The sequence below is a fragment of the Palaemon carinicauda genome, chromosome 1 (assembly GCF_036898095.1).
Source record: "Palaemon carinicauda isolate YSFRI2023 chromosome 1, ASM3689809v2, whole genome shotgun sequence".
NCBI lineage: Eukaryota > Metazoa > Arthropoda > Malacostraca > Decapoda > Palaemonidae > Palaemon > Palaemon carinicauda.
In genome coordinates, this window is record NC_090725.1 from 279,003,789 (window position 1) to 279,075,877 (window position 72,089).

Genomic DNA, 72,089 nt, shown 5'->3' on the forward strand with positions numbered 1-72,089 from the left:
GAAGAGTTCGTATTCATTTGTGAGGTTGGATGATTATTTGGAAGGTTCACGTGCAATGATTATGTGGATGCCCTGCTTCCCAGAGGGAGAGCCATGGCCATTCCCAATCCACACCCAATCGTTCTAGTGCACGATAATAGCCGTCCCCGCCCCCCATATCAACACAGTAATTAGAGCTTAGTTAGAGCATCACCCAGAAATCCAAGTAATAAACTGGTCACTTAAGGCGTGCGACCTCAACCCCATAGAGAACCTATGGCAAAAATTGTTCGTTATTGGGATGTGGGAGAGCAACGAACGTGCTAAGCCATCTAAACAAGAGTGTTTGAATTGTGGGTGTCAAAACTTCACTCTACCATATGCCAGAATCTTGTGAGGAGTATGCATGCATGTCTAAATGAAGTTGTAGACACCAATAGTGGATAAACATCACACTAAGGAGCGTTTAGTTTACATTGTATATATGAAAGATTCTTGGGTTGTAATTAAAATAATAAAACTTTTTCTTTATTTTTCAGCAAATATTTATATTCAATAAGCTAATCAACTGCATTTGGTTTTTACACTTTCTCCTGGGGTCATATCATAATGTAAATAAACACAACTATGAAATTATATCTCTTATCAACCACTTTTAATACTAACTAATATGATTGCTTATTAACCTTGAAATAACAGCTGGAACCAGAGCTTATTCAGCGGGGTTAAGCATCAAGTGACTTGTCTTTATAGAATCTACAAAAAGCAGTAGCACTTATTTGTGGTAGCACAATATTTCACATCTTAATGTAAAGTGCATCTTTAGAAAAAAAACACACTTAACGAGACCAAGAAAAGCCATAAATACACCTAAACGAACCTTGAGTAATGTAAGCTAGGGGAGGATATAAAGTAATATGAAGATGATTTGTAGTTGTTCTCTGAGGATTGACTGTTCACACAAACACAAGTGTTTCATGAAATACTTGTTCATATATGGTGAATGGTTTCAACCCAATTGCAGATATGCTATCTAAGGAAAAAGAGTTGTTATTGGACTCGTGAATTGGTTATTCAGTCTGGACAAAATTTCCAAACTGCCAAAGTTCAGTATTTTAGGCAATAACCTTTCTGTTAGAATGTTATGTGGAATAACAAAAAGAGGGTATATACAACGTAATAATAATTTGGAATCATTATTGAAAATAGTATGATACTGATGAATTGATAGTGAATTACTTTCAAACAAAATGCCTTCTTCCCCGCCTTTAGAATCACACTTTCGATACACACATTATATATATATATATATATATATATATATATATATATATATATATATATATATATATATATATAAGTACCTACATACATACATATATAAATACATATATATATATATATATATATATATATATATATATATATATATATATATATATAGCCTACAGCTTTATATATGAATCACTTCCAGCTTAACATAAGCACAGCATTTATAAAATTATTGCCTAGTAGCCTACTAGTGGCTGAACATCAAGGCTAGGTAAATGAGAGGACTTAATTTTGGTTCTATTAAATATTTGTCAACTTCATCAACAATGAACTGATAGGTCTATAGGTTTTTGACCAATTCACAACATTAAGCATATGCAGTCCACTTTATCCACCATTTTTCACCACACCATCTATATAATGGGGAGGATAATGCCCCTCAGGTTATATCAGACTTTTGAATATTCAAATTAAACAGCATTATTATTACCATTATAATTGTGAACCAATATGAATAAAACACTGAGAAAAAACTTAACTATTAAAGAGAAGTAACATGAAATAAAATAATAACAGACAGCCCATGAAACAAGGATAAGTTTAACTCGTTTAACAAGAAAAGCTTGAGCAGTAAGTTTCATCTTCTAAAGTTCTACTGATTCAACTATTTGATTGTGAAGATCACAGCCGGAATGAAATTTCAGATTATCTGAGTTTTAACAAAAAGGATAAAACAGAATCCTGAATTCAGAGCTTTTCTTTAGAAAGCCTTGGCCTACTTAGCACATACGCATTAGAAAGCCTTGGCCTAATTAGCCCAGATGCCTTAGAAAGCCTTGGCCTGCTTAGCCCAGACGCCTTAGAAAGCCTTGGCCTGCTTAGCCCAGACGCCTTAGAAAGCCTTGGCCTGCTTAGCCCAGACGCCTTAGAAAGCCTTGGCCTGCTTAGCCCAGACGCCTTAGAAAGCCTTGGCCTGCTTAGCCCAGACGCCTTAGAAAGCCTTGGCCTGCTTAGCCCAGACGCCATAGAAAGCCTTGGCCTGCTTAGCCCAGACGCCTTAGAAAGCCTTGGCCTGCTTAGCCCAGACGCCATAGAAAGCCTTGGCCTGCTTAGCCCAGACGCCTTAGAAAGCCTTGGCCTGCTTAGCCCAGACGCCATAGAAAGCCTTGGCCTGCTTAGCCCAGACGCCTTAGAAAGCCTTGGCCTGCTTAGCCCAGACGCCATAGAAAGCCTTGGCCTGCTTAGCCCAGACGCCTTAGAAAGCCTTGGCCTGCTTCGCCCAGACGCCTTAGAAAACCTTGGCCTGCTTAGCCCAGACGCCTTAGAAAGCCTTGGCCTGCTTAGCCCAGACGCATTAGAAAGCCTTGGCCTACTTAGCCCAGACACCCTAGAAAACCTTAACCTGCTTAGCCCAGATGCCATAGAAAACCTAGGCCTACTTAGCCCAGACGCCTTAGAAAGCCTTGGCGTAGGCTAAGCCCAGACACCCTAGAAAACCTTGACCTGTTTAGCCCAGATGCCTTAGAAAACCTTGGCCTACTTAACCCAGACGCCTTAGAAAGCCTTGGCCTGCTTAGCCCAGACGCCATAGAAAACCTAGGCCTACTTAGCCCAGATGCCTTAGAAAGCCTTGGCCTGCTTAGCCCAGACGCCATAGAAAGCCTTGGCCTACTTAGCCCAGACGCCTTAGAAAGCCTTGGCCTGCTTAGCCCAGACGCCTTAGAAAGCCTTGGCCTACTTAGCCCAGACGCCTTAGAAAGCCTTGGCCTGCTTAGCCCAGACGCCTTAGAAAGCCTTGGCCTGCTTAGCCCAGACGCATTTGAAAGCCTTGGCCTACTTAGCCCAGACACCCTAGAAAACCTTGACCTGCTTAGCCCAGACGCCATAGAAAACCTAGGCCTACTTAGCCCAGACACCCTAGAAAACCTTGACCTGCTTAGCCCAGACGCCATAGAAAACCTAGGCCTACTTAGCCCAGACACACTAGAAAACCTTGACCTGCTTAGCCCAGACGCCATAGAAAACCTAGGCCTACTTAGCCCAGATGCCCTAGAAAACCTTGGCCTGCTTAGCCCAGACGCCATAGAAAACCTAGGCCTACTTAGCCCAGACGCCTTAGAAAACCTTGGCCTACTTAGCCCAGACGCCTTAGAAAACCTTGGCCTACTTAACCCAGATGCCTTAGAAAACCTTGGCCTACTTAGCCCAGATGCCTTACAAAACCTTGACCTGCTTAGCCCAGACGCCTTAGAAAACCTTGGCTTACTTAGCCCAGACGCCTAGGAAAACCTTGGCCTACTCAGCCAAGACGCCTTAGAAAACCTTGGCCTACTTAGCCCAGACGCCTTAGAAAACCTTGGCCTGCTTAGACCAGACGCCTTAGAAAACCTAGGCCTACTTAGCCCAGACGCCTTAGAAAACTTTGACCTACTTAGCCCAGACGCCTTAGATAACCTTGGCCTACTTAGCCCAGACACCTTAGAAAACCTTGGCCTACTTAGCCCAAACACCTTAGAAAAACTTGGCCTACTTATCCCCAGACGCCTTAGAAAATCTTTTGCCTACTTAGCCCAGACACCTTAGAATACCTTGGCCTACTTAGCTCAGATGCCTTACAAAACCTTGGCCTACTTAGCCCAGACACCTTAGAAAAACTTGGCCTACTTAGCCCAGACACCATAGAAAATCGTTTGCCTACTTAGCCCAGACACCTTAGAATACCTTGGCCTACTTAGCTCAGACGCCTTACAAAACCTTGGCCTACTTAGCCCAGACACCTTAGAAAAACTTGGCCTACTTAGCCCAGATGCCTTAGAAAATCTTTTGCCTACTTAGCCCAGACACCTTAGAATACCTTGGCCTACTTAGCTCAGACGCCTTACAAAACCTTGGCCTACTTAGTCCAGACACCATATCTGAATCCCAAAACATACACCTGATAATATTAGACTTCAAGAAAATTCTGATACTTTTGTAAACAACAATCTTAGAATTAATAGCTACTCAGCACCACTAAGTGGTGGATGGTATAGTTTAGGAAGATCTTGTCCAACAATTTAACATGAGAGGTGGTTGGTAAAGACCAGAAAATAGAGCAATAATCAAAATTATGTCAGGATAAAACAAATAAGAAATTCTAAAAAAGAAAAAATAGACAAGCCTCCAAAAATGGAAGAATTCCTCAATATCTAAGTATCTCAAAAGTAAATCTGAAGTGACAAAAGGGAACATTTAAACTTCAAAATGAACTAAAAATAATTATAACTTTACCAGAATTGGGAAAATATTCTCCACTTAGGGAGGGCAAGACAGCCTCAACTTGGTGCCGGTCCCAAGCCCGGGTAAATGGGGAGGGTTGGCGGCAGGAAAGGCATCCGGCCATGAAAAATTAGCCAAAACAACTATGGTCAGTGACTATAAACAAGAAGAAGAAGAAGATTCGCTCAAACTTATAGGAAAAAGAGGGGAGGCTCTGTTGTCCTTGAAAACAGCTTCAGTTTCAGATTATTCATTTCAGCTATTTTGTCTCCCGAAAAATAACAATATACTCTGCCCCCCCCCCACCCCCCCATAAAAAAATAGTCTGGTTAAATATCATGCTCCGAAGACAGAGCAATGAAAATTAATTGTAAACACTTGAAAGCAGCGTCCTTTAAAGGTTTAAGGCCGTCATGAATGACAGAGGCAAGGGACAGTGACATTGCCCTATCCAGCAGAACAATGCCATAGAGACTGGCCATATATACCATATGATCAGCGAAAAGCCCCCTCTCCTTCGAAGCTGGCACCAGGGAGGACCAGGCAATGGCTGCTGATGACTCAGCAGACAGACATATAGCCTCCCCCAAAAGCCCCATCCGTTGCTCACAAGGATGGTGAGATTGCAGAGACCAAAGAAACTCATGAGTATGAATGGGGCTCGAATCCCAGTCTGGCGTTCACCAGTCAGGGACGTTACCACATCGGCCACCATAATCCTAGTTTACTTTGAAATTCTGAAGAAAATCCATATAAGTTTGCTAGAATATATAGGTATATTGAGTGGCGTAGCCATGGGGTGGTCTGAGGGGGGGGGGGGGGGTGTGTGCCCCCATTGAAAGCTTCTCAAATGGATTTTTCCCTTATCCTTTCTACAAATTTCAAAATGAGTTTAATTATTTCCTAAGTCCATACGTAGAATGTCTGCATAAGAATTATTAAATTTGACCCAAAATATCAACTGGTAGATTTTCTTTTTTTCATTTGGTTACCATGTTGAGCTGGTTAGGGGTTTACACTTTATCACACTGCTAAAAACTAAAAAAAAACATTCTATAAGGGGTGTATTTGTTGCCACGGTCTTTAGAGTTTCAGCGTTGCTTAGGTAGAAAGAGCTTTTATTATTATTATTATTATTATTATTATTATTATTATTATTATTATTAAATACTATTTAATATTAATTATTAATTAATGTCATTGATTACTAAATAATATTATTAATATTATTAATTATCATTGATTACTAAATATTATTATTATTAATTAATACTATTAATATGAATTAATATTATTAACATTATCAATTAATATTACTAATACTATTAAGTAATATTATTAATATTATTAATTAATATTATTATTACTAATTAATATTATTAATATCATTAATCAATATTATTAATTAAAATTATTAATATTATTAATTTATATTATTATCATTCTTATTCTTGTTGTTGTTGTTGTTATTACCACTACTTGCTAAGCTATTAACCTAGTTGGAAAAGCAGGATTATATAAGCCCAAGGGTTTCAACAGGGAAAGTAGCCCGGCGGGGAAAGGAAATGAGGAAATGAATAAACTGTAAGAAAAATAATGAACAATTAAAATATTCTACGCGAAAAAAAGACCCAGTTCATTCTTACAGATATGCAAAGAGGAAACAGAAAATCTTCCTTTCTAATGCACTTTTCCTCGTATTTTCCAAGGAAAAACACTAGGAAAATAGCCATCACGAGTCGGTTTTTTTTTTTACTTCACTAGGCTATCCAGTGGCATGATTCGTTTTCCTGTCTCCGTCTAATTGTTAAGTAAAGGAGAAAGTACTTAAGTTTTCTTAAGGTCAAGCTCTGGTCCAAATTAGGCAAAGAAGAGAAGGGGAATTATATTGACTGACAATTTCCTATCTACTTTAAGGAAAAAATCACTTAGCGGCCTTATAGATACATATTACGATATTTCTGAACATATATAGGCAAGATAATTTTATTCGCTTATTCGTTATTATTATAATCATTATTACTTTCTAAGCTACAACCCTACTTGGAAAAGCAAGATGCTATAAGCCTAAGGGCTCCAAGATAGAAAGTAGCCCAGTAAGGAAAAGAAACGAGGAAATAATGAACTACAAGAGAAGTAATTAACAATTAAAATTAAATATTTCAAGAATAGCAACAACATTAGAATAAATCTTTCATATATAAACTAAAAACTTTACAAAAACAAAAGGAAGAGAAATAAGGGAGAACACTGTGCCCGAGTGTACCCTCAAGCAAGAGAACTCTATCCCGTCAGTGGAAGACCATAGTTCAGAAGCTATGGCACTACCCAAGATTCGATTTTGGACTGTCCTTCTTCTAGAAGAGCTGCTTAACAGGGCTAACGGTCTCTTCTACTCTCACCGAAAGGAAAGTAGCCACTGAACAATTACAGTGCAGAGTTACCCCCTTAAGCGAAGAAGAATTGTTTTGCTATCTCATTGTTGCCAGGTGTATGAGGACAGAGGCGAGTATGTGAAAATAGGCCAGGCTATTCAGTGTATGTGTAGGCAAAGGGAAAATGATTCATAACCAGGGAGAAGGATCCAATGTACTATTGGCTGGGCAGTGAAAGGAGTCGGGACCCAATAACTCTCTAGCCGTAGTATCTCAACGGGTGGCTGGTGCCCTGACCAACCTACTACCAAACGGAAATATTCATTGTTCAAAAGAATTCTTTACGTAAACAGAGCCTATTTATTATATAAAACACCGAGGTTACAAGATTCTATAAATTCTTTATATACACATACAAGAGAAACGGAAAAACCTACTGCAAAATCAGTCAAGACTACAAACCAGATTTCTGCAGTTTGCTTTCAACGACAATTGCCCTACCTGGCAACTTTAATGGCTTTTCCTTTGCCAGAGGTATAAGAATTCTACAAGAGTATGAGTAATTGCTTTTAGTAAGCGAGTTACAATATATATGGGTGCCATATATGGAAGAAGTGAATAGTCTACAGTAATTTTCATACCACCACAAAATTGATATGATGACAATATGGAAAATAAAGGGAATTGCGTCATTATATTTCTTCTTCGGTCTGCCTTAATTATTCTTCTATCTATTTGAATTGCATTACATTAAACGTTTGTTTTATTAATTTTTTTAATATACTTCCAGTTTCTCCATATTTTTACCTAATCGTGCTACTATTTTTTACTTAGGAATACGTAAAAACATTTAAGATAACACGACAACTCGTTCGCCAAATGTAATGTATCATGTATGAGGAGGAGTTGGTCACTGGGTGGCACTGGGCAACACATCTCAGTTTTAAGCTAAGTTCGAGACTGGGATGCTGTATTACCTAAGTGTTCCACAAGAGTTTACTTCACTTTCTAATGACATAAACGTTAAAATTGTGTGAACAAAGATCAAAATCTCACCGAGATGGATTGCAATTCTACAGCCAAATTGCAGTTTTTATGTCAATTTTTCATCAGAAGGTGCATCTCATAATCTCAGTAGCCTGAAGATACACAGGTGACATCTAGTGACGTAAAAGGGTAGCGGTAAGTGTAGTGGGATGATATTATTGTTTGTTTACAGTTATTTAATAAGAGTAGGTCATAGGATAGAAGCATATATATATATATATATATATATATATATATATATATATATATATATATATATATATATACAGTATATATACATAGATATATTTCAAATAAGCCATATATATTAATACATTAAAGTCTGGATTCTCTTAACGACCTCGGGATCAGAGCCCAAGGCGGAACCGCCCAAAGACTATGATATCGGACCGGCGGGGATTTGAACCCTCGCCAGGATATCTGTATGCCAGTGACCGTACCATACCACTTCTTCGTGGCAGAGTGGTATGGTCACTGGCATACAGATATCCTGGTGAGGGTTCAAATCCCCGCAGTGGTACGGTCACTGGCATACGGATATCCTGGCGAGGGTTCAAATCCCCGCCGGTCCGATATCATAGTCTTTGGGCGGTTCCGCATTGGGCTCTGATCCCGAGGTCGTTAAGAGAATCCAGACTTTCATGTATTAATATATATGGCTTATTTGAAATATGAAAGAAACACGTTTAAATGTGCAAAAAAAATTTATCACATATATATATATATATATATATATATATATATATATATATATATATATATATATATATATATATATAATTTATGTATATGCATGTCTTTTGTTTGCCCAGTTTCATCACCACACTGGCCACTGTGATTGGTGATGGTGGGAGACTTCGGTCTGATTACTCACAACAAACCAACCTAGTATGGGTGGTCCTGGTTAATGCAATTTCGCTGATCATGGCGATACACAAACCATTTCAACACGTTAAGGTATCTCCACAAATATCAATTTACATATAAACACACAGCCAAGTAGCCTATATGCATATATTTATAAATAAATTTTATATGCATATATATATATATATATATATATATATATATATATATATATATATGCATACACATATTTCAATATGTAAATATACACATATTATTATTATTATTATTATTACTCGGTATGCTACAACCTTAGTTGGAAAAGCAGGATGCTAGAAGTCCAGGTGCTCCAACGGGGAAAAATAGCCCAGTTAGTAAAGTAAATAAGGAAACATAGAATAGAGTGCCGGAGTGCACCCTCAAGCAAGAGAACGCTAACCCAAGGCAGTGCAAGACCATAGGCTATGGCACTACCCAAGCGTAGAACAATGGTTAGAGTTTGGAGTGTCCTCCTCCTAGAAGCGCTGCTTGCCATTGCTAAAGTCTCTCTTCTACCCTAACCACGAGTTAAGTAGCCACTGAACAATTACAGTGCAGTAGTTAACCCCTTGGATGAAGAAGAATTGTTTGGCAATCTCACCATGTCAGGTGTCTGAGGAATGAGGGGATCGTGTTAAGAATAGGCAAGTGTAAAGAATAACCAAAAGAAAATGGGCCGTAACCAGAGAGAGGGGTCCAAATTAGTACGATCTGGCCAAACAAAGGATCTAAGAACCCTCTAGCGGTAGTATTTCAACAGGTGACTGGTGCCTTGACTCGAAAGTTGCCCCACCTAATACCGAGAGAGAGAGAGAGAGAGAGAGAGAGAGAGAGATTCATACATACACATACATGTGTGGCGAAATATCACCGGTTTACTAAATCTGCCCGATGTACTGGGCGGATCACAAGACCTTGAAGAGGCTAGCCTCTCAAAACCCTTCAGGAATTAAGTAGAATACGGCTATATTTTAACAAGTTTATTATAAAAATAATCATCTAATACGAGGGAAATAAAAAAATAAACCTTTACTCGACATTCAAAAGAGACACTTGACTTGATGACCACATGCGTTACTTGAAAAAAAAACTAAGTCCGCACCGGACTCGAAATGAAGCAAAATTAATTAATCTTTTAGTAAGTTACCTCGATAAACGGCATACCAAGGCCTTTTTACGTAATTTACAAGACAACACTGATCCCCAATCACAAGGATCGTTTAAATATTCATAGATACAAATTTTACAGAACACTAGCAAAACCTATATGGAAACCGACCGACCGACCAGCTGCCTCGCGCCACAGAAATCGTGTGTATTTGGCATCACGAGGATCTAACAAAACACGATGGAATGCTTTACTTATGTCGGCTAACATGGCATATCGGTTCAACCTAAACCTTATGATTAAACTATATGCTACTTCTACCAAATTGGGCCCAGGTAAGAGACATTCATTCAATGACTTACAACCCTTTGACTTTGCCGAGGCATTGAACACGATTCTAAGGGGGGTGGTACGGCTGTCTTTCCTGACTCCAAAGTGTGGCATGTAATAATCTTCCACTATGGGATCTTTCACCTCAGATACAAAACCTGCTTCGATATATCTGTCTATCACTCCCTGATATTGTTCAAAATATTTCCTATCCTTTCTGAATTTGGTCTGCAACGACTCTAACTGCGCCACAGCGTTACGATAATTTGTTTCTGGCCTAGCATCCAACCCGAATGGTAGGCTAACCTGATATCCCTCAGGTTTTCTCACAATGCTTTGCGATACCTTTCGCATGGCCTCGGCCTCGCGAACAGTGTATTGCTCAGATGGGGCGATGCCAACACGGTCTAAACGCCACCACTCGTCTACATCACACAGATATGGCTCGTTCGTGATTCTGCACACTCTCAACGTTCTTACTTGTTCGACCTTTTCCCCTTGGAATAGCCACTGTAGCACCTTCCCGTATGGGGACATACCATTATGAGTCAAGAAAAGATTTATCCCATCTATTTTCTCAACACCTATAATAAAATAGCTAAAATAATCAGCCCCTACTAATATGTGTACGTTTTTCATGGTATCTGATTGGTTTGCTGGATCGGCTAACGTGACTCCCTTGCTCAACAGATGCTGTCTGACCTTTACATAACCAGCGTTATGTATCGGGACGTCCACATGTTCGTGTGCCACTAATTTCATCTTCACTGATCTTTTTCCCATCTCAACCCTACAACTCACTACGTTGTACTGTCCACTTATTTCCGCGGAGCCGAATGGAGCTATATTCAATGACACTTGCCCTACCACCGGTAGGCCTAATTGACTAGCGACTTTCACTGATATGAAGCTTCTTTGGCTCCCGGAGTCAAGGAATAGGCGGACTCGCTTGCTACCTTGTTTTGGATATATGTCTGCCATCGCGGTGGGCAAGAGGGTACATGGGAGGTCTACATCAGATTTCTGTGCAATCTTTGCACTTTTGCATGGTTTAGATTCTACTTTAACTTTCGTTCTGTGTAGGCGTCGCATTTACTACGGGGCGGGACGTTGTTAATTGACTATTACTACTATGGGGGTTAGATTGCGGTCGTCTTCCCTCATTGTGATCATCGCAAATTGCGGTGTGGTGTTTGGCATTACAAATCTTACAAGAACTTTGGATGGGACATTTATCACTACGATGACCTGACTTTGTAAAATTAAAGCAAAGGCCCCTTTTAAGCAAAATGCGACGTCTGGCAGCTACGTCAGTTACTTGGCGACAGCCGTGAGGCGGGTGCCGTTCGTTACAAAATGGGCAAGAATTATTGTGGACAGGTGTGGATTTCGGTCTTACACTGTTGTCTTTTCTTTTATCATGCTCGAGTTTGTCGCCTCTTTATAACGCATCGTCTTCGAGCATTCTTATAATGAAATCTATTGCGTCATAGAACTCATCCAACGTATAATCGCATTTTCTCAAATGTTCGACCACTTTCCGATAGAGCTTTCCCTCTGACAATTTTTGATTTATGAGACTCATGACCATGCCCTGGCCTAAATCGTCTTTACTCAACCTTTTAATTTGTTCAATGATAATAGTTAACTCGAAACGGAACCTTTTGAGCTCTACTGGGTCTAGTGATGGCACAAATATGTTAGTTAACTTTCGGTGCAGAATCACGAGCGTCTGATGTACGTTACCATATTGTTTGTCTAATAGATCTAACGCTAATCTATAGTTCGCGGCGGTTACACTTAAAGATTTTACGACTCTAAGCGGCTCTTTGTCCAACGTCCCCAGCAAAAATGTAAATTTAGACACTTCGTCTAAATCAGCTCTTCTATCCACGTGGATTGTGAATAGCTCACGGTACGATGCGTACTCTTGCACTTCCCCTTCAAACGTGGGGAGAGGCAGCGGCTTCAACCTGGGGAGGGCAACATTCCCCGTTGAAGTGCCTTTCACTTTGTCTATCCTATTATACAGTAGCGTGGAAGCATGTGTAGCTTCACCTAACGTGTGCCTGATTCGGGCTTCAATACTAGATTCTAGTTTCACGCGCTGGCTTTTGTATAGCTCTTTTAGCTGTCGGACCTCTGCCTGCAACTCCGTTACCAAATTCTGGTAAACGGACTCAGAGTAGGTCTCTAATAGCGCCCTTTGTGTTTCGCTCAGTAAGTCTTTCATTAGGCCCATCGACGTCTTGATGTGCACGATCGTGGCCACCGCCATTCTAACTATTTACGTTAATTACGGGAGGTTAACAAAACAAGAAGAAAGGTTACGTTTACGTTATGAAGAGGGGGACTCAAGAAAAATTAACACGTGGTTGATCGCACACCGAGACGTTGAGGACCTTTAATTGTTACGTCTCTCCCTCTCTCTCCTAATCAGCCTCATCAAACGGTTGAGGAAAGCATTGCGGATTGATTGGTCAAAGTGGACCCTATCTCTTAACCTGCCCTCGCGGTAGACTCTGGAGTTCATCGGCAGGTGTCTCACACCGTACTGATGCCTCTTTGAACAATATTTCGAGACTCTTGCATTGAAGTTCTTTACCTTACCAACGTACTCTGTTGGATTAACTGCGAATCGGTTGTCGGGTAGATACTCCCTAACCTCTGCGTCACAAATAGCTATGATCCCCGCTATGCTCCTCAATCGCTCGATGAGGACCCTCAAATTATCCCACATAGTTTTGGGGTGTTCATTCGCCAGGTCGTTCCCTCCTAGATATAAAACAACCAAATCGTACCTCTTGTCCCAAAACTCTAACTGTTCATTCAAAAAATGGTGGACTAGGCTCCCTGGCCTGCGGTAAATTTCTACCTCGTTACCTGAACATTGTGGCAGATTTGGTGGGAGCTGACTATGCCCTATTAATGCTACTCTAAAGCTCATATTCTAATTTAGTCCTGTCCGGCTCTGGGAAGCGCTTGCGATCCGGTTCGAAGGACCAAATGTGGCAAAATATCACCGGTTTACTAAATCTGCCCGATGTACTGGGCGTATCACAAGGCCTTGAAGAGGCTAGCCTCTCAAAACCCTTCAGGAATTAAGTAGAATACAGCTATATTTTAACAAGTTTATTATAAAAATAATCATCTAATACGAGGGAAATAAAAAAATAAACCTTTACTCGACATTCAAAAGAGACACTTGACTTGATGACCACATGCGTTACTTGAAAAAAAACTAAGTCCGCATTGGACTCAAAATGAATTAATCTTTTAGTAAGTTACCTCGATAAACGGCATACCGAGGCCTTTTTACGTAATTTACAAGACAACACTGATCCCCAATCACAAGGATCGTTTAAATATTCATAGATACAAATTTTACAGAACACTAGCAAAACCTATATGGAAACCGACCTGGGTACAATAGGGGGAGAGAGAGAACAATTAAGGACTTACTTCAACTGAGGACATCGGATCAAAGAGGCAGAGCTGGTCTCTGCACCCCCCGACGTCACCTTGTTCCCGCATTTTTTACTGAACCTAAATTTCTAGATGGGATTTTTTCATCATGTTACAATAAAATGACATTAAATTTCTTAATCATAAATTACAAATGGTCGATTTCTTTAGCCTCAGCCCCTCCCCTACCAGGCGGTTGCTCTTTTGGTTCTAAAACATTCTCGTCTTGAACCACATTCATTCGCCTGCGAGTTCTCTCAACCCTCCCTCCAATTTGACGCAACGTAGGTGGAGTTAAATGGCGGGAATTTCGATTGATCAGTTCGAAATTCCCGACACATGCATACATATAAACATATATATAAATCAATAGTCTAAATACCATCCTTTGATGTGAACAACGAAGAGGATCCGGGAGCCCTATGAGCTTATGAGTGTTTTCGTCAGCCTAACTAAATATGGACTACGCCCACTGGCGTCGGCCAGTGGGCGTAGTCCGAATTAAGGTTCAGAGCAAAGACGAGGAAAGAAAAGGCGCCTACATGACTATGGAAAACATGGCAAGCCAATAAGCCAGGTGGTAAGTTGGCAAGGGCACCAGCCACCTGTTGAGATATTACTGCTAGAGAGTTATGTGGTCTTTTGACTGGGCAGACCGTACTTTATTGTTTCCTTCTCTATGGTTACGGTTCACTTTCCCCTTTTGGCTAAACATTCACCGAATGGTCTGTCCTATTCTTTACATATTCTCCTCTGTCCTCATACACCTGACAACATTGAGATTACCAAACAATTCATCTTCACTCAAGGGGTTAACTACTGCACTGTAATTCTTCAGTGGCTACTTTCCTCTTGGTAAGGGTAGAAGAAACTCTTTAGCTATGGTAAGCAGCTCTTCTATGAGAAGGACACTCCAAACTCTAACCATTGTTCTACTCTTGGGTAGTGCCATAGCCTCTGTACTATGGTCTTGCACTGCCTCGTGTTAGCGTTCTCTTGCTTGAGGGTGCACTCGGGCACATCATTCTAATTTCTCTTCTTGTTTTGTTAAAGTTTTTATAGTTTATATAGAAGGTACAGAATTTATCTTAATTTTGTTACTGTTTTTGGAATAACTTATTTTTCCTTGTTTCCTTTCCTCACTTACTGGGTTATTTTACCCATTGGCGCCCATAGGCTTATGGTATTCTGCTTTCCAACTAGAGTTGTAGCTTAAAAAGTAATAATAATAATAATAATAATAATAATAATAATAATAATAATAATAATAATAATAATAATAATAATAATTCAATACGTAAAATGTGAGAGGACTTTAAAGTTTGAGTTCGACTGGTCTTATATAAACTGGAATCCTGTGTTTTTATGCCGAAATATATTATTTTTATGTTTTATATAAGTACCGTTTTCATCTTAACTTATCAGTATCCTATCTACATTTCACAAGAACTGTTTGAACTATTTGGCTTATATTTTAAGATTTTGCAAACAGTCAAATAGCATTAATTAAAATTCTCTCCGGATTTTCCTAAAGGCCGCTCAGTGCTATTATAGTATGCTATCTACCGTCGAATTTCTACTATAGTATGGTATCTACCACAAAGTATGTTATCTACCGTCAATGTTAATCCTCCTGTTTGATAAGGATTATCAAACAGATTACTTACCACCAGTATGTTATCCTCATTGGACTTTAATGATAGTTTAATAATATTTATTGGCAGGACAACATGGGTGCATAATTATAAGCAGTTAGTAGGGAAATTTTTTTTACAAATTATTCAAAGCTCATCATACAACAATGTTACAAGTTAATCAAATGAAAAATCAAATATTACAAAACTGAAAGAAAATAATATATGAAAAATATTCAATCAAAAATTTATTCTACTACTGCTTGTAAACATATCTTACATCATTCAAGAAAGCAGGAAATACATCTTCGCCTTTTCTCAGAACTTTCCAATTGAAACCACCACACTACACACTTCCAGACACATTAAACCAATCAGTGACAGTATTAGGTGATTTCCCAGTTAATTGTAAAGTAGTGTTAATTGGAGTCTCATAAACAAAATAATAAACCAATTCCAAAATTTCAGAGAGGGGTGGTAGATAGCAAAATCGGCGGTAGATAGCATACTATAATAGCACCGGCCGCTCAACTATAAGGCACCTTGAAACCGGTTTATGAAGTTATGCAGTCACATGCCTGCGCGCACACAGGCGCACGCACATGATCGGGCCCAAGTTCACCCTCCTTTCAACTTGGTGCGAGAAGTGAAGAGAGTTTCACAATCTACGAATTCTTCGTCAGTTATTCTGGTCTTTGACATTTTGTATGGCGACTGATTTGTGGGCAATTACCAGAGTTAAAAAAGTTGGAAGGTGGTGTGTGTGTGTGTGTGTGTGTGTGTGTGTGTGTGTGTGTGTGTGTAGGCCTTACACGATCAGTGATATTTTCTTTTTAATAAACCATTATTCGCCGAGCGTACTCGATGAAATTATTATTATTATCATTATTATCATTATTATTATTATTATTATTATTATTATTATTAGCCAAGCTACCACCCTAGTTGGAAAAGCAAGATGCTACAAGCCTATGGGCTCCAACAGGGAAAAATAGCCCAGTGAGGAAAGGAAATAAGGAAATAAACAAATGAGAACAAATTAACAATAAATCAATCTAAAAACTGTAACAACATCAAAACAGATATGGCATATATAAGCTATAAAAAGACTGATGTCAACTTTGGATAGGTATCTATGAATACTTAATATCTAATTATCATAGAAGTCATATTTGTACTATATCGAGTGTTCCAACCTCAGAATGAAGGACACGCTATTGATTTAGTAACTAAAATCATTTACGGTAATCATGCAAGTAGAAAAAAATCATCCACATAGTATAAGACTGTAGTTATCGATGCTATGTAGTAGCGGATCTTGATTTTAGAAAATGCATTGTTTTTATTCTTATCATTCTTAATATGCAGTTCTTTCCAGTTAGTTCCTACAGAATAGAATATCAATATGTAGAGACTGAAATCAAACAGTCAAGAGAGAAAAAAAATAGCAGTATGTGCAGATTATTATATCAGTTTACTGAGATCGGTGTTACTCTATGGACACGAGTCATGGTGTGACAATGAAACAATCTCCAGTAGATTTAGTAGATTTGAAAACAAAGCCATCAGAAGGATATTGAGAGTTATATGGCAGGACAGGATTAGAAATGAAACTATAAGAGAGATTACTCGAGTGCCATATGAGGATGAGATCATGATGAGGGGTAGATGGAGAGGGTTTGGGCATGCTCCTCGCACTCTCCAAGAGAGATTAGTTCACCAAACGTTAAGCTGGGCTTCACAAGCCACTAAAAGAGTTGGAGGACCATGCCTACATGGCTGATTACTATGAAGCACGAAGTAGATGATAGATGGAGCCTTATTGAATTAAAAGCTCAAAATAGAGACGACTGGCGAAATCTAATAGAGGCCCTTTGCGTCAATAGGAGATGATGCGCAGATGAAAATAAATAGATTCCTGCGTCAAGGTTACTCCGCGGTGAATAAATAAAGAATACTAATTAATGGACGGAACTTGTGGATGAACTCACAATTGTTGAATCTTCATTGACACTATCATCGTATGAAAAACAGTAAATATTGCAATAGTTTTTCCCTAGACCCAACTGCTCTAAGCATAGTTGTGCTGACATTTGTATCCATATGTCAAAATATCTCGAGACATTATGTAAAAGAATTGTAATTTGCACAAGTTTTTGAGGACACTACAGTAAATATAAACACAAACATTTGCTGACCAGGTAAGATTATTTGCTAAATTTAAGAATGTATCGCATCTCATCGGGATCATAATAGTTTGTTGAATGTATGTCACTGGTAAAAAACATTATTATTATTATTATTATTATTATTATTATTATTATTATTATTATTATTACTTGCTAGGCTACAACCTAGTACGAAAAGCAGGATGCTGTAAGCCCAGGGGCTCCAACAGGGAAAATAGCCCAGTGAGGAAAGGAAACAAGGAAAAAAATATTTTAAGAATAGTAACATCATTAAAAATATTTCCCAAATAAACTAAAAAAATTAATAAAACCAGAGGAAGAGAAATTACATAAAATAGTGTGCCAGTGTACCTTCAAGCAAGCTACAGTCTAAAAAGGATGTCAATGAGACTAAGGACAATGTGAAAATCTAACTAGTTTTGCCTCCTTTTCGACATGAGAAATCATAAATGCATACACGTGTCACTGCAGAGTGAAAGAAGTAAAGAATTCGTTCATCCTGAAAGTTTTTTTTTTTTTTTTTTTTTTTTTTTTTTTTTTTTTTTTGAGCGTAGCAAACTATTCGGAAGGTTCCATAATAGTAGCTTGATGTCAGGAGATATCATAAAAAGATTTAAAGATGTAAAAACTATTTTGTAACAATTTATGTATTAGATTCATGATTTTTAAAGGTCGGAGTTAAATGTCTTAAAATATTGGACAGCGTATAGTTACAAGGATTAAGAAAATCTGAGGTCTCCTTATCATTGAAATACTGCACAACTTTATTTTGTGATGCCAAGATTATTTTTGGGTTGATATATTCTTTGAAAAAAAAAAACCTTTTATGAATTTTCTCAAACTCCATTACTATGATCCTCTAACAGCTTCTCTTGTTCACTTACAGACTTTCAAATACTTCTATCAACTTGGCACTCCAAACCGTCAATATGCTGCAATCCCTAACAACATTTGGCAATGAGGATGTTAATCTTGCACGTTTGACTTGCATATACAAGAAAGTTGTAACAAAAGTTTTCCACTTTGTTTTCGAAAAGGGATCTGACGCAAGAGAGCATAACGAGCCTCTTTTAGACTTCTACGAACGCAGAGGAATAAACAAGAGTACCTTGAAGAAATATTTGTATGACGCTCAGCGGAGAAAAATAGATTCTGATCCAGGAGGGGCTACATTTGACATAACACTTCTGTACAGTTGTCTTAAGAATGGAAGTCATGGCCTTGCAGGGCACACACATGAAAACTGGGGGAAAAATGATGGGAACAGTATCGAATCCCTCCTCTCAATTATCAAGAACAAACGAAATCAAATTGCTCACGAGCACATTGTATACACTAATCAAAAATTAATTGAGGAAACAAATGAACTCAAAGCTCAATTAATTAGAATTGTGGAATATAGTGGACAGATTTATAATCTCCCAGATTCGGTTACTGATCAAATGATTACCAATGTCGAAAGTATGATTTTGAGATTTCTTTATGATGATTTTGAGCCCAAAACGTACGAAGAGTATAAAAATCAGCTCTTCTTTGATGCACAGTCTGAGTATGTTAACAAGAGAGGAGTGGAAGATGTACTAGAGCAATATGATAAGAGTTTTGAAAATCACATAACAATAGTGAATCATAAAGTAAATGTGAGCCTTCCTCTTGATGAAATCTACACAGAAACTGAAATGAAAATAGAAAATGAAGATGGTACCGAGAGATCTATGTCCTATGATGTGATTTTAACAGATGACAAAAAAAATCTAGTTGACTCCGTTGTTGTGATCAGTGGTCCAGCTGGTGCTGGTAAAACGACGCTAACTAAGAAAATTATATGTGACTGGAGTATACAGCAGAGTACCATGAACCATCTTGTTGCACATGATCACTTGCTAAAGGTTGAGTGTAGAAACATGATTACCAAATCATTTGAAAGTATGCTGCAGTATTTGATGCCCAAGCTTTCAAAAGATTTTAAGTCCGGGGATTTGCAAAAGGTCATACTTCATCAGAAAGTTCTTGTGATCCTGGATGGTCTCGATGAAATGAACGAGTCTTCAGTTAATCTCTTTGATGAACTACTGCAACTCAAGAAGTCCTTTGGAATGACACTTGTCATAACAGCTAGACCAGAAAAGTTGAAGTACATTAAACAAAAATTGGAGTATCACTACATCACAATGAAACATATCAAGCTACTTGGATTAGCTTCACACAAACAATATGAATTCATGAAAAAATACTTCAATAAAATTTATGAAACACCTCTTGGTACAGGGAATATCAAAATTATCTTGAAGAATCTTAAAAGTTCAGAGTTTTTTCAAGATTATTTTGTGAAGCTACCACATAATCTAGCTGTAGTTAGTGGGCTTTGGACATGTGGAAATGCAGATGTTAGAAATGGCATTGTTCTTAAAGTATTGGCCGAGATATTTCAAATGTACAGAATCAGGCTCAAAGAACGTTTAAGATCTAGTGAAATCCCATGGCAAGATGTTGGTGAGCTTGACAAAAAAATCAATATATTTTTGTACAATCTGGGTAAAGAATCCCTTATTGCCATGAAAAATGACCATTGTGTACTTTCAAAAGAAGCATTCGACAGACTTGAGAAGGTTTGTGAAATTCACAAGATGCCCACACAAGAAATGTTAGGAGCCTTTCTTTTGTACATACCAGAGTCATTTGGAACATACAGTTTTCCTCACAAACATTTGCAAGAATATCTAGCAGCCTTTTATATATGGATGGCAATAAAGAAAGGTCAAAATTATGAAAATGACGAAACTTTGAAAAAGTTTGTAGACAACCTCAATTTAAGAAATATCCACGAAGATGTTGCTGACGATATCTATTGTTATGCACGTTCGAGACTTCTGAAATCGAAGTTTAACGAAGGATTACTGCATAACATTGCTGCTGGAATCATAGGCCAAATCGACCCCAAATACAAAGCATCGTCCATCATCCAGAACATCTTGAAGAAACTTCACGGCTCATCGACATACGAAGTAACAAAGTATCAGAATGTCTTCGTCTGCCTAATAGATATGTTTTTCCAATATAAGGAGGAAGTAGAGGAGAACTGCAAGTTAGAAGCACTAAATCTACTTCAAAGAACTGGCATAGATAACAAGAATGCCTGGATGACCATGCTCAATACAGTCCGATGTGAGGCATTTGTTGCCTCCTACATCAGTAGTCAACCCGGTATTCTTGTAGGTGATATCCAAATAACAGATGATTCTCTGTCTGCTTACATCTCTCTCATGAAAGCCCTGAAGAAGCCCTCTAAGGAAGCACACCAAGCGAGAATAGCTGTAGATGTCAAGGGAGATTTTTCTGGTTCTTGTAAACAGTTGTTTCAGTTACTAAGTATCCATAGGTTTAGAGTGGGTAGCATCTTCATTAATGATGACAATGTAGAAGAATACACTGTAATAATGAAGGATCTGAAAATTGAGCCTATTGAAGGATGCAAAGTGAATATTGACATTGAGGTCAATGTAGATCTTCTCGAAATAACAGATTTGTTGCAGGATATCAAGGATAAGGGATTCCAAGTGAGTTTATTAAAACTAAGGAAGAAACATATTACAATCTGTGACAGCAACTTGACAGAATATAATGAAGCTTTTAAAGTTTTGCCAGTACTTAAAAAGGGTGCATTTAAGGGGAAAGTGTACATAAATCTTAACAGTGAATTCTCAGACCCTACTTTACTATGGAAGGAGCTCAGCAAACATGAACTGGCTTTGAATATATCACTTCAAGATCGCTTCCGGAATCAGAAGTCTCGTCCTGAGGAAACAATGGATGACCTAGGCAGGGTCTTTCAAAGGTAAGTTATTTCTACTGGAGGGAATATTTGATATGTGAAAACTTACCTATATTCTTCCTGAAAGAAGACCACTAGAAATTATTAATATGATAACTCCCTTAATAGAAGTTGCTACCTTAATTGAAGCTACAGTTTTATGAAGTTTTAACAGGTAGTTTCATGTTAGGAATTTCATTAGGAAGTAATCAAAATTACAAGGTAGAACATGCTAAGTATTTCAGCATTAAGAGTGAAGTCAAAAGAATAGTCAGGAATGACTGGGGAGAGAATTTAGACAAGAAAACAGGTGAGGCTGACAAAGCTATGAATTCAGAGAGCAGCTATATGCAATAATTGCTCATAGAAATAATAATGAAATCTTTCTTGGGAGGGCAAAGAAGAAGCATATACCCATCAAAAATAAGGAAGGATCTGTTATAACAACAGAAGATGAAGATCTACCCGAGGACATTTGCGTCAATAGGCGTAGGAGATGATGATGACAATGATGATGATATATATATATATATATATATATAAAATACATATATATATATATATATATATATATATATATATATATACACTATATATTATATAAAGTAAATGTATATGTTTGGATTTTCACCATTTATTTTCTTTCAACAGTTGCCAAGTGACGTCATACATGGGGCCCATGCCACCTATATGCTCCGTTCCAGAAACAATGAAGAGATTAAGCGTAAGTGTTGGTAACTTGAATTCCTTCAATCAACTCAGGAAGCTAAGTCTTGATAAAGCCAGCAAGATGAAAGACTTCTGTAAGTCTCGGTGTTAAACATTTCACTTGAATGTCACATATTGCATAGAGCCATTAAACAATATCAGTCTGATTTTATTTCATGTTGTCTTTGGCTTATTGTTCTTCAACAGATATCAATGTTGATGTGTCATCTATAGACAGGATATCAGGCGTACTTGTTTCAGATGGATATCATGAATGGATATCACTCATCCTTCCAGATGTCAACAAAGAAAGGAGGCGGTGGGCTTGTGATGTGGCAAGTAGCCTCACGCCCATGTTTGGAAAAATGTTAGTTAATCATAAACCTCAAAGTCACAAACCTATGTTAATCACAAACCTCAAAGTCTGTTAAACTTTAACCTAATACAAGTCACCAACCTAATATAATCACAAACCTCAAAATCTACTAAACATTAACCTAAAATGAGTGACAAACCCAAGTTAATCACAAACATCAAAGTCTGCTAAACATTAACCTAAAATAAGCCACAAACCTAAGTTAATCACAAACCTCAAAGTCAGCTAATCTTTAACCTAAAACAAGTCACAAACCAAGTTAATCACAAACCTTAAAATCTGCTAATCTTTAACCTAAAATAAGTCACAAACCAAGTTAATCACAAACCTTAAAATCTGCTAATCTTTAACCTAAAATAAGTCACAAACCTAGGGTAATTACAAACCTCAAAATCTGCTAATCTTTAACCTGAAAAAGTCACAAACCTAAGTTAATCAAAAACCTAAAAATCTCCCAATCTTTAACCTAAAATAAGTCACAAACCTAAGTTAATCACAAACCTTAAAATCTGCTAATCTTTAACCTAAAATAAGTCACAAACCTAGGGTAATTACAAACCTCAAAATCTGCTAATCTTTAACCTAAAAAAGTCGCAAACCTAAGTTAATCAAAAACCTAAAAATCTCCCAATCTTTAACCTAAAATAAGTCACAAACCTAAGTTAATCACAAACCTCAAAATCTGCTAATCTTTAACCTAAAAAAGTCGCAAACCTAAGTTAATCAAAAACCTAAAAATCTCCCAATCTTTAACCTAAAATAAGTCACAAACCTAAGTTAATCACAAACCTCAAAATCTGCTAATCTTTAACCTAAAAAAGTCGCAAACCTAAGTTAATCAAAAACCTAAAAATCTCCCAATCTTTAACCTAAAATAAGTCACAAACCTAAGTTAATCACAAACCTCAAAATCTGCTAATCTTTAACCTAAAAAAGTCGCAAACCTAAGTTAATCAAAAACCTAAAAATCTCCCAATCTTTAACCTAAAATAAGTCACAAACCTAAGTTAATCACAAACCTCAAAATCTGCTAATCTTTAACCTAAAAAAGTCGCAAACCTAAGTTAATCAAAAACCTAAAAATCTCCCAATCTTTAACCTAAAATAAGTCACAAACCTAAGTTAATCACAAACCTCAAAATCTGCTAATCTTTAACCTAAAAAAGTCGCAAACCTAAGTTAATCAAAAACCTAAAAATCTCCCAATCTTTAACCTAAAATAAGTCACAAACCTAAGTTAATCACAAACCTCAAAATCTGCTAATCTTTAACCTAAAAAAGTCGCAAACCTAAGTTAATCAAAAACCTAAAAATCTCCCAATCTTTAACCTAAAATAAGTCACAAACCTAAGTTAATCACAAACCTCAAAATCTGCTAATCTTTAACCTAAAAAAGTCGCAAACCTAAGTTAATAAAAAACCTAAAAATCAGCTAATCTTTAATCTAAAATAAGTCACAACCCCAAGTTAATCACAAACCTCAAAGTCTGCTAAACTTTAACCTGATACAAGTCACAAACCCAAGTTAATCACAAACCTCAAAGTCTGCTAAACATTAACCTAAAATAAGTGACAAACCAGTTAATCACAAACCTCAAAGTCTGCTAAACATTAACCTAAAATAAGTAACAAACCTAAGTTGATGACAATCCTCAAAATCTGCTAATCTTCAACCTAGAATAAGCCACAAACCTAATTTAATCACAAACCGCAAAGTCTGCTAATCTTTAACCTAAAACAAATCACAAACCTAAGTTAATCACAAACCTCAAAATCTGCTAATCTTTAATCTGAAATAAGTCACAAACCTAACTTTTCGTAAGATTCACTAACCATCTATTACAATGCTCTTTAATCACAACATAACACAGGCCTTCCAGCTGACACTCCCATTCTATTTATCTTGTAAATTTCCATTGATGAAGTTGCATTTCACAGTCCAAATCATTTGAATTCCACAGTCCAATTAAAATATAACCTTTTTAGATCAATTTGCAGACTAACAATTATGCTACAGCTGACCATGCCCGAAGGAAGTATTCAGTTTTCAACATTGTTAATAAGGCATACAAGTTCTAATAAACCCTGAATTTAAGCCTAACCCTGTGCTACTAATGTGGTCGAAGGTTTCGGTTTCAAATGCATTATTTACGATGTAAAATATTCATATCTTGTTGGTTAGTATCTGATGCATTACTCCTGTAGTTCACTTGTTTAGATGTGATTCTAGATTTTATTTTATGGGTCATACTTTCATTTCAGTAGATAAGTATAACATTAGACCTTCTATTGTTTACCAGTTATAATTTTCTTCTCTTTTATAGATTTGATAAAATTCCCGTTTCCTAATTACTTTCTTTAGTCATATATATACACACACACATACACACACACACACACACACACACACACACACACATATATATATATATATATATATATATATATATATATATATATATATATATATATATATATAACTGTACCAAGTACACCATATATCATTCATACTTATTCCCACATAAGAAAATGATAATGCTAAGACATATATTTTCTACCTTTTCAAATTAAGTTAAGTTTTGTCATGGGCAAGTGACAGAGCCGACTGAAAGTTGAATATAGTTTCAATCCTACAGGCTTGACGTTCTACCTTTTCAAGCTAAGTTAAGTTTTGTCATGGGCAAGTGACAGAGCCGACTGAAAGTTGAATATAGTTTCAATCCTACAGGCTTGACGTTCTACCTTTTCAAGCTAAGTTAAGTTTTGTCATGGGCAAGTGACAGAGCCGACTGAAAGGTGAATATAGTTTCAATCCTACAGGCTTGACGTTCTACCTTTTCAAGCTAAGTTAAGTTTTGTCATGGGCAAGTGACAGAGCCGACTGAAAGTTGAATATAGTTTCAATCCTACAGGCTTGACGTTCTACCTTTTCAAGCTAAGTTAAGTTTTGTCATGGGCAAGTGACAGAGCCGACTGAAAGTTGAATATAGTTTCAATCCTACAGGCTTGACGTTCTACCTTTTCAAGCTAAGTTAAGTTTTGTCATGGGCAAGTGATAGAGCCGACTGAAAGTTGAATATAGTTTCAATCCTACAGGCTTGACGTTCAAACTGCTTTTATGCTAATCGCAATATTTGATTCAGCATTGTCCTGACGTATAGATAAAAAAAAGGTAAAGTTGTCTAATCCTGGAAGGAAAATTACAATGATATTAAAACAGATTCACTTTAATCTGACATCCCTCTTTGGGCAAAGAACTTCCTAACATCAAGATTTACAGGATGAATGACTAGGCAAACTAATCTGGGGTGGTTACACTTCTACGAGTACTTTAGTATAGGTATGTAAAATCAGATCTGTTTAATTCTGTAATGGAAGACAAGAACAGAATCAAGAGATGCGTATGTTCTAGGGTTAAATTGGTCTAGAAAGCCTATGGTAGATATTTTGGGAGCCCTTAATGAGGCCTATGTTATGATGACTTCAAGATCTATGGCAATATGCATAAAGGGATTGACTTCATAAGGCAATGGGGTTAGCTTAAATGCAAAGTCAGTTTCAGTTGTTTTCTTCTGAGATTTCAAGATGGGGTTTTCTCTTGTCGTTATTGCGACGTCCATCATTATAAAATGCCATAATCTCAGCTATGATATAAACTAACATATATATACCAGTACAGATTATGTTCTCACTTGTAATGTTTATGATCATTTAGAAAATCTTGCCAGAAAAGGTTCATGCAGCTAGGACCTTTGCCTAATGGTAATTGGGGAATCATTAATTTCCTGTGTTAGGAAACCACTAGGCTTGATATCACCGAATCCACATGACTCTTCAGCTTGTGAAACATGAGTAGGCCAGTGGGCTTTTAGGTTTAAAGACCTCTCATGAATAGCAGAGGCAAAGACAGTGACATTGCCATAGCAATGCCCTAGAGACTGACAACATATACTATACGTATGGTCAACTCCCTCTCCACCCAAGCTACGACCAGGGAGGGACACGCAATGGCTACTGATAACTCAACACGTAGACCTATAGGTTCTACCCAAACACCCCATCATTAGCTCAAAAGGATGATGAGGGTGAGGTTGCAGCGACCAAAGGAACGCACAAGTTTTAACGGGACTTGAATCCTAGTCAAGGGCGTTACCAACACGCCACCACAACTTTATTTTATCTACATAAAGTTGACAACCCAACATCAGGTAAAGATCCTAGATTCACCTTAGAAATATTCAGTCTCCTTAAAGCAAATTCTCATAATCTAACTTCTCTAGAATCGAGCCTTTGCCTTCCTGTATCAGAGCGATATACGAACCTAATGCAGAAGTGATCATTTATTCCCTTGGCAAGTCCACTGTTCAGTTCACTAAACAAGCTCAGTACAAAGAACATCATTGAAGTTTTAGTGTAAAATGTGTTTGTTTATGTCACTGGTTTGATAGTGTTGAGGAAGGGAACAGGGACTTTTGTTTGTCGATAAGATACTGTGATTAAGGAATACTTAGTTATTTGAGAATAAAAAAGACCTGGGCAACTTTAAAAAGACATGACAATTACCTTGACATTTTGCTAATGCAAAGGGAAGTTGGACCGATAGCAAACGCCGGCTACATTAGCATGTAATTGAGGGTTTAAGGGGAAATTATCATAACTACTCCATCGCTAGTGATTATTTACGAAGGAAGACAAAACACCAAAACGATTGAGCTACATTGAATAATACAGTACATTAAGAAAGTGCCTTAAATCTTAATATAAACATCACAGCTCCACAGAAACATAATGAATTACATGGAACTTAAGACAGAACAATTAGAAACCTTTAAAAGCCACAGCACCTCATCAGAAGACTAATCATATTGCAATATTGCCTTAGTTCAGAAGAAAGTCCTTGTAATGTGCCCGCAGAAAGAGAGGAGCAAGGAACTAAAAAGGGTGGGAAAAGTTAGGTACTTCTTTTTTGGTAAAATACAAATGAACTGATTTTAGCCAAATGGAGAATATTTAAATCAGAGGATTGCAATGGCACTAGAATATATCATTACTGCTTTAATTGAGTCCAATATATCTCCTACTTTTTGCTGCACTTTTTTCGTGAAGGAGCTAGTAAATTATAAGTGATAAGTGCCCAAAAATAACGCTAGTTTAAAGGTCTAAAGGTCGCTCGTGCAAGGCAGAAGCAAGGGGCAGTAACATTTCCCAGGTTAGCAGGATAATGGCCTATAAAAAATGACCATATATACTATTATCAGCACCTAAGCTTCCTCACCACCCAAGCTAGGACCATGGAGGGCTAGTCAATGGCTGCTGATAACTCAGCAAGTAGATTTATAAGCTCCTCAAACCCTTATCCTTAGCTCTCAAGGATGGTGAGGTTGCACCTACTGCTAAAAACTATCAAGCTTGAGCAGGTCTTGAACCCCAGTCCAGCAGATCACTAGATTTCTTAGGGTCTTGTCAATTGACAATCATATTTTGCATCTTCACATTTATAAGATAAACCAATTAATTACTTTAAATGATATGCTGGTACTATTTACGAGATTCTATAAATGCCATTACTAATATTGGATGGATGCCTAAGTATTCAACGTTTAATGACAGGTTAGTCGGACAAAAGACAATTGTTCTTTTAGAATAAGAGAAGGTTACCCAAGAACATCACATAAAAGACATTTTTCTTATCATACAGTATTATTCGCCCGGAATTCTTTACAGCGACTATAGTTCATTTGAAAGTATCACATGGGCTTTTTTCATTTCAACTGGCTTTTGGTCTATTAACTTACATTTGCTTAGAGACCCAAAATAAGTAACCTCTAGCATTACCTGGTATGATATTTCCTCAAGATAAGTTATTGGGATGCAGTTTCTGCAGAAGGGAAACTAGTGAGATAACCAAGATCTACCTTGCAAAATTGAAAATGCAATAACTTTATGACTACTAAAAAAGATAGTACATTCTTTCCAACAGGGAATTCAAGAGTTTGTATTTCCCAAGATGCAAAGATGATCCAAAACAACTGATCCAACAGCTGATTGATTCACGAGTCCTGGTTCGCTTTGCAGTCGTCTTGCCCACATGCTTGAGGCCTACATCATCCAGGGAAAGACATAAATTAGACAGACTCGTGAAGGGTTACATTGGAGCAGATTACGGCATTTTTTGGTAAGTTCTCCATTGTGCTTTTATTATTTAACCATTAACCTTGACATTATAGAGCGCTGGTCGCCGATTGCTCCCTGTGAGCGGAGGCAGTACTGAGTCTGGGATCAAGCTGCTCTCTCATTGGCTGAGGTGCTTGCTGGAAGAAGATCCATCACAGTCAGGCTGCTGATACGCTCATATACATCGGAGATAGACAAGGTCTGAGAAATTCTCATCTGGGCTCCCAGTGCTGGGCGCTGATTGGACGAGATGCTCCCAGAGTGGGGCTCAATGTCAGGCAAGCTGTTCTGCGACTCAGCTCCCAGGTCCAGCGAGTCCCGAGTTGCTTCCTGAATAGCTGAGGGGGCTTCTCAGGAGAGTCTCAGTCACAAGCAGGCTGTCAGGTCACTGATCGTCCTCATGCTTGCCAATGTTGGCGAGGGGTTGGTTGGTGTTCCTATCTATGGCAGGAGGGGAGGAGAAATATCTCATGTGTAGTATTAGAGGTTCAGCTTTCCCTGATGTATGAGCAGGGCCTGCAGGGTCCTTATTCTTCTACTTTCTGGGGCCTTGCCTATAATCATGGTATTACCAGTGCTGTCTTCTCTTTTGATGCTTTTTGTTGTGCTCCAGGAGTTGGTGCCTCTTAATAGCACCCTGCTGAACATGGCAGGACAAACGTTTAGAAAGTTTCATCATCATTATTCTAACATAACGGCCAGGGCATCCACGGACTGGACATTGGTAGGAATAGACGGCATTAGACTTCTTCAGAAAGTACTACACGGGAGGGACCGGGTTGTTCTTCATAACAAGGGATCTGGTCCTTGTTGTTTGATAGTAAATTATCCTGTTGATTTCAGTTTCTACCTGTGTGGCCGTGATGTTGAATCTTATAATATCCTTCGTAGCCTTCTTGTCTTCCTGGTACTGCTTGTGCTTAAAGCCCTGGTAGTACAGGTTGTCTTTGAATGTACTGCTCTCACTGCCGGGCTCAGTCTCGTACCAATTACCCATGGTAAGAACGTGGGTTTCATGTAGAGGGTAGTGTTCAAACAATGTAATAAAAAAGAAGCCACTACAAAGCATTTGTATCAACCTCCTCTCTGATATTAAATATGCCATTAATGACATTCTTGTTGTTCTATTACTTTTGCTTTCTTTTCGATTTTACAATTAACTAATATATAATCTATACTTAAATGGCGTCCAAAAATCGAAGACAGCATCTCCCTGGACAAACTGGGTTCCAGTTAGTTTCAGGATGACACAGAAAACTGCATGTATGTTTCTTCATTTATTATTTGTGTGCACATTTACTGACGAATGGGCTAAGATCTAATGTTTACCTGTATTGCTATTGTCCATTGATTCGAATCCTTGACGGGGCAAAAATATTCATCATTAACAGTATTTTCCTATGAGTCTAAGAGCCCGTGGCAGAGCAAATTTGATATAATAGGATATTTTGGGGGGATTTGAATTACTATATGTGTATACACCCCTTTATATATATATATATATATATATATATATATATATATATATATATATATATATATATATATATATATTACGTGTGTATTTACATAAAAAATTATATATGTGCTCAAATATATGTTTATATACGGTATATGTGTATGAATATGTATATATATATATATATATATATATATATATATATATATATATATATTGTGTGTATATTAGTGTACATGTAAAATAAATTCATGGAAATGGATATACATATCTGCTTTTATGGGAGGGATCATCGTCCTTAATGTGAAAACAATGAAATGGAAATATATATATATATATATATATATATATATATATATATATATATATATATTTATATATATATATATATATATATATATATATATATATATATTATATATATATATATATATATATATATATATATATATATATATATATATATTTATAGGTGTATATGTGTGCTTTGTGGGTGTGTTCTGTTTCACCCATTTCCTTTATCAATTTATGCATAGACCTAATCACCTCTTCTGAATTAGATAAGTCTTGATCAATTATTCATTACTGAACACCTTTATGTCACCCATAACGTAAGGAATGTTTTTTGTTTCTCAGGGGCAAAAATCCTCACGAAAAAGAAGAGATAATTGCCGATATCAACGCTTGGTGGGGCGAAACCCCACCGCCATAGAACAAGTAGGCACATCACTGCATACGTGAGGCAAGTGTCAACGGGGCTCAAACATATAAGCCTGTAGAGCCAAGAGCTAATGACTCGTTTGATATGACTGTAAATATCGTAGTTTAAGCTAATATGAGTATTTATTCATCTACTTTTTTTCTCAGTTGATTCAATAAGGAAAATTGTAATATGAATAGATTATATACACATCTATATATGCATATATAAATTCATATATATGTATGTATACTTCTATATCTATTTATCTATCTATATATACATATATATATATATATATATATATATATATATATATATATATATATATATATATATATATATGTGTGTGTGTGTGTGTGTGTGTGTGTGTATACCTACAAATACATATCTTTACATAATTATATATACATATCTATATACATAACTATATCCCCATTTATATACATATCTATATCAATATACATATTTATATCTAAATCTACATATATATATATATATATATATATATATATATATATATATATATATATATATATATATATATATATAGGAACAGGAAAAGCCAGTCTAACTTCCTGCAGGTCTGAAGCCTGGATAATGGTGAGAGTTACTGCCTGGTCTTGCCAACCGAGTATGAGAACTTATGGGTATAATCTAAATAATGAAATCTTATGTCAACAATGGAATATGTAATAGGAAACGCAACGTTAAAACTGCATCTAAAGAAATTAGCTAGGAGCAGGGATTAGAAAAAGAAAGGAAAGATGGTAAATGAACATTTAAAAGTTGGTAGCCTTAAGGCTACCAACTTTTAAATGTGAAGTAAGTTGGTTAATGTCAGCAGATAAAGAAATTATGATTCTGCGTGTACAAGAGATTGAATACAAGAAGGCTCAGGGAAGGATAAACAAATTCATAAAATAGTGGTAGATATAGGCAAAATGGGGTAGGAATTATCAAGACGGAATAACATAAGGTGTGTTACTGAGGGCTCCAATCGCTAATTTTCCCTCTCACTATGACGTCACAGGAGCACAACGACTGGGCGATGCGCTTGTCACCAGTGATGCTAATTGTTTTTTTTTTTCCTCTCAAAACGTGGTCAAATGGTGGTATCTAGCATCTCTCTAATCAAATCGTGTTAAGTAACTGAAAATACCACCTCAGCCAAGTAGTGCATATTAATTTTTTTCATAACTATTTGGTAAGTTTATTTGTGCAAATATATTCTAATTAACGAACTTGATTGATATGTTTCATAGTTTATATATGACTGACTTATTTTTACGTTGTTACCAAGCTTAAAATGTTTCATATATTTTGTTCGTCTCTTATATACAGTTTATTTGTTATCCCTTATTTCCTTTCCTTACTGGGCTGCTTCTTCTATTGGAGCCTTTGGGCTTGTGGTATTCTGCTTTCCCAACCAGGGCTTTGACTTGGCTAGTAAATAGGTTAATTATAATAAAAATAAAAATAATAGGATTTATTGAAAAACTTTGAATATTCTGCTTTCCCAACGAGGCCTTTGACTTGGCTAGTAAATAGGTTAATTATAATAAAAATAATAACAACTGATTTATTGAAAAACCGAATGTTAACAACAGGAGTAGGAGCAGTAAATTATATGCACTACCCAATCAACGGCCACCAGTGACGTCACAGTGCGGGAACCGAGCGACCAACGATCTCACGTTATGTTATGCCTTCTTGAAAATTATTACCCATCCAGATGTGAGTGAGAATGCCACAGAGGTCCAGCATACCAGGAACAGGCTCGTGGTCCTAAGTTGGTGACAGATAAAGAGTGTAGCATATGTCTCTCAACAAGGGTTTAGCTGAGATGAGGAGGAGTAATTCAAAGGGACGTTAGAAGGATATATAGAAAGAATTCTGAGACGTGAACTATAAAGTGTTATCCGAGGACATGAATGTCCTTGTAGGGGAGAGCTCTGATGGCCATGAAGGAATACATGGAGGAAGGAGTTTTTGAAGATACCAATAAGGTGAAAGATTGTTAGATTATCAGAAGCTATCAATCTGGTAGTTTTGAATACAGTTTGAGAAAAGATGTCATATGGTGGCATCTAAAATGGACCAAATGAGACTCAAATTGACCATTATTTTGTAGGGAAGGATGGAACCCAATAAGATTATTAAGGACTGTAAGGTTATTCCAAATAAGTCTATTGTAGTTTAACACTAACTGGTAGTGGCAGGTAAATAGGTTATAAAAAATAAGGCAATTAAAGCCCAAGCCAGGAAGAGGGGGATGAAAATTTGGAAGCTGAAGGACGAAAAGGCAAGATAGTTCAGAAGAAAAGTGGAAAGAGCCTGAGAAGAGATATGTAAATGAAATATTAGAATTGCTTGATACGAGATGTTTTGAAAGAGATTGTGGTCTCAACACCAGCATAGGTGTGTGGGAGGACACATGGTAAACAGTAACTGGGTAATGGAGATGGAATCAATAGGTTCAAACAGTTGTAAACGAGAAGAATATAGCCAGAAAAAGATGGGAAGCAGATAACAGCTACCAAACTAGTGAGGAATATAGATGGATAGAGAGGGAATAAAGAGAATGGCAATAGTTGCGAAGTGAGAAGCCAAGAGAAAGTGGTATGGAGTGATGGGAACACCAGAGGGAGAAAATATAATCTACAGAATTACAGAAGTGAGAAGAAATGACAGGCAAGGTGTAGGAAAACTAGAATTAACAATAGAGATGCAAACTGAAAAATCTTCATTGAGGAAGCAGTCAAAAGATGGAAAGAGTATTTTCCACAACTATTAAGCTCTGAAAATGAGTGTGAAGAATAGAAAAATATTCTTCCAGTAGATGAACAAATAGTAAACATGAGTGTGTGTGTTGTTGAGAATGCTATAAAGAATGGAAAAGTAAATAAAGCTAACAAAAACTTAGAGGCAACAATGGAAATGATCAAGTGATTAGGAAATCCAGGCAAAGGTGCACACACTATTGGAAAAGAACTGGGATATAGAGAAAATGCCATTGGACTGGGAAGATACTTATAGAATTAAGTTGTATAAACAAAATGGATACGTGTTACTCTATGGGAACTGCAGAGGAACAAAGCTTTTGAAATCTGTAATCCAGAAACTAAAAATAGTAAAAGAGAGGATGAGTGTGTTTATATATATACATGAGCAGCAGTTTTGGTTATGCAGGGAAAGAGTACAGTAGATGCTACCTTTATGGTAAGGCAATTCCAAGAGAAAGTATCAAGAAGGAACACTTTGAGTTTCCATGGGTTTTGTTGATCTTGAAAAGGAGTAAGACTGGATACCAAGATGGTTAGTCAATTGCTATTTGAGAAAGAGAGGTGTACCAGAGGAGGAGTTAGTGAGAATGATATCTAAAAGGGGAAAGAAACACTGTACATACATATCATGGGGAGACAGGCATTCCCTGTGGAGATTGGCTTCCACCAGGGATCTGCTCTGAGTCCACTTCTATTTCTCGTTGTTATAGACAATTTTGTCATCAGAATTTGGGAACAATGAAGAATTGTAATAACTGCTTTTATGATGATTTAATCATCACAGCAGACAGAACTTCAAGAATGATATTAGGTGTAATATACACTCAAAGGAGAAAGAAATGGATTGATGTTTCTCTATTCGGTTATTTTACAATATTGTTCCAATTAATTATAAGGGTCATTGAAGTGATCATTAGTTATAATAGCTGAAATACTGTATTGTTTTAGATATTGTTATTATGCCTTTGCTGTTATAAATTTTATACATGATTTTTTTATGAATAAAATTATTATTTAGTTATGAAAACTTTTCTTTGTTAATTTTCATACATTCAGTATTTGTGAAGAATTTGCCATAAAATAGTCAAGTCAGAATATGGTAACGACGCACCAAAGTGCATGAATGGCATAGGCAAGGGGCAGTGACATTGCTCGACAAACAGGACAATGCCCTAGAGACTGACCATATTATTATTATTACTTGCTAAGCTGCAACCCTAGTTGGAAAAGCAGGATGCTGTAAGCCCAGGGGCTCCAACAAGGAAAAATAAAATATTTTAAGAACAGTAACAATATCAAAATAAATATTTCCAATAAAAATTGTAAAAACTTTAACAAAACACGAGGAAGAAAATAAGATGAAATAGTATGCCCCAGTGTACCCTCAAGCAAGAGAACTCTAACCCAAGAGAGTGAAAGACCATGGTACAGAGGCTATATGGCACTACCTAAGACTAGAGAACATCAGTTTGATTTTGGAGTGTCCTTCTCCTTGAAGAGCTGCTTACCATAAGTAAAGAATCTCTTCTACCCTTACCTAGAGGAAAGTGGCCACTGAACAATGATAGTGCAGTAACCCCTTGGGTGAAGAAGGACTAATTCCCGAACCCTAACTTAACCTAAGCCGCCGTATGAAACCCGACCCTCTTATATACCTCGTCCATGAATTTCCGAATGAAAGCAGAGTTCTAGTCTAGATTAAATACTAAAATAACAAGACTAAACACAACCATTTATATTTGTAGACAAGAAAATAGACAAAATTGAATATGCAACATAGACCTATACTGAAATACAAGGTACTTCGGTTAAAACAAACTTGAATAGGACCTATAAATTAAAACTACGACGAATCTGCATTTCTTCTTGACACACGCTAAATAGCACGAGTTGCACAACCTTAAAAAAAGGTAATAAAAGCGGTTAGCCGCAAGCACCACTTACCGAAATTTGTCAGTGGCCGCCTACGCACAGTAATGAATCTTTCCTCCCAAAAAAAACCTACCAAATTACCATTTGGAACCGATAGCTTACCTCATATTTTTAGTCCATGTATGCAGGCAGATAGAATTCAACTTGAATGTTCGAGAGATAAATCAGTTCCTGAAAACAAATAAGCGCCCATTTTTAACTTTCCGCGCCATAAATGATTTTGATGACATAGAGCTGGCAATGTTCCGTGGACTGTAATTCTACGTTGAAAGTCGCTGCAATATCATTCATAAACGAAAACGCGCACTAGAAATTATCACAAGGCATTCAAAAAACGAAAATCACAGAAAATGAGGAACACGACACTTGACACAGATTGCTCCATGATCGACCAGTGTTACCAGATAGGTTAGTATAGAATATCCCAAACTCATGATAAAAAAATCCCCAAAACAACCCAAATTTCCACAAATATACTCTTCTGATCATGTAGGCTTTACTAATATAGAAATTATTCACTATAATTCATATAAGCGCAAGAAAACTAATTGCAATAATACAAAGGTTTACTCATCTTTGTTTCTTTCTCACAGAAACTTGTACGGAATATTCCCATCAGACACCCAAAATCCTCAAATCTAGAGATAAATCTCCAAACCGAGGAATAAATTCCCATAGCTGGCAATACTGTGATCGGCCCTAATACGCATGCGCATGATGAAAGAGATGCTAATTGCAACTTCTTTTTTTAATTCAATACGCTAACTCGCGATTTCTTGACTGAAATGACACGTTATTACTTAATACCTGAAAAATAAACTGACAGTAAAGGTCTTAAATTACAAAATTAATCTGAAGAACATACGTGGACAACTTTTACGAAGCTTAACACTGTATAACCCCCTTTCAATAACTACTCATCACAAGGACGTAATTCCAGCAATCATAAGAAAGAAAAAAAAATGGGGAATAAAATGCATTACTTTCCATTAACCACTTACCAAGCATAATTAATGCTATTCCATGTTAAGTGTTACTCACACTAACAACACTGAAAATATATCATATGATCAGCGCCCAACCCCCGTCTCTACTCAAGCTATTTATACAGTATGTGTATGCGTGTGTGTGTTCTTTGTAGGTATACCACAAAAAAATAACACATGAATCTGACCAGCTTTGTCTGTATAAGAACGTGAGAGAATGCTTCTTAAAAAATAAAATATGATTTATTCAATCAGGAGAATTGAAAAAAAAAAAAAAAAAAAAAAATATGTCGCTATATGCTACGATTTATTTTCAATCTGGAACTCCACAATAACTGTGCTCCAAGTCTTAAGTTATTATTATTATTATTAAATGCTAAGCTACAAACCTAGTTGGAAAAGCAGGACGCTACAAGCCCAGGGGCCCCAACAGGGAAAATAGCCCAGTGAGGAAAGGAAACAAGGAAAAATAAAATATTTTAAGAATAGTAACAACATTAGAATAAATATTTCCTATGTAAACAATAAAAACTTCAACAAAACGAGAGGAAGAGAAACTAGATAGAACAGTGTGCCCGAGTGTACCCACAAGCAAGAGAACCCTAACCCAAGAAGAAGAAGAAAAGATTTCATTATAAATTCGAATTATTTGTAAGCTTTCTACACTATATTCCTTATTTTTTTCAACTTTATTACAAGGTTCGGGTTATTTATAATGATCTCTCTCTCTCTCTCTCTCTCTCTCTCTCTCTCTCTCTCTCTCTCTCTCTCTCTCTCTCTCTCTCTCTCTCTCTCTCTCTCTCATGTATATTAGCCACTACCGTAGTAGAATGAAATGAAATGCTAGTTAAGACTGCACATTGAAATGATTAGTACCCATTATCTCTTGATTCTTTGAAAACTTTGAATTCTATGTGATATTGTAACGGGTAGCTGGATTGCTTACAGAAACAAGAACACTAGATTTGGGTAGATCAGGACATAATTTGTATACCACGTCCCCTCTCCATGTATATCTTATGTTACATATTCATATACACTCGTGTTTGTATTTATAAATGATGTTATCGCATCAGTATAAATGTAGAAACCACAATCATCTGGTTGTCTTTCCCTGTGCACCTCATAAGAAGAATAAACTACTGTATAAGCTAGACCGAGGTATGCAAATTAGAAGGAAAATTATAACCGATTGACAATATCAGATATAAATAAAAATAGTTTTAAATTCAAGGACAATACTATCACAATCAAGGCTACAAATGATATCAAGCCTCAAGACAATAAAGTACAGCAAAGAGAAAGCTGATATCGAACAAGAAAATAACTTACTATTGTTCAGCTAGTAAGCAGCTCTTCAAGGAGGACACTCCAAAATCAAACCATTGTTCTCTAGTCTTGGGTAGTTCCATAGCCTTTGTACCATGGTCTTCCACTATTATTATTATTATTATTATTATTAGCCAAGGTACAACCCTAGTTGTAAAAGCAAGATGCTAATATTAGGAAGGAACAAACACACCTCGCATGATAAATAAAAGCTCGTATGAAAATTCATGTCCTTGATAAGGTCTTGTTCAATCAAGGTACCTTAAAGGTTTAAAGGTCACTCATGAATGGCAGAGGCAAGGTACAGTGACATTGCCCTATCAAGCAGGACAATGCCATAGAGACTAACCTTATATGCATACGATCAGCGGTCAAGGCCCCTCTCAACCCAAGCCAGGACCAAGGAGGGCCAGGCAATGGCTGCTGATGACTCAGCAGATAGACATATAGGCTCCCGTAAACCCACCATCCTTATCTCACAAGGAAGGTGAGATTGCAGCGACCATAGAAACTAACGAGTTTGAGGGGTACTCGAACTCCATTCTGACGTTCACCAGTCTGGGGCGTTACCACATAGGCCACCACAACCCTAAAGAAATAGATAACTATTCGAGGGTTGAGGTGAAGATGACAGGTTCATCATGACAAGATTCTTGGCCAGGATGTGTTGTAGGAAACTATGTTAGCGGTATTTTAAAACTTATTTCAGAAGCAAGTCTTCTGGAGGCTATTTAACTTTTAAAAAGGACATTGCTCATATATTTTTAAGTTGAATTAAATCTAATTTCATTATTTATAACAAATGATATCTTTGTCAATGACCTTCGTTGTCAGGATGCCAGAAAACTTAAAATTAATCAGTATCCTACATACGGTTATGGTGGCCTGTGTGGTAACATCCCTGACTGGTGATGGCTTAACTGGAGTTCGAGTCCCGCTTAAACTCGTTAGTTCCTTTGGTCGCTGCAACCTCACCATCCTTATGAGCTAAGGATGGGGTGTTTGGAAGAGCCTACAGGTCTATCTGCTGAGTCATCAGCTGCCATTATATGTAAACCTATGTGTACGTCCGTTCAAGAGAGAGAGAGAGAGAGAGAGAGAGAGAGAGAGAGAGGGAGAGAGAAAGGGGGGGGGACTATATTTAGCATAGAATGGGCTTCCCTCGTGAGAGTATGGTAATCTCATACAACAGTTTTCTTTCAGAGAAAATGGAGATCTTAACCATAACTAAGGGAAACTGGATTTTCTCTGCATAATCAACGTAACTAAAATATTGATTAGCGGTGTCAGGAGTTTCGAATTGATCATTCGAAATCCCCGCCATTTAACTCCACGAACGTTGCGTTAAATTGGGGTAAGATTGGAAGATCTCGCGGGCGTTTCTGCGAATGAGTGTTGTCCAATACGTGACGGTATTGTGGCATAAATTTCAACCACCTGGTGGGGAAGGAGCGGGTGTCAGAGAGACAAAGTATTTATTATTTATGAATTACGAAAATGATATTGTACTGTTTTACCACGACAAAAATATTGATGTATATGTTTAGAGCCAAGGACTCTCTAGTTTGCTGGATTACGGAAAATTATGGCCTTCAGCCGAAATATTAAGTTTACCCTTTAATAAAAAGTAAGACTTTGATTGTTTCTCTGTCTTGTGGTCGATAAAGAAGTTTTATCAAACCCCTTATTGAATAAATAACGTAAGAGTTCCCGCGCATCTCGCAAGGACACTTTAGCTAGCGCGGGAGACCGTAGTTTTCCTCTGAGCTGTCCAGCATGACGCTCGTTTATTCCTGCCTAAACATCCAACCCAGTAAGTTAAACTATATTGTTAGTCTCTCCGTCTCCGGCTCCAAGCCACCATGGTACCAGGTCGGTTCCTTTGTGAGTTTCTGTATGTAACTATGTATCAATCTGTAAAATTGTCATCCCTGGGACTGGGGATTAGTTTTATGCATCAGAATACGCCTGTGGACCTTGGTATGTGATTTACCAAGGAATAATTGTTATAATTACAAAAACTTAGTCTTATTTAGTCCAACGTGGACTCTGTGTTTCATGAGCACATGTTGCAGACCCCCTAAGGGTGACAGTTCTATTTTTCAATCAGCTTAAAGTGTTATTTCTTTATCAAATGATTATTTTTGTAATAAACTTGAAAATTGTGATCATATTTTATTGAATCCTGAAGTTTTGGAAAGCAAACCTCTTCAAGGTCTTGTCATCGGCCCTAGAATCGTTAATTTCAATAAGTCGGAGAAAAATTCCCGTCAAGCGGCATTGTGGGAATTAAAATTTCGTAAGTAATGTATCAGGTTAGCACCATAAATAAATTTCATTATGATGTTGACATTACTCTATATTTTATACATGAACGTCAAAACATTAACCTTTAGCTTCCTGAAGTTATATTGAAATAATGATTATCAAATATTCACTCCATAATAAAAGTATACTAAAAGTTAGTTATGATCACTTACTTCCTCACCAATAGCCAAGATAATTACAAATGAAAGCAGTCATTTAACAGCCGACATAATTTCAAGGAAGAGAGAATGTAAGTGAACAAATTCCTCTATACACATAAACACAACACTGGCCGCTGGTTGAGGCAAGTGTATGTTTACTTTACACAAAGCAAGGAATAATTCATTAATGAAATATCGAAATTTGATTGTATTGCTGGCCCAACCTAGAATGTCTTATTAGACACTAATGATAAAATGAAGTGAAAAGCAGGAGGCAAATAGTTGTGTCATAGACTAGTTAGTAGCAAATCAAATGCTACACGGAGTGGTGTTCTAGGGGGAGACATTTTACTGGGGGAGAGAATGGGAAATGTTTATTTTGGGGTAGATGTCAACATATCTTAGAGTAGAAGCAATAAATCAATAAACAAAAAAGGAGGTCTTATTCACAGTGTTTGAACAGTAAGCCAGAAGAAAGCTTAACCAATTAGGAGGGATTCAGAGTAAAATTGAAAAGTAGAATAGTGTAGAAATAAATTTACTGTCGAGTTGGGGGTAGGGAGAAAGACTTTGGGCTCAAGCAACCTCTTCATTCACAAGGCTTCATCACAGAAAATATATTCCACATTGAAGCCGAGTGATTTCGTCAAAGCATTGTTTCAGTAAAAGGATAAATACAATAGTTAACAAGTGGATGATAAAAGAGTGTCTTTGGAGACACCTTTCTGAAGTATCTTACCTCAGTTTTCGGCTACCTTATCTTGAAAACCAGAGGGTCTATGATGAATGTTACCAGCAATAAAGAATATCTATCATTCCTTCTTGGGTAAAAATTGACTGTGAGATACAGTACACAGCGATGAACTGATTAGAACGTATGACCAGCTGCAACTTGGGTTACCATTTGTCATCAGATGCCACATTGATGGCCTTGGTCTCTTGAACGGAAGAAAACAAATTTTTTAATTATTTGTCTACTTCGATGACAAAGCAATGTGAACATTATGGGAGATTTATAGAAATAAACACTGTACAATAATGGAAATGATAAAATGACTTTGTGAAGTTTAGCCTGTCAATAAATCTAGGTCTTACCGAGACATAATTTTCTTCTCCAAAATACAATAAATAGAAGTATTCTAACAGTAAGAACTTATATTAAAAGTTTAAAACTGTAATCTCATTTATTTAAAAACTGATAAGAACAACATTCATGATGGAGTATACTTACCAGCATTACCATGATAAAAATAGTATTGATCATGCATCACTGGAATACAAAAGAAATACTTCATACATACATTAACCAAGGCACTTCCCCCAATTTTGGGGGGTAGCCGACATCAAACAAATGAAACAAAAAGGGGACCTCTCCTCTCTATGTTCCTCCCAGCCTGACAAGGGACTCAACCGAGTTCGGCTGGTACTGCTAGGGTGCCACAGCCCACCCTCCCCCGTTATCCATTACAAATGAAGCTTCATGACACTGAATCACCTACTGTTGCTACCTCCGCAGTCATCCAAGGCACCGGAGAAAGCAGCAGGGCCTACCAGAACTGCGTCACAATCGCTTGCCATTCATTCCTATTTCTAGCACGTTCTCTTGCCTCTCTCACATCTATCCTCCTATCACCCAGAGCTTCCTTCACTCCATCCATCCACCCAAACCTTGGCCTTCCTCTTGTACTTCTTCCATCTGCATTCATCACCTTTTTTAGCAGACTAAAGAAATACTGTATCAAGAAAATAACAGGTGATAGCTTCAATGTCATTTCCAATGTAAATAGATAAAAAATTAATGTTTAATGAGAATACTTATATAAATTTGATGAAGAAAATGTGAAAGAAACAAGAATAAATATCCATTCAATTGCACATAGACATCTTCAAAATTTTTTATTACTTCTAACATTAGATTCATACAGTATTCACATTCACGTGACAACAAAACATTTGGTTGCTAAAAACATCAAAATAATACTAACTTTCTTTTACAGTATGACACTTATGTGCAGCACATGGAATATTTCCTAACATAATCTGTAGACAATTATCTTTTATGATTGTCATATCAATTAGTAAACATATTAAAACAATGAAATAAATTAATACATTTATAAATTCTACAACATAAAATCACTGCATCAAAAAAAATTTAAACATGGGTATCAGATATGCAAATCTCAATAAGATGTTATCACCTTCTATTGATTAAAGCCAAGTATTTAAATTCTCACTTCGTTTTACTCCAGCAAAGAGGAGACAAAACGGTATTGTGGCACAGAAAAGATTTTGATATATAAAAGATTTCTATACAGTACTATCAAATATCAATATTATTCCAAAACCTTCCTGGGAGGTAATACATATGTAACCTATAAGTGGATTGCATATACAGTATGTCTTTACTGGCTTATTATGAAATTTTTTTAAAAAATCTTTGGAGCTTTTTAATATCCCCTTAAAGGATTAAAGGATGTTCATGAATGGCAGGGGCAAGGGACAGTGACATTGCCCTATTAAGAAGGACAATGCCCTAGAGACTGACCATATATACTTTACATATGATCAGTGCCCAAGCCCCATCTCCACCCTAGCTAGGACAAAGGAGAGGCAGGCAATGGCTGCTGATGACTCAGCAGATACACCTATAGGCTCCCCCAAAACCCCATCCTTAGCTCACAAGGATGGTGAGGTTGCAGCGACCAAAGAAACTAACAAGCTTGAGCAGGACTCGAACGCAAGTCTGGCGTTCGCCAGTCAGGGACGTTACCACATTGTCCACGACAACCCTTAGACCCTAGCTCTAGTTATTTTTATTTACTTTCCACTTGGTTCCTTTGGCATCATCTTATCTAGCTGTCCAACTTTGTTGTTGTGAGTTCTTATATAAGAACTTTCAAATATAAGAACTGGTGGGCAATAAATTAACAAGGAAACAAGTATTGTAAGTGCAAAATTAAATAGAATTGATTAACATCTTTTTGAAAAGCATTTTATTATGCACTAACAATCGTACAATTATATATATATATATATATATATATATATATATATATATATATATGTTATTTTTATTAATAAAATAAATTTTTGAATATACTTACCCGATAATCATGTAGCTGTCAACTCCGTTGCCCGACAGAATTCTATGGAGGGATACGCCAGCTATCACAATACTAGAAGGGGGTGTATTTACCAGCGCCACCTGTGGCCAGGTACTCAAGTACTTCTTGTTGACACCTCCTCAATTATTCCTCGGTCCACTGGTTCTCTATGGGGAGGAAGGGAGGGTCGATTAAATCATGATTATCGGGTAAGTATATTCAAAAATTTATTTTATTAATAAAAATAACATTTTTCAATATTAAACTTACCCGATAATCATGTAGCTGATTCACACCCAGGGGGGTGGGTGAAAAACCAGTGTACAAGACTAAAGGATAGCTAAGTATCCCGTATTTCATATAATCAGTTATCCACAATAACAATGAAATAATAAGTACCTGGTAAGGAAGTCGACTTGAACCGTTACTCTGCCTTTAATAAGATCGTCTTCCTTACTGAGCGCAGCGTTCCTCTTGGGAGGCTGAATCAACTCAAAGGTGCTAAAGTATACAGGGCTGCAACCCATACTAAAGGACCTCATCACAACCTTTAACCTTGGCGCTTCTCAAGAAAGAATTGACCACCCGCCAAATCAACAAGGATGTGGAAGGCTTCTTAGCCGACCGTACAACCCATAAAAAGTATTCAAGAGAAAGGTTAAAAAGTTATGGGATTATGGGAATGTAGTGGCTGAGCCCTCGCCTACTACTGCATTCGTTGCTACGAATGGTCCCAGGGTGTAGCAGTACTCGTAAAGAGACTGGACATCTTTGAGATAGAATGATGCGAACACTGACTTGCTTCTCCAATAGGTTGCATCCATAACACTCTGCAGAGAACGGTTCTGTTTGAAGGCCACTGAAGTAGCCACAGCTCTCACTTCATGTGTCCTTACCTTCAGCAAAGCAAGGTCTTCTTCCTTCAGATGAGAATTTGCTTCTCTAATCAGAAGCCTGATGTAGTAAGAAACTGCGTTCTTAGACATTGGTAGAGAAGGCTTCTTGATAGCACACCATAAGGCTTCTGATTGTCCTCGTAATGGTTTTGACCTTCTTAGATAGTACTTAAGAGCTCTAACTGGGCAAAGTACTCTCTCCAGTTCGTTCCCCACCATGTTGGACAGGCTTGGGATCTCGAACGACTTAGGCCAAGGACGGGAAGGAAGCTCGTTTTTAGCCAAAAAACCGAGCTGCAAGGAACATGTAGCCGTTTCAGATGTGAAACCTATGTTCCTGCTGAAGGCGTGGATCTCACTTACTCTTTTACCTGTTGCTAAGCACACGAGGAAAAGAGTTTTTAATGTGAGGTCCTTAAAAGAGGCTGATTGGAGCGGTTCAAATCCTGATGACATTAGGAACCTTAGGACCACGTCTAGATTCCAGCCTGGAGTGGACAACCGACGTTCCTTTGAGGTCTCAAAAGACCTAAGGAGGTCCTGTAGATCTTTGTTGGAGGAAAGATCCAAGCCTCTGTGGCGGAAAACCGCTGCCAACATACTTCTGTAACCCTTGATCGTAGGAGCTGATAGGGATCTTACGTTCCTTAGATGTAACAGGAAGTCAGCAATCTGGGTTACAGTGGTACTGGTTGAGGAAACTGCATTGGCCTTGCACCAGCTTCGGAAGACTTCCCATTTAGACTGATAGACTCTGAGAGTGGATGTCGTCCTTGCTCTGGCAATCGCTCTGGCTGCCTCCTTCGAAAAGCCTCTAGCTCTTGAGAGTCTTTCGATAGTCTGAAGGCAGTCAGACGAAGAGCGTGGAGGTTTGGGTGTACCTTCTTTACGTGAGGTTGACGCAGAAGGTCCACTCTTAGAGGAAGAGTCCTGGGAACGTCGACCAGCCATTGCAGTACCTCGGTGAACCATTCTCTCGCGGGCCAGAGGGGAGCAACCAACGTCAGCCGTGTCCCTTTGTGAGAGGCGAACTTCTGAAGTACCCTGTTGACAATCTTGAACGGCGGGAATGCATACAGGTCGAGATGGGACCAATCCAGCAGAAAGGCATCCACGCGAACTGCTGCTGGGTCTGGAATCGGAGAACAATACAAGAGGAGCCTCTTGGTCATCGAGGTAGCGAATAGATCTATGGTTGGCTGACCCCACAGGGCCCAAAGTCTGCTGCAAACATTCTTGTGAAGGGTCCACTCTGTGGGGAAGACCTGACCCTTCCGGCTGAGGCGATCTGCCATGACATTCATATCGCCCTGAATGAGCCTCGTTACCAGCGTGAGCTTTCGATCTTTTGACCAAATGAGGAGGTCCCTTGCGATCTCGAACAACTTCCTCGAATGAGTCCCTCCCTGCTTGGAGATGTAAGCCAAGGCTGTGGTGTTGTCGGAGTTCACCTCCACCACCTTGTTTAGCTGGAGGGACTTGAAGTTTATCAAGGCCAGATGAACTGCCAACAACTCCTTGCAATAGATGTGAAGTGTCCTTTGCTCCTGATTCCATGTTCCCGAGCATTCCTGTCCGTCCAGTGTCGCACCCCAGCCTGTGTCCGATGCGTCCGAGAAGAGACGGTGGTCGGGGGTCTGAACAGCCAATGGTAGACCTTCCTTGAGAAGAATGCTGTTCTTCCACCACGTTAGAGTAGACCTCATCTCTTCGGAAACAGGAACTGAGACCGTCTCTAGCGTCATGTCCTTTATCCAGTGAGCAGCTAGATGATACTGAAGGGGGCGGAGGTGGAGTCTCCCTAACTCGATGAACAGGGCCAGCGATGAAAGTGTCCCTGTTAGACTCATCCACTGCCTGACTAAGCATCGGTTCCTTCTCAGCATGCTCTGGATGCATTCTAGGGCTTGGAATATCCTTGGGGCCGACGGACAAGTCCGAAAAGCTCGACTCTGAAGATCCATACCCAAGGAGACAATGGTCTGGGATGGAACGAGCTGAGACTCCTCAAAATTGACCAGGAGGCCCAGTTCCTTGGTCAGATCCATAGTCCATTTGAAAATCTCCAGACAGCGACGACTTGTGGGAGCTCTTAAAAGCCAGTCGTCTGACGGAGCCGGACACAAGATCATGATACTGCTGCACAGTCTGTAAACTGTCAATCATGGGCAAGCGAGGAAGTACAGTGACAACCCGAATCTGTCTAGACTGTCTGGGTCGTACAGACAACTCCTTAACGGGTTGCTGAGGTTGCCGCACTGCGTCACAACAAGTCACTTCTGTTGGTTGTTGAACGTCTTCCCCGTGACACATTGACTCCGTAAACAAAAAATCCTCTAACAAGGACTAAGCTTAGACTGCATGTCATGCAACACAGCTCAAGGTCTATGGGAGCAGGTGTGGTAACAGACGGGAAAGCGACTGAAGTGGAACCATTACCTTCCCTGTAAGCATGTTATGCTTAAATAAAAGTCCATAAGAGGTTATGCAGCTAAAGGCTCCCTCCAAATGACAGAGTCCTCAAGGGAATATCAGAAGGAGGGAGAAAAGAACTTTCTCATCTACAGGGACCTTATCCTAAGTTCTCTGAGTGAGGGTTCACTGGTGCAAAAGCAGCAGACTAGAAGGCAACGTTATGAAACTGCTTGACAGTCTAGTGAGTTGGCAACAACCCAAGATGTGTTGAGAAGCATGCGGTAAGGTATGCAGAGCATGATGTATGCAGAGTATGCTGTATGCAGAGCATGCTGTATGTAGAGCATGTTGTATGCAGAGCATGCTGAATGAAGAGCATGCTGTATGCAGAGCATGTTGTATGCAGAGCATGCTGAATGCAGAGCATGCTGTATGCTGAGCATGTAGTAAGCAGAGCCTGCTGTAAGCAGAGCCTGCTGTAAGGAAAGCAGAGCGTGTGCATGGCGTTTAACATTTCTCAGAAATTCCATGACCAGTGCTAGAGTGCTTTATGCATGCTTGCATGGGGTTGAAACCATGGTATGAAAATGGAGGTAAGGTATGCTGAACAGCAGAGTCAGAACGAGCTGTAACAACAATAGTTGTGGTTTCCTCTTCAAGACTCCGTTGAGGGAACACCTGAGGCTCAGTCTGCAAAGGCTGAATAAAAGACAAGCAGAAGGAAGGCGCATGGGTGGAGGAGGCTGACTCCTAGCATGAGTGGTTGAACCCAAGGGTTGCGCTTGCTGAGCGGTTGGCGGAAGCGGAGTAGCAAGTTCCAGTTCCTGTGGTGTGAGCGGAGCGCGATGAGGAAGAGGCTGCGCAGAACAAGGTAAATGTCTCGCAAGCTGAGGCTCCTGAGGCGCAAGGCTAAGGTGTTGTGGTGCTTGCCTTGTGGAGGGTTGAGCTCGCTGCAGCGAGAGCTGAGGAGACTGACTCATGGACGGGAGAGGTTGTTGTACCTCAACCGAGTGTTGCATCACTGGTGGAGCAGCAAGTGGAGGCGGAGGAAGAGAGGTATAATCCTCCTGATCCCATTGTAAAGGTTGCCTTAAGGAAGGCGGAGGCTGAACACCACAGGGAACAGCAAACTCAGCACGTGGCTCAACATCGTACGCCTGGCAGGTGGTACTGCGATCAGGCGGAGCGAGCGTAGGCGGAGGGAGTGTAGGCGGAGGCGGAGGAGTAACACTCTCAGCCCGACACTCACGCATTAAGTCCGAAAGCTGTGCTTGCATGGACTGTAGTAGAGTCCACAACATCGTACGCCTGGCAGGTGGTACTGCGATCAGGCGGAGCGAGTGTAGGTGGAGGGAGTGTAGGCGGAGGCGGAGGAGCAACACTCTCAGCCCGACACTCACGCATCAAGTCCGAAAGCTGTGCTTGCATGGACTGTAGTAGAGTCCACAACATCGTACGCCTGGCAGATGGTACTGCGATCAGGCGGAGCGAGTGTAGGTGGAGGGAGTGTAGGCGGAGGCGGAGGAGCAACACTCTCAGCCCGACACTCACGCATCAAGTCCGAAAGCTGTGCTTGCATAGACTGTAGTAGAGTTCACAACATCGTACGCCTGGCAGGTGGTACTGCGATCAGGCGGAGCGATCATAGGCGGGGGGGAGTGTAGGCGGAGGCGGAGGCGCAACACTCTCAGCCCGACACTCACGCATCAAGACCGAAAGTTGTGACTGTATGGACTGCAGTAGAGTCAACTTGGGGTCGGCAGACACTAAGGTCTGCTGAGGTAAAGCCTTAACAGCAGAGATCTGTTGCGGCAGAACCTTACTCCTCTTAGGCGGAGTGTAATCAACTGATGACTGAGGAGAGTCAGAGCTAACCCAATGACTGCATTCGGGTTGTGAACTTTAACTTCGTACGTCTGGCATAGGTCTGGACTTAACGTTTAAGAGGTCTTGAGACCTGAGACCAGCGTTACTCTGCCTTTATTTTCTCCCCTAATCTCTTCTGCAGACGAGCAAAATAAGGGCTCAATCGTCTGCGGGTGGGAGTGACGGTCTCGGTAAGACACGCCCACAACCACCGAGGATACTTCTGTGCGCCGATCAAGGCCTGCTGAACCCTTATGCCCTTCGACATTGCTTCTCCCCTGGGCTTGGGAGCTTGCAAGAGGTCCCGGACTGGGAGGACGACTGGCGCGCACAAAAGTACCCTCACGCACTAATCACTTATCACTTTGATTTCTGTTTGCACTTATTTCACTGAACTCGAAACTTTAAGTGGTTTGTACCTGAAATACGCAATTCTATCCTTTCTCAAAGTTAGTAATTGCGAAAACAGAATTACAATGTAACAGAAAAATCTAATGAAAGATAATTCAGTGGCTGGAAAGAGACTAAACACTAGATCACTCTAGAAACGTTTAGTTTCTTCCCCTAAAGAGACTAGGGAGAAGAGCAAAAACGATAACAACGTTACTCGTACGCCTGGCAGGCTTGAATGAAACGTTTATCCTCTTTCTCCCTCCGTCTCTATCTCTCTCTCTCTTGACTTAGAACCTGAGAGAAGAGCCCAATCATATATATCGTTAAAACATATTATTGTTAAAGGAAAAAACTGAAAAGTTCCTTTATTAGGATCAAAACCATTAAGTTAAGAAAGAATGAACAAAACGCTAGACACGGTTACTCTTACTGCAACGTGAAACCGTGAACATTCTTTCTCTATCGTAACGATAGAGTGCAAGTTGAACGTTCTGAACGTCAACAACTGCAGAGACAAAACAAAACGTTAGTTCAACTTTGAAAAAAGTACGAGACTATCAAAGAAATTCTTTCAAACTCTGTGGCGGAAATAGCATAATATGTTAACAGGTAAAACCGAAATGACGGGCTCAAAGTTTATTAACTTCGGTAAAAGACCGCCTACTATTAGGAAGGTCGAATATAAACAAATATAAAAATTAATTTTAATGAGTTTATAATAAAAGGAAGTTAATCGAAGAGGCCTATAAGAGGCGGAGAGATATAAAATAAATCTATAACTTTTGTTAAGCAAAATTAAGAAAGAGAGTCTATACTCTCTTAGACACCAACACTTCCGTCTAAGGGAAGGGTCGGCCATTGAAAGGTGAACGAGAGTTCATACTCTCTCGTCACCATAATTAATCAAATTAATTCCAAAAGCTAACTAAGCTAATATAGAAGTTTCCAGTAAAGCGACAGCCGAAATCAAAGAGAAATACTTCACCAAAGTCGTGAAAATACTCCAAGAACATAAGCGTATCCCAGAACGTCTTGCCGGAAGCACGACAGAGGAATAATTGAGGAGGTGTCAACAAGAAGTACTGGAGTACCTGGCCACAGGTGGCGCTGGTAAATACACCCCCTTCTAGTATTGTGATAGCTGGCGTATCCCTCCATAGAATTCTGTCGGGCAACGGAGTTGACAGCTACATGATTATCGGGTAAGTTTAATATTGAAAAATATATATATATATATATATATATATATATATATATATATATATATATATATATATATATATATATATATATATACACACACACATATACATACACAGTATGGGATAGCTCACTAGCATTAGTGAGCTTGTACACGGGTGGAGGATTGTGAGCTTGGCTTAAAATTTTCAGTTTAAGAACCAAATCTTGTAATGCTTCTCATTCTTATGTAGAGGACTTAATGTATTCGAATTTTCATTTATCCTTCCCAAACGAATGTTTTAGTTGGACCTCGTAACTCTACCAGTGGAACACACGAGATTTCAGGAAATAAATTTCCAACAACAATTACATGCTTACAAATATTCCAATAGGCAATCGATGCTTTCGTACATATTTTGGATAAAGAATAATTCTAAACAAAAGGTTAAACCAACAGCTTATAATTCCTACCTAGTAAAGCCGGGTTTTATTCAGATGTCTTTGACCATGATCATGAATTTGTAGAGGATGAAGGGGCATACATATAAATGCATAAATTATACATTTGTATGGATAGATTAAGAACCACATGAAAATAAGCTTGCAAAAATTTGAATCCTGAAAGATAAAATGTACAGTATATAAAATATCTCATCTTTTTCAAGAAAAGTCAGGCAGCTTTAGGATATCTTTTAAAAAGTCTTCTGTTAAAAAATTACTATAAAACAAAATCTGTCATAATTTTCTTTTAAAAGACTGGAAATCTCTAGCCAAATATCATAATTAAAATCTAATTACTAGACATACTGTACCTTTTAAGGGAATAATTACTAACAAATCAGAAGTACACTGAATACTCTATCAAAATTGATACAGTTAACATTGGTGATTAATATCAGCCTTAAGAAACTGAAATGCTTAAAAGAGCCCATACAAAAAGCAAAATATGCTTACTCAGAAAAGAATCGAATGCAGCTATTTCATGAAAAGAACCTCAATGTACTAGGACACTTGATAAATACCTTTATCTAACAATAAGTCAACAATAATGGTTAATAAAATCTTACAATAATAGCTAATAAACTTTATTATATAAACAGGATATAATGGTGAGGGGTAGATGGAGATAGTTTGGGCATGCTCTTTGCACTCCCCATGCAATATTAGCTCACAAAACATTAAACTGGGCTCCACAGGGCACTAGAAGAGCTGGAAGACCAAGGCCTACAAGGCTGAGGACTATGAAGTGTGAAGTAGATGATGAATGGAAAAGCATTGATTTAATAGCTAATGGTAGAGACGACTCGCGAAATCTAACAGAGTCCCTTTATGTCAATAGGCATAGGAGATGATGATGATGATGATGATGATGATAATGATAATAGCTAATAGACTGAATAGGCTAAGAAACAAAAGGAAGATGCAATTCAATACAAATTCTCTATTCTTTTTTAACCATTTGAATTCTGGATTCCCGTACAGTACTTATACTGTACTGATTTAATGGACTAAATCTTGAAACTGAAAAACTTTCTTGTACCATACCTATAATTTTTGTTTAACAATCCTGACTTTTTTATGAACTTTCCCTGATGTTCATATTGCTTCTCCTCAAAGCTGTATCAACGTCGAACCCCCTAAAAAATTTCCTAATCTCGCCACCTAGAAAATTTCTTCATCTTTAGGAACCACCACGCCATCTAGCAATTGATGACAACGACAAGTCAATGACACAACAACTCACCTTCGACTTTTCAGTTCATCTTGTCGCTAGTGTCTAATAAAGCATCATTATTTGGCCCCTAAGATACAAATTTAATTTTGGTAGTTCTTTTTGAAGTAATAAAATAATGTGATTTGAAATTTTTCTGGGTTTCCTGTAACATAAATGAATACCAGGATTACCAGCCAACAAGCGGAGTGTTGTGTTTATGTGTATGGAAGATTGTTGTCCACTCTTATTTTTTCTTCTTTACAGTAAAGTTGTCAGCTGTTAGTTGACTGCTTTAATTAGTAATCAGAAAACATTTACCTTGTTGCATTGTTTATGTTCAGTTCAGGGTATGCTAATCCAGGGAAGACTAAGAACACCAGGCTAACTTCTCAACTATTGCTTAGGGGTTATATTTTTTTTCTTGCATTATCTTGGCTATTGGTGAGGTAGTAAGTGATCATGCCCAGCCTTTCCTATTCCTTTATTATGACATGAATATCTAATGATTATTATTTCAAAATTGCTGCAGCTTTGAAATGCAGTTGGGCCACCAACCAACTACTCAGGTAGAGACAAGTATCTTAGAAACAAAATTTCAGGTATACAAGACCATCATAAGACCTAAAGCCACAAACGACTGTGAAATATGTTATTTTCATTAGTAAAATAAATTTTTGAATATACTTACCCGATAATCATGTAGCTGTCAACTCTGTTGCCCGACAGAAATCTACGGTCGGGATACGCCAGCGATCGCTATACAGGTGGGGGTGAACACCACAGCGCCATCTGTGGTCAGGTACTCCAGTACTTCTTGTCAACACCACCTCAATTTTTTCCTCGGTCCACTGGTTCTCTATGGGGAGGAAGGGTGGGTCAATTAAATCATGATTATCGGGTAAGTATATTCAAAAATTTATTTTACTAATGAAAATAACATTTTTCAATATTAATCTTACCCGATAATCATGTAGCTGATTCACACCCAGGGTGGTGGGTGGAGACCAGCATACATGTTAACAAAGAAGCTAAGTATCCCGTATTTTATTTTATTAGTTATTCAAAAATAACATAAAATAAATAAGTACCTGGTAAGGAAGACGACTTGAACCATTACTCTGCCTTTATTAAGTACGTCTTCCTTACTGAGCGTAGCGGTCCTCTTAGGATGCTGAACGACTCTTAGGTGCTGAAGTATAAAGGGCTGCAACCCATACTAAAGGACCTCATCACAACCTTTAACCTCGGCGCTTCTCAAGAAAGAATTGACCACCCGCCAAATCAACAAGGATGTGGAAGGCTTCTTAGCCGACCGTACAACCCATAAAAAGTATTCAAGAGAAAGGTTAAAAAGGTTATGGGATTATGGGAATGTAGTGGCTGAGCCCCCGCCTACTACTGCATTCGTTGCTACGAATGGTCCCAGGGTGTAGCAGTTCTCGTAAAGAGACTGGACATCTTTGAGATAGAATGATGCGAACACTGACTTGCTTCTCCAATAGGTTGCATCCATAACACTCTGCAGAGAACGGTTCTGTTTGAGGGCCACTGAAGTAGCCACAGCTCTCACTTCATGTGTCCTTACCTTCAGCAAAGCAAGGTCTTCTTCCTTCAGATGAGAATGTGCTTCCCTAATCAGGAGCCTGAATAGGTAAGAAACTGAGTTCTTAGACCTTGGAAGAGAAGGCTTCTTGATAGCACACCATAAGGCTTCTGATTGTCCTCGTAAAGGTTATGACCTTTTTAGATAGTACCTAAGAGCTCTAACTGGGCAAAGTACTCTCTCCAGTTCGTCCCCCACCAAGTTGGACAGGCTTGGGATCTCGAACGACTTAGGCCAAGGACGTGAAGGAAGCTCGTTTTAGCAAAAAACCGAGCTGCAAGGAACATGTAGCCGTTTCAGATGTGAAAACTATGTTCCTGCTGAAGGCGTGGATCTCACTTACTCTTTTAGCTGTTGTCAAGCACACGAGGAAAAGAGTTTTTAATGTGAGGTCCTTAAAAGAGGCTGATTGGAGAGGTTCAAATCTTGATGACATAAGGAACCTTAGGACCACGTCTAGATTCCAGCCTGGAGTGGACAACCGACGTTCCTTTGAGGTCTTAAAAGACCTAAGGAGGTCCTGTAGATCTTTGTTGGTGGAAAGATCCAAGCCTCTGAGGCGGAAAACAGCTGCCAACATACTTCTGTAACCCTTAATCGTAGGAGCTGAAAGGGATCTTACGTTCCTTAGATGTAACAGGAAGTCAGCAATCTGGGTTACAGTGGTACTGGATGAGGAAACTGCATTGGCCTTGTACCAGCTTTGGAAGACTTCCCCTTTAGACTGAAAGACTCTGAGAGTGGATGTCCTCCTTGCTCTGGCAATCGCTCTGGCTGCCTCCTTCGAAAAGCCCCTAGCTCTTGAGAGTCTTTCGAAAGTCTGAAGGCAGTCAGACGAAGAGCGTGGAGGTTTGGATGTACCTTCTTTACGTGAGGTAGACGTAGAAGGTCCACTCCCAGAGGAAGAGTCCTGGGAATGTCGACCAGCCATTGCAGTACCTCTATGAACCATTCTCTCGCGGGCCAGAGCGGAGCCAACCAACGTCAGCCATGTCCCTTTGCGAGAGGCGAACTTCTGAAGTACCCTGTTGACAATCTTGAACGGCGGGAATGCATACAGGTCGAGATGGGACCAATCCAGCAGAAAAGCATCCACGTGAATTGCTGCTGGGTCTGGAATCGGAGAACAATACAACGGGAGCCTCTAGGTTATCGAGGTAGCGAACAGATCTATGGTTGGCTGACCCCACAGGGCCCAAAGTCTGCTGCAAACATTCTTGTGAAGGGTCCACTCTGTGGGGATGACCTGACCCTTCCGGCTAAGGCGATCTGCCATGACATTCATATCGCCCTGAATGAACCTCGTTACCAGCGTGAGCTTTCGATCTTTTAACCAGATGAGGAGGTCCCTTGCGATCTAGAACAACTTCCACGAATGAGTCCCTCCCTGCTTGGAGATGTAAGCCGAGGCTGTGGTGTTGTCAGAGTCCACCTCCACCACCTTGTTAAGCTGGAGGGACTTGAAGTTTATCAAGGCCAGATGAACCGCCAACAGCTCCTTGCAATAGATGTGAAGTGTCCTTAGCTCCTGATTCCATGTTCCCGAGCATTCCTGTCCGTCCAAAGTCGCACCCCAGCCCGTGTCTGATGCGTCAGAGAAGAGACGGCGGTCGGGTTTCTGAACAGCCAAAGGTAGACTTCCTTGAGAAGAAAGCTGTTCTTTCACCACGTGAGAGTAGACCTCCTCTCTTCGGAAACAGGAACTGAGATCGTCTCTAGCGTCATGTCCTTTATCCAGTGAGCCGCTAGATGATACTGAAGGGGGCGGAGGTGGGGTCTCCCTAACTCGATGAACAGGGCCAGCGATGAAAGTGTCCCTGTTAGACTCATCCACTACCTGACTGAGCATCGGTTCCTTCTCAGCATGCTCTGGATGCAATCTAGGGCTTAGTAGATCTTTGGGGCCGACGGAAAAGCCCGAAAAGCTCGACTCTGAAGATCCATACCCAGGTAGACAATGGTCTGGGATGGGACGAGCTGGGACTCCTCAAAATTGACCAGGAGGCCCAGTTCCTTGGTCAGATCCATAGTCCATCTGAGAATCTCCAGACAGCGACGACTTGTGGGAGCTCTTAAAAGCTAGTCGTCTGACGGAGCCGGACACAAGATCATGGTACTGCTGCACAGACTGTGAACTGTCAACCATGGGGAAGCGAGGAAGTACAGTGACAACCCGAAGCTGTCTAGACTGTCTGGGTCGTACAGACAACTCCTTATCGGGTTGCTGAGGTTGCCGCACTGCGTCACAACAAGTCACTTCTGCTGGTTGTTGAACGTCTTCCCAGTGACACACTGATTCCGTAAACAAAAAATCCTCTAACAAGGACTAAGCTTGGACTGCATGTCTTGCAACACAGCTCAAGGTCTATGGGAGCAGGTGTGGTAACAGACGGGGTTAGCGACTGAAGTGGAACCATTACCCTCCCTGGAAGCATGTTATGCTTAAATAAAAGTCCATAGGAGGCTAAGCAGCTAAAGGCTCCTCTCCAAATGACAGAGTCCTCAAGGGAATATCAGAAGGAGGGAGAATAGCACTTTCTCATCTACAGGAACCATATCCGAGAAAAGCTAAGTTCTCTCAGTGAGGGTTTCACTGGTGCAAAAGCAGCAGACTAGAAGGCAACGTTATGAAACTGCTTGACAGTCTAGTGAGTTGGCAACAACCAAAGATGTGTGACTGAGAAGCATGCGGTAAGGTATGCAGAGCATGCTGTATGCAGAGCATGCTGTATGTAGAGCATGCTGTAAGGTAAGCAGAGCATGTTGCATGGCGTGCGGCTTATGCTGCATGGGATGAGGCTCATGCTGCATGGGATGAGGCTCATGCTGCATGGTATGAGGCTCATGCTGCATGGGATGAGGCTCAAGCTGCAAGGGAAGAGGCTTATGCCGCATGCGTTGAGGAGGATGCCGCATAGTATGAGGCTCCTGCCTCATGGGTTGAGGCGGTTGCCGCATAGCATGAGGCTCCTGCCTCATGGTTTGAGGAGGATGCCGCATAGCATGAGGCTCCTCCTAGCATGAGACTCCTGCCTCATGGGTTGAGGAGGATGCCGCATAGCATGAGGCTGCCTCATGGGTAGAGGAGGATGTCGCATAGCATGAGGCTCCTGCCTCATGGGTTGAGGAGGATGCCGCATAGCATGAGGCTCCTGCCTCATGGTTTGAGGAGGATGCCGCATAGCATGAGGCTCCTGTGAGGTTCCTGCCTCAAGAGTTGCGTCTGCCTCAAGGGTTGAGGAGGTAGCTGCGCAGAGAGAGGCTCATGCTGTGAAGAATGCGGTTGCTGCATGCGTTGAGGCGGCTGCCTCATAGCATGAGGTTCCTCAAGAGTTGAGGCTCTTGCCTCAAGAGTTGAGGTTCTTGCCTCAAGAGTGGAGGTGGCTGCCGCAAGAGTTGAGGTTGCTGCCTCAAGGATGGTGGAGGTTGCCGCAACGCAAGAGGTTGCTGCATAGCGCTGGTATCTGGCAACTCCCAATGCGGCAGCTCACGCGTGGAGGTAGGTTGAGGAACCTCAACATCATACGTCTGGCAGGGCTGGACTGCGCAGAGGTGGAGTTGAGGTTGCTGCCTCGAGGATGGTGGAGGTTGTCGCACCGCAAGAGGTTGCTGCCTCGAGGATGGAGGAGGTTGTCGCAACGTATGAGGCTCCTGCCTCAAGGGTAGAGGAGGTTGCTACAAAGCATAAGGCTCCTGCCTCAAGTGTTGAGGAGGTTGCCGCGTGGCAAGAGGCTCCTGCCTCAAGGAAAGTGGAGGTTGCTGCACAGCGCTGGTATCTGGCAACTCCCAATGCGGCAGCTCACGCATGGAGGTAGCTTGAGGAACCTCAACATCATACGTCTGGCAGGCTGGACTGCGTAGAGGTGGAGGAGCGCTCGCAGGAGGAGGTGTGTTAACCTTCTCTGCCTGAAACTCCTGCATCAACACCGCAAGCTGAGACTGCATTGTCTGCAGCATAGACCACTAGAGTTTAAGAAAGACAACAACAAACGGAGCTACTGTCCGTTGAGACTGAGGGTCTAAAACAGCTGGTGCGGCAACAGACGGAGTTACTGCCTGTTGCGATACCACCTTGCCTCTCTGGGAGGTGTGCAGTTGTCGTACTGCAGCAAGTCCGAACTGACCCAGTGCTAATGGCATCACCTAGGAGTTGGACTTGCGCGGAAGGGACCGACTTGCACTTAAAAGCTGCAAGATTTGGTCCATGGTTTCTGCGAGAAACCTCTTCCGCAGACGAGGAATAAAAGGGCTCTCTCGTCTTTGTGTGGGTGGGGTGATCACGTCGGCAACGTGTGTAGATACACCCGAAACCACGGAGGGAAACGTCTGTTCGTCGATCAAGGCCTGCTGAACCCATAAGTCCTTCGACATTACTTCTCCCCTGGGCTTGGGAGCTTGTAAGAGGTCCCAGACTAGGCGAACAACTGGCACGAACAGACGAACCCTCGAACGCAACACTGTAACACTTTGCGCTTATCACTTTATCACTTTTGATTTTCTGTTTGCACTTATTACACTGAACTCGAAACTTTAAGTGGTTTGTACCTGAAACACGCAATTCTATCCTTCCTTAAAAGTTAGTAATTGCGAAAACAGAATTACAATGTAACAGAAAAATATAATGAAAGATAAATAATTCAGTGGCTGGAAAGAGACTAAACACTAGATCAAATAAACTACGTTTAAAATCTCTCACCGCATAAAGCTTGAGAACAAGAATAAAACTCTAGAAACGTTTATCTTCTTCTCGTAAAGAGACTAGGGAGAAGAGCAAAAACGATAACAACGTTACTCGCTTGAACGAAACGTTTATCCTCCTCTCTCTCCCTCCGTCTCTATCTCTCTCTCTCTTGACTTAGAACCTGAGAGATGAGCCCAATTATATATATCGTTAAAACATATTATTGTTAAAGGAAAAAAAAACTGAAAGATTTCCCAAATAAAAAGTTCCTTTATTAGAATTAAAACCATTAAGCTAAGAAAGAATGAACAAAACGCTAGAATCGGTTTACTCTTACTGCAACGTGACACCGTGAATATTCTCTCTCTATCGTAACGATAGAGCGCAAGTTGAACGTTCTGAACGTCAACAACTGCAGAGACAAAACAAAACGTTAGTTCAACTTTGAAAACAGTACGAGACTATCAAAGAAATTCTTTCAAAAACATTAAAATAGCATAATATGTTAACAGGTAAAAACGAAAAGACGGGCTCAATGTTAATTAACTTCGGTTCCAAGAAAAGACCGCCTACTATTAGGAAAGGTCGAATATAAACAAATATAAAAATTAATTTTAATAAGTTTATAATAAAAGGAAGTTAATCGAAGAGGCCTATAAAAGGCGGAGAGATATAAAATAAATCTATAACTTTTGTTAAGCAAAATTAAGAAAGAGAGTCTATACTCTCTTAGACACCAACACTTCCGTCTAAGGGAAGGGTCGGCCATTGAAAGGTGAACGAGAGTTCATACTCTCTCGTCACCATAATTAATCAAATTAATTCCAAAAGCTAACTAAGCTAATATAGAAGTTTCCAGTAAAGCGACAGCCGAAATCAAAGAGAAATACTTCACCAAAGTCGTGAAAATACTCAAATTAATTCCAAAAGCTAGCTAAGCTAATGATAAAACTTCCTGAATAGCGAAAGCTAAACTCTAGAGCAAATACATCACCAAATCGTGAGCAATAACTCCAGAATCAACAGCGTATCCATGTAGGTCTAGCCGGAGGCACGACAGAGGAAAAATTGAGGTGGTGTTGACAAGAAGTACTGGAGTACCTGACCACAGATGGCGCTGTGGTGTTCACCCCCACCTGTATAGCGATCGCTGGCGTATCCCGACCGTAGATTTCTGTCGGGCAACAGAGTTGACAGCTACATGATTATCGGGTAAGATTAATATTGAAAACTGGAGGCTAACAAAAGAATAGAATAAAATGCTGCTTGTTTTTGAGAACAGCATAATGAGGCAAATATGTGGACAGATTTTAGTTAGTATAAAAAATTCTTTGAACACAGGAGAATTAAAGAGTAATTTATATATTTCATTTGCAGAGCTCTTAGATCAAAAATGTCTTGATCTTGATTTGGATTTATTTAGGAATGAATAATTCAGCAAAGAGATTATGAATCATTCTACGAAATAACTAAAGTTGTAACAATTTAGCCTAGGTATACCAAATTACCACAATAAATTCTGTTCAAATATTTCATCTTACATTGTATTTTCAAAAAAAAAGTAACTTAGTATGTATGCAAGAGAGAAATGACTATTTATTAAATTTAAAGGTTATCTTATAGTTAAGATTGGTGGTATCTTATTCAAAGAATATTTGGCAATCTAGTTACACTAGTCCCAGCACAAAGTCTTATGTCCCAAATCTCATATCACTCATATGGATTAGTCATGGTTAGTAATTTACATGGTAGGTTATCTAATGTACCTTTCAGTCATTTTAGACTTGCAAAGGATCATTTTGACATACATATGACATGATGAATGAAAATTATATATTAAAAACATGTCAAGGCAAACATTTACAGATGTTGTAGAGAGGAAAACTTAAATTCATAAAGGAACGGAGAGGTATCCATAAAAGAGAAAGGAAATTTTTTTTTATTTTTGGGCTGATGTCAACACAGCTTCAAGTAAAAGCCATATGAATATCTGGCGAGTATAAAAATAACAAATTATATCATTAGATTATTGTTTACTGCCTCAAGAAAATTCTTCTAAATAGAATCTTCTGTTATTGTAGTAATATAGAATTCCTTTACCTTTATCAGCTAATGTCATGAAAACAAAATAATTCATTATTATAAAAGCAAAAAATTAAAGCTTTCTCTTGGAAATATATAGCTGAGACAGTCAATTTAAACAAACATGATATGCCTCCAGTAATCAAAATTGTTAAATACATAGAAGAGCAGAGTTTATTTTAATTAACTAATGCATAATCAATTTCTTTAATATTGCACTAAATTTCCATGTTTCAACTTCCCTAACTACAGTATATCCTTGAGTTCAATGTACTACACTTTAAAAATCTATAACCTTCGATAAGATAAAAAACCATATATTTGACAGCATCTCATAAAAATGCATTATTTTAGAACTAATTTCTTGTACAATTAAATTATATACAAGCCTCAAACAAAAATATCATACAGTATACAGTACTGTATATAATCCTTTGGTGACTAAAATGAATGTTCACATATAAAAAACTTTTAAGCTTGTTTACACATTTACCCTATGAACACTGTACAATATAACACGCACATAGTGATTAAAGCAATATATTTCCCTTAAATGTAATCTTCCTTATCCTAAACTGGCATCATTTGACTAACTTTGGGCGTCTTAATTCCAACAAAACTAAAAAGATAAAAGTTGTAACTGGCTTGGTATCTTACATTAAGTCATAACCATTTGTAGGAACAGCAGCCTAAAGCCTATCTTTTTGAAAGAGGTGGAAGACTAGATACTGAGGAATATAGTATTATTCCAGATATTGAACTTCATTGATCCTTAAAACCTTATGAACTACTGTACTAAAACAAGTTTCAGATAGGGACATGTCCCTTAAAAGTCATTTTCTTGCCCTGGCTTCGATAAAACAAGTGAGCAACATGTGTCTCATCAGCCATTCTGAGGGTTCGAGAAAAGTATAATTTTCCTTCATTCGTAGCAAAAACACAAAACTCCGCGGTAAACGATCTAATATTTCAATTTCCTCCGATAGGAAAGTAACCAATGATCCAGATTAGTTCCAGAAGCCTACTCAAACACAGATGTTTGAACATTAAATTACTTTTCCTGATAAGAATTCCTGGAAATACTGTAGGATTAATCCATGACCAAAATTCACATATTGCAAAGTAATCTAATTTTACACAGTTTACTGTACTGTAGCCTACTTACATGCAACAAATCATATAAAAAAGACAGATGATCTATGGATGAAATAATTTGAAAATTTAACTTAATTTTACCTGTAGTAAAGAGAATTGATGGCTTAAATGGAAGGCTACCTTGCTGCACCAGAAACAAGAATACACCATTTTCACTTTGAAACTTAATCTTCTTATTTTCTAATTTCTACAGTGGTTTTCAACTTTTCTTTTAGGTTTATCATTACCACTAACCTTTTTGAGTTTTATGTATAAATTATGATAAAAAAGAAAGATGAATTGAATTAAAAAAGATAATAACAATATTTCTGAGGTGTGTACTGTACTGGGGGAGAGCTAAAAGAAACCTGAGTGCAGTTTCGTACAAAACCTTTATCTTGGCAGGTTATATGCCAGTGGTGACACATCCCAGCTGTAAAGGTTCTAGAAAGTTGCAACTGCCCATTCAATATCCAGTTATCCCTTGATTTCCAGGATAAAAAGTTTCAAAAACATTGTTTGAACACAGACTTGATAAGAATTCACATGTGTTTGACCTTTAAGGTTCCACTATACATTGTCAAGCACCAAATTCAAATTTAATCCATTAAGTTGTGCAAGAATTTCTTTGTAGCTTCAAAAGCCAAAAACAATGCAGCAGTGGCTGGGAAAGTGCGTATAACTGTAGGACCTAAGCCGTTGTACAAAGCAAGAACACCTGTGAAAAGAAATAGAAAATTAAATAGCGGTATTCATTTTCTAATATAATTTCCAATAATTCAACAGTTTTTTTTATCTCATCACATAAATAACAACAGATATATAACAAAATAAAAAAAAATTCCAAGTAATTTGTATACTTCCTAGCTAGACAAACCTAAGCCTTATGAACACCATCTTCTTCCTTGCTTTACCTCTGCCATTAAGTCGAGAGCTTTCAGCGATTGAGAAGGAACCCTGGAATGTAAACAGGGCGTGCACAAGGGTAGCAATAAGAGCAGATGGTGTCCATTCCAAAGGACTTCCACCACTCACTGCTCTGCTACCCTGTGGGTGCTACATTGTCCAGAGGCATGACATACATCACCCCCTTTGTGGCAGCTGGAGGAGGAGACTACCAGTTGTGCATCCCTTTCCTCCCTTCCTGCCACTACGATCCTACCTGAACTAGCAAGGGTGGGTGCAAAAGGGTGGAGCGTTGTCCACATCTTTCTTTCAGAAGAAAGCAGCTGAAGTTCATGACCCGGCTTTGGAGGCAATCGGAATTTCTTAAAGCCGATCTTAAATTAGTAACACAGACCAGAAGTCTCGTTGCGGATTTTTTAAGGTCTGGATCCTTAAAGTTGACTGAACAATGGATCATGGATTCATGGCTAGCCTACCTCTACTTCTTTACCATCACCTCTACATCCCTCTGAGAAAAGAGGGTTAGAGCCTCTGGCACCAATACATTACTAAAAGGCAAAACTTCCTCTTGTCCCACTTAGCTGGAGAAGTGGGAGACACTGTACTTCATCAAAGTTCCAAGATTTGATAAATCCTGAGTTGATCCAGGAAGCTGCCTCGAGGCTGGCCATAGAGGAAGATTCCATTGCCTAAGACTTCTTCTCAGTCTTCTAAAATTAAATGCATTTAATGAATCTAACAGAGACGAGGCAGGTGAGAAGGATGAATTAGAAGAGGAGGAGGAAAGCATACACTTCTTGGTCGCTTCCTTAGGAGTTATGGAAACTAATGACGAAGCTCTCACTGTGGAAGAGATCTCAGGGGACTCATCAAGGCAATAGATAACAACAGCAGGTGTTATGTCCTTCGGTGCCTTCACTGGCGAAGCAGGAGTCGGGAAGACACAGCAGGCAACTGGCAAACATTCTCCCACTGACGGAGCACCAATGATGTCCAAGGAAGACAAACTTCCTTACTTTCACGTTGTCGTGATTGTCATAAAGCCACATACAGGTGATGACATGATGACAGCTATGCACTCTACAACAGGAACAACAGGTTTGCACAAAAAGTTGTTAAAATGTACCTGTTACACACGTGATGACTGATAGGAGAGCATGGCTTCCCCGCCACCTGCCGGTAGTTAACTACAGTACCTAATTAAATTTTAACGGCTCTGCCAACCTTCGCTAGTTATATTCCTATTAAAGGACGACAGTTTGCATTCGTGTAGGAAAAAAATATCAATAAGATTATATATCTTTAAAATTAATATCTAAGGTAAAAAAGATTATGAAAATGAATGTATATAATTGTAAGTAAAACGGAGTCAGGATAATTTCCCAAAGTGTACATAAATTGACCTCCTCTCTACTCTCTAGCTACTGTATATCAGCAAAATCTTACATAAATTTTCGACAAGCTGGATTGGTTAGAAACCCTTTCTGTGGTACTAATTAAAACTACTTTAGAAAACATTGATCATTACCTATTGCTAATTCAATACTAAACAACTCACTAAAGTAATCCTGTAACTACACAAGTGTGATTAGTAAAAAGCAGTCATTTGAGTATAGCATACCTTCTTGCCTTATTATATTCTTAAATACTTTGAGCATGGGTTCAGTAGATCCTGCTACCTGAATACGAGACTTAACAACATCTGCAGGAAAAATGGCAACCCAGAGAGTTACACCAGCAAATCCACCAGCCAACATAGTCCTTAGAGGCCCTGCAAAATAAATATTCTAGTTATCGTTCCAAAAGGCACACGTTAAGGAAAAATTTTAACATACCTGTGCATAATATTCTAATTTCCATTAATGGTATCAAGAAAATCATGCCAATTTATTATTAAGAATTTATCATTTATACACAACAGTAAGAATTAATGCTGAAAAAAATTGTATTTTTCCTACAATAAAAAAACAAGACTTTTTAAATAGGGAATGTTTCTTCACCGGAGATGACATAGCTGGTGAAATTGTCAATAAGGTAGTTAGGGCAGGCCGTAAGTGTAGGTAAGTAGCTCCTCCCATCCTCCTGTCAAAGACTTCACTTTTGACCTTCACCTCATGACAGAGGAGTGGTTGAGGTGAGAATTTTTCATTATATCATTAATATCATTAGCCAAGATACAACTCTAGTTGAAAAAGCAGGATGCTTTAAGCCTAGGGGCTCCAACAAGGAAAATATCTCAGTGAAGGAAGGAAAATAGGAAACATACAGAATAGTACAGGAATGAAATGCAAAGTTGGACCAAAGTTGTTGACAGCAGCACTCACAGTGAACCAGTACATCATGTATAAATTTAGATTCAACTGATAGCTCAACTACATGAAAAGAAAAGAATCAGCACCATTTAGGCCACACCACGTCTGAGAAAATTCACAGGTGCTGGGACTGGGACATGATTACTGTTCCGTATGGCTGTACCATGCTAAACGAAATACTCTGCCCAATGCTGTTGTACAAAAAACCCAAGAGTACTAAGGTTTATATATGCCACCATTTTTGAAGAAGAATACCTCTGTTTTTTTTAAATTTTCAAAGGACACTGCTGACGGGGAAGGAACTACCAATGGAATGAATACTGCTGTAAACTAGAATGCAGAGGTTCCAGGAAAACCAGTTGCACCATCCTTGAAGATAGGAGATACCCATGGTCTATCTATCACTCCATACCACGTAAATGTGCTACATTGTGACAGGAAAAAACCACAGCTTGCCAAGAGATCAAACCTTTATGTCATCAGTAAGGGAATCTCAGGATATTCCCAGATGTCACAATTAGGATGGGTTGGTGGTAGTGCTATTATTACTTAGGTAGGAGATGCTCTTTAAGGCAGGTTTTATTGAAAATTATTGTTCCCTCATTGGTGCTGATTTTATATAAGACCTTCTCCATGGTCCTAATTTTTTCTCTTTTCTAAAACACTGCATTCTGCCAGTAGCTGTACTATTCTCCTCATTCAGGAGAGGATTTAAAAAAGGGATTTTGACGAAGGAAAAATCTATTTCTGGGCGAGAGACCTGTGCCGCCCAGTGAAATGCTCCTTAAGCACCATTTCAAAGGAATATAACTGCTAATATTACCAGAGAAAAAATGTAAAGGAATGCTAGGTTGAACTAGCTCGCTCACCTAATGGTGTCGGTATAGACTGGGGCGAAATACCAGAGGTCTCGTACCATTTAGATTTCTCCTCTTCGAAATCCCCCAATAGTGAGGTGCCGTTCAACCTCCCCTGCCTCGCAGACCAGTACTACTAACTCAACCCACGCTTGCCCATCACTCCTTACAGCACCCTTAAGTTTGGGGTCTGCACAGGGGGGGAGCAAATAGGGTGGGTTCACTGGGCGGCACAGGTCTCTCGCCCAGAAATAGATTTTTCCTTCGTCAAAATCCCTTTTCTGGGCTCAATCCCTGTGCCGCGCAGTGAAATAGTACCAGAGAAAACGAACCCAAACTTTATTAACTATACGGGAACGAATAAAAATCAACATAACAAACAGTGGTTTAATCAAAAGTTAACGTAGAAGTCGGACGTCTTTAATAACATCAGCATGATAAGGTATAATATCCCAGGAAGGGAAGACAAAAGAACATTAACTTAAAACAAAACCAATTAAGGTCAAACACTGGAACAAATTACATACACTTGAACACTAAAGAAATACAGTTCGTATGGAAGAATAAATTGAACAATGATAATAAAATGGCAATGTTACGAACTAGGAACACCCATGGGTGTGATACAACAAACCGAACTCAGGTAGGAACTGTAAGTGAGGCAGGTAAGAGGAAGAAGGTGGAAGATATAGGATTCAGGGATTAGTTAGAAGGAATTTGTCCGGGGGATACCACGCTCCCTGCAGCTACGGTAGCGAGTTGAAGGGCCTCTAATTGTTTAAGATAGTGCCGCTTGAACACTGAGGGGGATTTCCATCCGGTATATTTAGAGATATCTGTAAAGTTCATATGATGGAAAAAATTTATTGAGGTCGCTACCGCCCGAATGTCGTGGACGTGAGGAAAAGACTCTGGATTGGCCTGTTTAATAAAATACAAGATCTGTTGTCTGATCCCTTTCAAAGTTATAGTCCCTCCCCGCTCCCTGATGAACAAGGGTCCCGAGGTCTTATAGGAAGTCCTTGATAGAAAGGACTTTAGAGTGGTAACCGGGCATAGGGAAGGATCCTGAAGGAGAGGGATGATTTTCCAGGAGGACCATCTATTCTGAGGGTCTTCATTTTTGGCCAAGAAGACCTTGTCTGGGGAGAGGAGGACCTCTCCTGACGGAAGGAACTCTATGTGGCCTGGATCCCTTGATAAGGCAGCTAATTCCGAAATCCTGGCGCCAGATGCCAAACTCACGAGAAAGAGAGTTTTCCTGAGTAGAGGGATATACTCACATGAATCGTTGACGGTTTCTGACGCTAGTTTAAGAACATCGTTGAGAAACCAGGAAATCGGGCTAGGACGAGAAGATGGTCTCAGTCTGGCACAGGCTCTTGGGATCGAAGCTAGCAATGAATCTGTTAGATCTATATTAAAGCCGATTAGAAAAATCTTCTTCAAGGCAGACTTGATGGTAGTAATAGTGTTGGCTGCTAAGCCCGACTCAAACAAGGTTCTGAAAAAGGTTACCGTTAGGTTTAGTGTCATAAAGTCAGTACTAGAATCTTTCAAAAACTTAGCTAGTTTTTTGACCGCTGAGTCATATTGACGAAGAGTGGAGTCTCTCTTGTCAGATTCTAAAAATAAAGTATTCTGGGGGTCTATGTTAGCCCCTTTGTGTGCCGCAAACTTCATGAAGTCCATAAAGTTAGGGTGGTCTGAATGTTTGAGGAAGCGAACACAGTGCACGTTTGTACTATCTGGGTCAAAGTCGGGTTGGGAATCTGGTGAGGGTGGAGATTCAGCTCCAGTAAAAGAGGAAACCAATTGCTCTTGGGCCAATTGGGGGCCACCAGGGCTACTTGACCTTTGAAGGTTCGAAGTTTGTCCAGCACTTTCATCAGTAGGTTCACCGGTGGGAAAAGGTAAATCCTTTCCCAGGCGTTCCAGTCGAGAGACATGGCATCCGTGGCGTAAGCCCGAGGGTCCAGGTTGGGGGCCACATAACATTTCAGCTTGTGGTTGGATTCCGTCGCGAAGAGGTCTACCTGGAGATCCGGCACTTGGAAGAGGATCCATTGAAAGGATTTGCGATCTAGTGACCATTCTGACTCCAACGGTACCGTCCTGGAGAGTGCGTCTGCCACAACGTTCCGAACTCCAGCCAGATGAACGGCGGATAGGTGCCATTGGTTTGAGGCCGCCAGGGAGAAGATTGCCACCATCACGTGATTGATGGGACCTGACTTGGAGCCCCCTCTGTTTAGACAACGGACTATGACTTCGTTGTCGAGGACTATCCTCAGATGTTGTTTCTTGGCCGGGGAAAGACGTTTCAAGGTTAGTAAGACAGCCATGGCCTCCAGGACGTTTATGTGAAATTGCTGGAACATTGTAGACCAAAGGCCCTGAACTTTCCTGTGTTGGGAGTAGCCTCCCCAACCTGATAGGGAGGCATCCGTGTGGATGACTATCCTTGGAGGGGGGTACTGCAACGGAACCGATTTTGATAGGCTCTTGGCGGTTGTCCATGGGAGAAGCCTCTTCCGAAGAATGGGAGGAAGGCGTGTCTTCTTGTCCCGACGTTTGGTGTTCGCTCTGGAGCGCCAAACTCGGTTGATGTCTTTCAATTTCGCTTTCAGAAGGAGGTCTGTCACTGAAGCGAATTGTAGGGACCCTAGAATCCTCTCCTGGTTCCTTCTGGAAGTTACCTTTTCCCCGAGAAAGCGTTTGGTATTTTTCGCAATCTCTATCCTCTTGGACCTGGGGAGACATAGAGTGTGAGAACGTAGGTCCCACCGTAATCCCAGCCACTGAAATTTGGTCTTTGGTGTCAGACGAGACTTTCCGAAGTTTATCTGGAATCCCAGAAACTGAAGATATTGGATCACCTTGTTTGTTGCCTTGAGACAATCCTCGACGTTGTCTGACCAGATTAGCCAATCGTCCAGGTATGCGACGACTTGGATTCCGTGGGATCGGAGTTCCTGAATGACCGATTCCGCCAGTTTCGTGAAGATTCTGGGCGCGATGTTGAGCCCGAAAGGCATCACTTTGAACGTGTAAGCCTTGTCGTCCAGTCTGAATCCTAGGAATGGGGGGAAGTGTCTCGCTATTGGAACGTGATAGTAAGCATCGGTAAGATCGATGGAGGTGGTGACGGCCCCACGGGGAAGCAAGGTTCGCACCTGCGAGACGGTAAGCATGTGAAACCTGTCGCATTGAATGGACAAGTTTAGTCGAGACAGATCGAGGATGACCCTTCGGCTGTCGGAGTCTTTCTTCGGAACGCTGAATAAGCGACCTTGAAACTTCAGATATTTCGTTTCCTTGATCGCGTTCTTGCGAAGAAGATCTTGGGTAAACAAAAGTAGGTCCGGTGTCGAGGGTTGATGGAATCTGTTCGGTGGAGGAGGCCCTTCTATCCAACTCCACCCCAGGCCCTTGGAGATTATGCTGAAGGCCCAAGGACTGAATTTCCAGCGACTCCGGAACACATAAAGTCTCCCTCCTACCTGAAGACCGTCAGTAGTTGGAGGTTTTACCGCCTCGGCCACCACGTGACCCTTTTCCACGGGAGAAATATCTCCCTTTGCTTCTGTTCTGAAAAGAACCCCTCGCACCGGGGCCCCTGCCTCGTTGGTATCCTTGGGAGGAAAACCGGGACTCATAGACCGGGTTATAAACAGGAGAGGTAAACGAGTTCGAAGCCACTTGGTTTTCAGGGACGAGGACATACTTCACTTGGGGCTGAGACTTGGAGGTGGAGGGTTGGATGCCTTGAGAGAACGGGGCCGACTGGACTACTTGAATAGGTTGGCGGAATTGGGTAGAGCTATAAGGGCGTAGCCTTTTTCTGCCCCGGGAGTGAATGCTCGATTGTTCGAACTTCCGTTTGGGAGTGAGACCCCAACGGACTTTGAGGCTCTGGTTCACTCTGGCAGCTTCGCTCAATACCGAGTTGACCATGTCCTCCGGGAAAAGGTCCGGACCCCAAGCAGAGGCTTTAATGAGCTTATTTGGCTCATGGCAGATAGTGGCTTCAGATAAGACATGCTTACGGCAACGTCTTTTGGTCACCAAGAAGTCGTAGCAGTCTGCTAACAAAGATTGCAGGGTGGCTTTAGTCATAACTTTAAAAGAGTGTTCCTCGTCATAAGTAAGAGAAAACATCTCCGCCATAGTCGAGATGTTGAGGCTCCGGCTAAACCTAGACCGGGACTCGAACTCGAGTCGGATTAAGGTTTCAGGTAGTCTTGGGAGGCGTTCACTGAATTGCGTCGATGCACAGTCCGCGGATAGCTTACCAGAAGTGAATGTCGATTGAATGTTAAGCCAACATTCATTATCTGATGGGAACAGCAGAGATGTAGGATCTGTCTCCCGGAGTTGTGGCAAAGGCTTATCTTCGGTCACTGCCTGAAGGGCTAATTCAACCATTTTGGTGACGCAAGGAGTGGGGGTCTGTTCGTCCACAAGAAACATGGTGTAAGTACTCTTGTGGGGGGTCAGCATGGTGTTTGTACAACCCCACTCATTTAAGGTTCGAACCCAAACAGACTGAGCCTGTTCCTTCGGAAAGATAACGGTCTCTTTAGGGACCTTATCTAGTCGGACAAGAGCCTCTTCCGTAAGCCGGGCGAAGCCGGGGAAAGGAAATTGAAGACCGGGAGGGAAGAACTCAAAATCTTCAATGGGCCTGGTCCCAAAACCCTCGATGGTCAACATTCCGTCCGTAAAAGGACAGTGGAGCGCCATTTTCCACGGGTTGTTCTTCGTGAAGGGTGGAAGTTTTGAGGCGTCCGGGATGAGGAACTGCTGTTGTTGAGGCAGTCCACTTTCCAGGGTATCTAGTCTTCTGGTAACGGCAGAAAGTATAGAACTAATCTGCTCTGTAACGACCCTCGACAACATATTCGTGAGGGCCTCCGGGTCGAGGTTGGTTGTGGTAATTAAGGGGGATGACTGCACTCCCGGGTCCTGAGACATAGGGGCAGTGCTAGTCGAGTCACTAGGAGCTCCGGGGAGGGGAGCCTTCTTGGGCTTCGATGATCCAGGTAGTGTAGGATTCTGACGAGTCCTCACTAAAGGTCTTTTCTGAGATTTGACCTTGGCAGGAACCGAGAGCGATCTTGGGGAGGATTCGTGGTTCCCTTCAAAACCAAGAAAGGAAAAATTATTAGAAGTTGGAGAAAAAGAGGGGCTAAGAAGAGAGGTCTTAGCGCCAGACCCACCTGCCTCACTTACAACCTTACCTGTGTCAGGTTCGTCAAAAACCATGGGCTCTATGTCTAAGGTCAGAGCCGTAACATTGTCTTCAATGGGGTCCGGGTCGTCAGGGATGTCTGTATCCTGGACGAGATTGAGTTCTACGATTTCCGCAATGTCAGCAATTATAGGAGCCGCCACTTGCCTAGGCACTGCTGCCGAAGATTTTGCGTTCGGGTAGATAAGTCTACAATAATCTTCTGAGAGGACGTAGGGCTTCCTGGCCTTTACGTTACGGGCGAAGCCGCCTACCCACAATTTCAAAGTGGCTCTTGCTGAAGTTTTAACCGCCTGGGAACTCTGAAAGAACGGGGATAAGGTTAGCAAACCCGAGGACAAAATGATAAATGAACCCGAAGATTCATAACAGAAGTCAATGATTATCTATCATATTGATGTCGCCCAGTGAAGGGAAGTAAATACAAAATTGACTGAAAGAGGCTCACCGAATCTGAAGCGAGGGTGGAGATAAGGTCATAACAGATAAGGCAGTTGTCAGGGTGCCATACCACAATATCGTCCATCTGGATCCCACAGTCCGCGTGGGACCGACAGACAGCATGGCCGCAAGGCTGGTGAAGGATGGCCGCGCAGGCTGTCATCCGGCAACGGACCACCTGTAAAAGGAATAGTCCATGAGCATCTACTAGTTTCTCTATAAGGGGTCCCGGAGGGTCCGGGACCTGCCAGTTAATAAAATAAATGTATAGCCTTAGACTAAACATGCAGAGAACTGAGACTATTCCAATAGCAATCCGGCAGAGCCGGGTATGAAAAAGGATGCAAAAAACAGTGATTAATATATAATCATAACTAGTTCCGGGGCCCCCGTGGCCGGGGAACAGGGTTGGTAAGTAAACTTAAAGTAAACTTAAAGTAACTTAAAGTAAACTTAAAGTACCCAAGATACATCCTTAAAGTACATAAATAGAAAACGCCAATTATGATCAAAAACTAATGTCTGTAATGAATAGGGCTCCCGGAGGGAGAATATTAATCAAAACCGTGTCAGTGTCAACCGATCATGTAGTTAAGAGCTCGGCGGCTCCGATGTCTGATGACGGGAGGGTACAACGGGAGAGCGCGGGGGGAGCCAGTGGAACCCCCCCCTACCTTACCTGAGGTACCGGGACAAAGGTAATGATTCATGTAGAATATAAAATAATGATATGGGATATAATAAGTCCTATACGGACGATAATAGCATGAGGTACCGTAGGGGAGGACACTCCTAATATAAGTGCTCATTCTAACAACCGTAATTAAAAGCAAGGTTACACCAAGGTGCAGATATACCGACTAATCACGTGTGATAGTCCCCGGTGGTCCCGGCCTTCCCCCTCCCCGACCGATGGCGACGGGAGGGGGGAGACGAAACCGCCCGGTATGAATGAATGAGACTAAGTCATACCCC

At 39.8% G+C, this 72,089-nt stretch overlaps 2 protein-coding genes across 5 annotated transcripts in view; one reads left to right on the forward strand and one right to left on the reverse strand.

Moving 5' to 3' along the window:
• The first annotated feature begins 7,792 nt into the window (after nt 1-7,792).
• Nucleotides 7,793-31,009, forward strand: LOC137657101 (uncharacterized). The gene is made up of 6 exons (XM_068391467.1): nt 7,793-8,066; nt 18,429-21,377; nt 22,005-22,156; nt 22,269-22,428; nt 28,418-28,612; nt 30,707-31,009. The coding sequence occupies exons 2-6, from the start codon at nt 18,472-18,474 to the stop codon at nt 30,780-30,782; spliced, it is 3,489 nt and encodes a 1,162-aa protein (XP_068247568.1). The 5' UTR covers nt 7,793-8,066; nt 18,429-18,471; the 3' UTR covers nt 30,783-31,009.
• A 28,350-nt stretch (nt 31,010-59,359) lies between these two features.
• LOC137657112 (mitochondrial ornithine transporter 1) overlaps nt 59,360-72,089 on the reverse strand; it is an 85,834-nt gene continuing 73,104 nt past the window's right edge. For all 4 annotated transcript variants that reach the window (XM_068391492.1, XM_068391481.1, XM_068391477.1 and 1 more), the window contains 2 exons: nt 63,872-64,021; nt 59,360-62,062 (listed from right to left, as the gene is read on the reverse strand). In XM_068391492.1, the coding sequence (XP_068247593.1) occupies nt 61,944-62,062; nt 63,872-64,021 (269 nt within the window). In that variant the 3' untranslated portion in view covers nt 59,360-61,943. The remainder of the gene's footprint in view (nt 62,063-63,871; nt 64,022-72,089) is intronic.

Excerpts from the sequence above, each read along its gene's own strand:
- LOC137657101 (XM_068391467.1), top strand. The coding sequence starts at position 18,472 with ATGCTGCAATCCCTAACAACATTTGGCAATGAGGATGTTAATCTTGCA. Across the intron at positions 21,378-22,004 it reads CTAGGCAGGGTCTTTCAAAG|TTGCCAAGTGACGTCATACA; the intron begins GTAAGTTATTTC and ends TTCTTTCAACAG. Across the intron at positions 22,157-22,268 it reads CAGCAAGATGAAAGACTTCT|ATATCAATGTTGATGTGTCA; the intron begins GTAAGTCTCGGT and ends GTTCTTCAACAG.